Raw genomic sequence first — 60,948 nt, forward strand, 5'->3', positions numbered from 1 at the left:
TAATCTAGGTAGGCCCAGGCATGGCTGTGCCTCTGTTTCAGCCCTAGACAATATTAACTATCATGTTTTAGAACATTAGTTGGAGATGAAAGTAATCATCTTCTGCCTCTATATGAAGAGGTTAATATTAATAACCGGGTAATAAAAGATAATAATGGAGTGATGGTGAAGGAGTGGAGGCTGGGAAAGTCCCTCTCTCACTTCTCCCGAGAGAGTGTGGAGATGGCTTTGATACACACACTGTAATCTGCTCGCTCTGTTCCACACCGGCACGCAGCCACTTCTCCGGTGATACAGCAACGGCCCGCGGCTTCCAGACCCCAACACAGGAAACACGAGAGAGCTGAGTGCGAGGGCTTTCTCTTTTTCTTCTCTCTTTTCTTTTTTTTTCTAACTTCTCCCCGCTGCCATGAGTACACGTTTTGTGTTTTAGAGTGAACTCAATACCTCACGCTCTCTTTAAAGCTCCGAGACAAGCTCTCACAGATAAGCCAGCTAGCCACTTTAGCAGAAGTCTCGTTTCCCAGACTCACAACTGTACACAGCACAGACGTTGTGTGACCCAGAGAGAGAGAGAGAGAGAGAGAGAGAGAGAGAGAGAGAGAGAGAGAGAGAGAGAGAGAGACAAGGAGGAAGGAAGCAGAGAGAAAGACAGAAAAAGAGCAGTAGAAACATTTCAGTGTAATGGAACTTACTATTACGTTACTCATTATAATTATCAAGTACTTTAGCAATTGTACCTCACAGTTACCTTTTAATGCCTAGAACCTAAGGCACTGTAAAAGAAAGCATTATGCATTACCATATTAATAATACTACTATTTTACTACTTAATGTAACTCAAACATCGGCAATAGAAATGTATCATTACGTGTCATAATAACACAATAGTAACACGTCACAATAAATCACACTGACTCCCTGATAAATGAAGAGACAGAGAGAAAGAGAGAGAGAGAGAGAGAGAGAAGAAAAAGGAAAAAAGGACAGGATTGTGAGAAAGAGAGAATATTCCCATCACTGTACAATAAAAAGCTGCTCTGATGTAATGTGGTCAGTCCTTCAATGATGGACCTTTTTGTTTAAGTGGAAACCAAATCAGTCATATAGGTCTTTAGTGACCTGTACTTTCGTAATGGCTTTTGTACTTCTTCAGTGTACTGTACTGCATTATAGAATTGAGGATAAGAGAGGCCAGTGCATGGCCAGTGTGTTAGGGCAGGGGAAACTCTCAGCATGCCTGGGTCACGCTTAATGAGATTATTTATTACACAAAAAACCGCTCTGTCCAAACATTTAGATAAGAGAAACTCCATGCTGCTTGCCATTTACCACTTCTGAATCATATCCTGAGAGAACAGACACGCGAACACATACACATACACACTCTCATATAAATGTACATGTTTTTTACACATTAATAGTCTTTTAATTTAGTCTGCTTTTTCTTGAAATGACAAGATTCTACCTTTGGATGTCACCTTTGCCACAAGTCATAATTAATGTGTCTATTAAAAAGTAAATGTCTGCCCTGTTAGGTCTGCCCTAGTCAACTGTAAGTGCTATTATTGCGGAAATGGAAGTGTCTAGGAGCAACAACAGCTCAGCAGATGAAACTGGGGCATATACAATAAATGTTATCCTAAAATGCATATCATCATACATTTACCTACCCTGCAGCTCAGGAACAATGCTCCTGCTTTATTTCCATGTCATTTACATAGATTAGTCTTGGATAAGGCCTGTGATCTGTGGCTTTTTGTACTTTTAGCGCTCCTAGGCTACTGAGAGATCAAAATGCACACTGGGGAGCTTTTTGTTTAGTGCTTTAGTCCAATTTTGCATGTTTTGCTGCCAACATTTCACAAGGAAAATTGCCTAACATTGAAACTGAAAACATGCCATGCTTGAAACCTTGTCCGACATAGCAACAGTAACCAGGGGGCTGGGGCTATTTTTTAATATTCATTTTTGCAATTCAAGTTTTCCAAAATATTACAAATGATTGTCCATGAAACATTTTTTCTGTCATCAAAGTTAGCACTAACAGCTCTACAACAAGTGAGTTGCCAGCCAGACAACATCGGAATACTAACAGGACCCTCTGATTACCATGGGGTCATTTCTTGACCTCTAACTTGGGACAGTATTTTGTGGAAAGTAAGTATATTTAAATATATTTTAGAATATATAACAACATGTTCTAAAATGTTATATTTTCATATAGATAAAAAACAAATACAAAGTTGTATATATATATATATATATATATATATCCATTATTTGACACAATTTAGAAAACAAATACAATGAGTGTATTTATATTCGAACTCGTAGTCACAAATTTTTATACCTACATTTACATCTTAACGTATACTGTCACAAAATTAATCTCTAAATTTACATCTAAACTTACACTGTCATGAAATTTACACCTACACTTACAGCTAAACTTACACTGTCATGAAATTTACACCTACACTTATAGCTAAATTACACTGTTGCTGGATGTACACATAACAGTAAATCAGAACATGCAAATTTACATTTAAACATACACTGTCACTAAATTTACTTAAACTGACATGTTGACATCCTAACCATGCTAAATTTTTGGTCAACAAGTTATTAGTGTCAATCAGCGAGACTGATCATATGTCTCCTGTCACTAAACTACTCCAGCACCCCACAGACATCTTCACACTGACATATTAATAATGGCAAAGTGAAGCCATAGGAATGTCAGGGCCTGCGGATATCCTCCAGGAGTGTACTGTATCACGCTCTCACACACCCAGGCCTTCAATAAATAAAATAACTCCAATTATCTATCAGGAATCCCGCTCAACTCTTACACGCTTCTGTGGAAATGTGCAACTCATTTTGTGAGAACATTTCTGAGAAAACCCTCAGGCACTATTGGGTGAGGGCATAGATAATGTAACAAATTGCATGCTGGTAGACTGCTTTTGATCTTCATTAGCCACAACAAAAAGCCTTCTGGGCCAGACGGAGTAAGAAAAACACACATACAACGTCAAAGTTGATCTCACCATAGTCCCATAAACCAGATGATACACGTTGTTTAAAAAAACAGTAAAACAAATACAAAAAAGTCTGCTGTAGTTAAACAACTGAATTTTGACCTTTCTACAAATAAAATATTATATACATTCAGTTCAATTTTAATTGAACAAATTTCAATAAATTAGTATCTTGTTGTGATCATCTTTCTCAAAACAGGGGTACGAGTTGAATGGGGCAGAATGGTAGCATGCAGTGCCAGGTGTACACACAGGTCACACAGACAATTGAACCAACACAAAGGTAATTATTATATAGTGGGGTTGAAAACTGAAGCTGAATTGAATCAAATAAACTCTCCCAGTTACCAAAAGTTGACTACTTCGTTTTGTTTAGCCTGGCTGTAAATATTCCATGGTATGGTTTAAAAACTAGATATCCAGGCCTTGAAAGCTGCGGGGTGATCCAAAGCTGTAAGATGGCTGTAAAACCGACCAATGGCATCTTGCGCAGAGTCAAGAAAAACTGAAGGTCTGAATCTTCATTTAACAGACGTAATGGAGGCGATAATGGAATGATGACATTAAATAATCTGAATAAAATGTCTACTTTAGTGGTCCATATATCTGACACTTTAGGATATTTGTTTTCTCAAGATATGCTTCATTTGAGACCTTCTATAAAGAGTTGCTAAATTAATATTTTGAAAAGATTGTTCCATTCTTAAATGCTGATTGGCTGAGCCTTATCTGAAGCCATAAAATACTTGATATACAAACACTTATGATTGCCTCACAACAACTGAATTCTGTATTAATGCGCCATTCTGTTGCTCACATAGACCACTGAGCATATTGATAGATGGGACCAGGCATCAGCATACATATGAAGTAAATATTAAGTAAACAACCCGAAACAGCGCTAAACATACCCAGCTGTGTTTAAACTTATTTTCTTAGCCACTAAAAATATGCTGTTCGAATTGGCAGAAAGCTAACATGCTAGAAGACTATACTACTAATATTCAGTGCTTTGAAATGAAGTATTTACTGTAGAACTGCATCATATAAAGCAAATAATTTATTCCCTGAATGTCTTACAAGCTTCAAATGTCAGTGTTTTTCTGGTAGACCTGTCATAAGTAATTTTAAACCCACTCTGCTTTGCATTGTGACAAAATCACTGTAAAGCATGGCCTGAGTTCCAATTCAAATTAGTCACTTTGAATTAGCTATAATGAATAGAACTGACCCAAGCCTGGTATTTTGAGAGCCTTTTGTGTCAAAAGATGACTGTTTTGCAAGGTAACCTTTCTTTTATCACAAATCAGTGGTACTACATGAGTGTGTGGGTGAAAAAACAGTGGTATACTCTGGGGAATCCCTCTTTCAGAAGCAGGTTTATCTGCTGAGTCATCTGTAAACCGAGGGCGTTAAAACTATTTACTCTTTATCTGAGTGTTTTCTGAGTGTTGAGGGTTTTTTAGTAAAGGCAATGGTTCTGTTTAGAAGCATGAGTTCTATATAGCACTATTTCATGCTTAAGTGGTTCTTTGCATAGTAAAAACGGTTCTTCAGATTGTTAGAGAATGTGTTGTATATGTGTTCTATATACAACTTTTTGAAAAATGGTTCTATATAGTACCAACAAGCATGACACTGTAACAAAAGAACCCTTTTAGGGGCTATATAGAACCACTTTCAGAAAGGTTCTTGACATTGAAACAAGCATAAAAAAGTCAGTGCTCCCGAATGGTGCAACCGTCTAAACACTGACTCGATGATCAGGAGGTCATGAGTTCAAGAGAAAGTTCGGGCCATGAAAGTCTGGAACACAAGTTCGGAGGAATCCAAGTGAACTGAGCAAAAAAAAAAAAAAAGTCACTTTACATTGGGGCTCCCATGTGGCGCAGCCAACTAAACAGCAAGAGATTGCGAGTTCAAGAAAAAATTTGGATTGCAAGCGTTCATATGACAAGCTCAGGGAAAGTGAACTGATCCAAGAGAACTGTGCAATAATCCAAAAAAAGGTCCATGACAGATCAGAGCACAAAATTTTGGATCATTACAAATTTGGAGAAACAAAAAAATCCAATAGGAAAAAAAAAAAGAATGTTGGAAGTGATGACAAGGAGAGAAGTGGGCAAAAATAAAAGTTATATAGAAAAGCAAGTGGAATGCAGTTGCATAGTACAGCAAAAGGCAACTAGGGGTTAAAACAACCTAAAAAAGTTTTAGCACTGGCACAAGTTTAAACATGTTACTTTTTGAGAGTGGATTACTGGATTTCCATCCCTTTTTATGTACATATCCATTTTCCAATAGGGGTCCTTTGATCCAAATTGCATCATCAGGTTAGGGTTACGTAAGTTGGGCCTATGTGATAACCTCAGCTCCAGAAGAAAGACCAGATCTAGCTTAGCACACTTTTTTAGGCGGGCGTGGCTGGAGTGCTGGCATGCAGTCTGGTGAGAGATTAGAGCCAAAGATTCCGGGATGGAGGATAACTGATTATACTTTTGTCATTTCCAGCGAAGCGCAAGACAAGTCTATCCTGCCTCTACGCCTTGATGGGAAATTGACAATAGCAGCAGCAGGTAGGGCTCTGAAACCCACGCAGTGAGCATGTGTATATATGTCTGTACGTGTGTTGTCCCCACTAAACTTGCTCACATAACCTTTTCTTTTAATATTTCTAAACGATGAGCAATATCCTAGCCCCCCTTTTTGTGTGAGCATAACGTGTGTACACAACACTGAGAGCTGATCCAAGTTTTAAATGTCAAGATTCTGATTCACTGAATCACGCCGGTTATAGACGGGCGGAAAAGGGGGTGAAGAGTCGTCAAGTTTTCCGTTCGTTTATTTCAAAGCATCTCCCATAGCATACATACCTCCAGCCCTCTCGCCGAGAACGCTGCGTGTGGTCAAGCAGCGAGGCCCTGGATGGACATCGGCCCACGATGTAGCATAAACATCACTGTCCATAAGCTCATGCAAGAGCAACCACTGAAATGCTTCTCACTGCAACAACAAAAAGTGGATGACTCAAAGACACATGAAATGCACTTTCACACCAAATTTACAGAACAGATTCAGTGTTTTAAAGGAATACTCTATTCTAAGAGTGTAACTATTCTTGCTATTTTCTGCTGTAACTATAAGACAAAAATAAAATAAAAAGTTTATATTTTGGCTATTTTGAAGGAAAAGGTAACAACAAAAATGAACAACATTTCCAAAATGATAAAGAAGAATCAGAAAAAATGATCTATATCCTGAAAATTGCTTGCTGCTTACAAAGCAAATCTTTACATAATGTAAAAAACATAGTTGGATAATTAGAAATGAGATGCATTTGGTAACATTACAAATTATACAGCAGAATCCAGACAATTTCCATTCGGACAGTCTTCTAAATTTACCATTGGGTAAGTCACACTAGCATTTATTCATAAATAGAAGTGGGAAACTTGGACAAGCTTCTTGTTACCTGAGTTTATGCAGTATTATTAAAGTAATGGAACACAATATACGGCCATAGATCATCACAGCCTTGATGCTATTTTTGATAACACAAGACCTGAAAGGTTCTATTGCTTTTTGTACAACAGTGCTGCAAAATAAATGAAAAAGTCAAGCAAAGAAGCCCTGAATATTACATCAAATGTGCTTTGATATTGGCAATTCCTTCTACCAAAAAAAAAACTAGCATCCTTTTGCATTATAAATTGTATGACAGTTGGTTTTATATTGGACATTCACTTTATATCTGACTATCATTAGAATTATACTTTTACCAGATCAGCATAAACCAGCTTAGACCAGCTGCTGTTTTTATCAGCGGGGTTGTTCACAAGATAAAGTGACCAGTTGTAGATGAATACCCGAAGTACAATTAAGTACTAAGGTAAGGTAAGTACAATTTGTGACAATTTTCCAACTATACAAGTTGACTAGACTGTTCTAATGTGACATATATTTAGGGACTCGGAACATGAGTGGTGTTTCTGTGTAAGCTTTTTAGAGTGAACAATAAGCTCGCTCTGTAAGCTCCAAAAATTAAGGTTATTTTTAAGAAATGGTAGTCATGTTTTTTTGACTTCTGATATTTTGCTATTTTGGAGATGAAAACGTTTGGCAATCCTTGTTTTACCAATTTAAATGCAGTGTTTCCACATGCTGTTTTAAAACATATGGGAGTCTGTGTCTACAAGACTGATCACCTCTTCAGTCAAGGCCTGAACGGATGTCAATGCCTTGTCACTTACACAACACTCTTGTCTACATGCATTATTTCAGCAGTAATGTATCTGCTAATGTGTGAGCATGTTTCACTAGTGTAAGCACATGTTACCTCAGGCTGTTTTTGGAAGTGAAAGGTTTCTCCTCCTCCTCCCTCACTCTCTCTCTCAGAACAGTACATGGTCTCTGGAGCCTTCCGGTTTTTCAGGTTTGGTTAACTTCATTCAGCCATCCAACATCCAACATACACCTTACACAAGAACCAACCTGTGAAAAGAACTATACAAACAAGCATAATCTACTGTCCTGTTAATTACTATGTGCTCATAGTAAAAAGGGAACATTGAGTATTCAAGTGTTCTACACATTAGATTAAATCATACCTTAAGTCAATACATACAGGAAACTAATCCTCATGCTCAAAGCTGGATCATGCAGTATAACAGGAATACATGGCAGGCCATTCATTTAAGAGATACATTTAAGAAGGTCATAGACTAAGTAATTGATGTTGGCCTTGAGCTTTTATAATCACTTGTGTATCACATCTCTAACTGCCTTTTACATTGTGTGGATAATTTAAGAACAATGCCTCAAAAGAGATCCAAAATTATTTAGTATGAAATCTTTTAAAATAACTTACATTCAAAGGTAAAAATGTTTTGACTTGTAAAGTTAACATTTCGAAGATATAAGGTCAATATAACAGTCTTATGCAAAAGTTTTGGCAACCCGATCAAATTATTTTAACACATCCTCTACCAGGAACAAACTTCTGCAAATTTTAATGCACACCTACTATTGATTTGCTGAATTTTGCATACTGGAAAATATAAAGTAATAATTATGTTCAAAAGTTCGGGCACATGCCAGAATTATTATCTTACATTTACGTATGCATTTTATGTTTTTTTCTTTCTGACATGTTAAAATTAGCAAACAAAGAGAAATGTATTAAAGCGAAGTAGCAGATGAACATGTTTAAGCTTGTTCGCTGTAGAGGATGTCAACAAATTGTGTATTTTGACCAGGGGTGCCAAAACATTTGTATATGATTGTATACTGTGTCTACAAACTTTCAGATACATTTGCGTTGATTTCTTTCTAAATCCAAGGGTATTAATAGGGAGTTAATCCCTCCTTTGCTGCAGTAACAGCATCTACTCTTGGGAAGAGAGAAGGCTTTAGACTACATATTGGAACATTGCTGTGAGGATTTGATTGCATTCAGCCAAAGAGCAATAGTGAGGTCAGGTACTGATGTTATGTGATTAGTTTAATGCCACTTCAAATTTCAAAGGAATTCAATGGTGCTTCATCACTCCAGACAGCTTTATACCCGACTACCCAATGCTTGGAGAACTTGCAGCTGCTCCAGAGCATCCCATTCTATTGGCGATGCTTTTTCATGGAGATGGAGGCTGAGCTTGCACACTATAACACACAGAGATCAAGAAGAACTTACATGCACACACATGCATTTTTTATTGTTTTGTGTGCAATGCAGCAAACATCTGAGGCCTAACTTATACTACGCTTACCCCACCAGTATGATTACAGCACTATATAACCCTACAAATGAGTCATAAGAAGCAGTGAAAATGGCCAACATTACAATGACCTGACGGCAAGCAGCCTACAAAAGCTGTGAATACCTGCTGAGCAATCAGTTTGAATACCTGTTTTACACACTACTCACGCCCCCACACACAGGGCGAAACTCATGAGAAATGGAGTGCTCAGAGAATTGCAGACAACTGCCCACAAGCTTCGCAGAGTCAGGACAGAAGCATAAAATTTGGGTGTGGAACAGAATGAGTGGCACTTTCTGTGTTTTGGGTGAGGCGCTGACATTGCAAGGAGATAAGGAAAGGAAAGGAATTTACATCTGCTGACAAACACTGACACACCGTGTGACCTTGCCATGCACTTACTTTCTAAATAATGCTTTTTTTTAATGTTTTTGCATAGCTAGTATATTGAAATTTATTGCTAAAGCAATATATACTTTGTTTAGATGCCACAGTCAGCACAAGGAGTTCTTACGTCTGTGTGTGATTTTTTGTCAAATATTGTTGCCAAGGCTAATAAGGTTGCAAATGCATGGCTTTTCTTCAAAATATTTAGTGATGACCTTTGATCTACTACTTTATAGTACATTTGCTTTAAAACCATATCAGCCCTTAAACTGGCCAAATTTCCAACCAAACTGTAACTAATTGAGCAACTATTATAACACAAATATGCTTCATATACATGTATCATATATAGACTCACTGGGCACCTTTTTAGGTACACCTACCTTCTATCTACACTCATCATCCATTTTATCAGGTCCACTTGCCATATAGGGCCACTTTGTAGTTCTACAACTACAGACTGTAGTCCATCTATCTCTCTGCATTGCTGAGAATGATCATCTATCTCTCTGCAGTGCTGAGAATGATCCACCACCCAAATAATACCTACTTTGTGGTGGTCCTGTTGGGGTCCTGACAATGAAAGAACAGAATGAAAGGGGGCTGACAAAGTATGCGGAGATACAGGTAGACTACAGTCTGTAATTGTAGAACTACAAAGTGCTCCTATATGGTAAGTGGAGCCAATAAAATGGACAGTGAGTGTAGATAAAACATAGATGTTCCTAATAAAGTGCTTAGTGAGTGTATGTTTAACATATTAATGTATAGACATTTATGAATAAATATAAAAGAAGCAAAGGCCCCAATCATATATGTACTTCACATGCATACATGTTGTATTGTTTGGTATGGACAGCATGAAATACCTGAAATAACCATCCTGCGCTTACACCACTGGCATTATTACAGTAATACATCACAGTACATGAGTCATGTAGTCATGAGTCAAGTAATAGCAAAATTGCAAAACCAACCTGGTGGCTTATATATGCAACATATTGTCTAAAGAAGAATGGTGCCAAGACTTTTTTCTACAAAGATTCTGGCAAATTATGAGATATAAACAAGAAGAGACTCTTTCTTCATTATGAAATCTGTTGTATGACCTCAGTAACCCATTAGCAATGAAAACAAAATAACTGAATCAAAACGGTCAAGTCCTAAATTTAAAACTATGATGCTTCCAATTGATCTCTGAAAGCCTTATCATCTATGTGTGACCATCTATGGCACTCATCTCATGAGTTCAGTGACCAGCATATTAAAATATTTGCCCCTGGTGATAATTTCACCCACTGCGTCTCACTAAGTGTGTATTAAAAATGGCATTTCCACTCCTAGAAACTGCCCTTTTTCTGATTCTGAACAACTGAAATGGTGACTCATATACACACAAAAAGAACGGGAAAAGGGTGAAGACTCATCAGCAAATGCAACTTCCACCACAATAACCCGTCCCCCCACGCACACAAACATTCACACACACCTCACTTAGCAGAGATACTTACGTGTAAAACATCATCCAAGTTTCTCATGTGTACCTTTTGTTTACATCAGTGCTTATACACATACAACACTGTTCAAAAGCTTAATATCACTTGTTATATTATAACCCATTTCCAAAAAGTTGGGACACTGTACAGAATGTAAATAAAGGCAAATCATGTAAACCATATTTTTAAAGGAAAGTACAACAAAGAGCACATATCAAATGTTGAAACTGAGAAACTTTATTGTTGTTTGAAAAAATATGTGCCCATTTTGAATTTGATGCCAACAACATGTTCCAAAAAAGTTGAGACAGGGGCATGTTTACCACTGTGTTTCATCACCTCTTCTTTTAACAAACTCTGTAAGTGTTTGGGAATTGAGTAGACCAACTGCTGTAGTTTTGAAAGTGAAATATTTTCCCATTCTTATTTGATATATGATTTCAGCTGCTTAACAGTTCAGGGTCTCCTTTGTCATATTTTTCATTTCATAATGCGCCAAATATTATCAGTGGGTGACAGATCTGGACTCTTTTAATACAGAGCCATGCTGTTGTAATACATGCAGAATGTGGTTTGACATTGTCTTGCTGAAATAAGGAAGGCCTTCCCTGAAAAGACATTGTCTGGATGGCAGCATATGTTGCCAAAATATGTATATTGTTCAGCATTAATGGTGCCTTCACAGATGTGCACGTCACCCATGCCATGTCCATGCACCCCTATACCATCATGAATACTGGCTTTTGAACTGTGTACTGATAACAAGCTGTGTGGTGTTAAGCCCGGAGGACACAGTGTCCATGATTTCCAAAAAGAATTTCAAATGTTGATTTGTCGGACCACAGGACACTTTTCCACTTCACCTCAGTCCATTTTAAATGACCTAGGGCCCAGAGAAGGTGGCAGCGTTTCTGAATCCTGTTTATGTACAGTTTCTTCTTTGCATTTTAGAGCTTTAACTTGCATTTGGGGATGCAGCAATGAACTGTTGTCACATACAGTGGTTTTCAGAAGTGTTCCTGAGACCATGCAGTAATTTCCTCTACAGAATCATGTCTGTTTTCAATGCAGTGCTGCCTGAGGGCCCAAAAATCACGGCCAGCAAATACTGGTTTTCAGCCTTGTCCCTTGCATACATAGATTTCTCCAGATTCTCTTCATCTTTTAATGTTATTATGTACTGTAGATGATGGAAAGCAAAAGTTCTTTGCTATTTTATGTTGAGAAACGTTATTCTTGAATTGTTGCACTATTTGCTCATGCAATCTTTCACAGAGAGGTGAACCCCTCCCCATCTTTACTTCTGAAAGACTCCGCCTCTCTGGGATGCTCTTTTCTAAACCCAGTCAGGTTACTGACCTGTTGCCAATCAACAACCAGGTGTTTCTTTAGCATTACACAACTTTACCAGCCTTTTGTTGCCCCGTCCCAACTTTTTTGGAATGTGTTGTTGGCATCAAATTCAAAATAGGCAAATATATTTCAATGTTTCAACAGTCTTTGTACTATTTTCAAATAAATATAGGCTTTAAATAATTTGCACATCATTGCATTTTGTTTTTATTTACATTCTGCACAGCGTCCCAACTTTTTTAGAAATGGGGTAGTATTTTATGCAATGATAACTTACACTGTTTGGATACTTTACTACTGTTTACTACTTTTAAAGAATATACTGTAATTATCTATTTATAGTCATTTCAGTCTGTCTTCAAGTGTGAGGGCATGAGATACTAACTTTATTATTACTTGATTAATTCTCAAAGTTATATGACTTTCTTGGTCATTTTAGTTTTGTTCATCATTCAAGATACATCTAAAAATTCTGGTTTTTTTTCCAAATAATTTGAAACGTATGATGTTGAAGAGTACACTGAAAAAAATGGTTCTTGATTCACGTGTCAATTGGTTGTACACAAATAAAATGTACTTGTTTTGGCAATGTTTGTGTTTGTTTTTTTTTGTTTGTTTTTTTTATTTTATTCATGCACAACCAGTCAAGTAAATGAACATCATATTAGAATCATTTTATATGTATCTGCAACTAGAGGTGGGCAATATGACAGTATTTTACTGTTACTGTTATTCATTTCCTGACAATGTTGTAGATATAGTCAGTATTTAAACTGTATTTAAGATGCTGACCAACTGCATGTTTCATTATAAAGAGAGCATACTTAAGTTCTGTTTAATTGAATTGTGTGAGTTCAGCATGTATGGTGAATAAAAAGCATTGTATTCTGAGTTTTTGATGGTTATATCGTGATAGATTTTTGCCATATCGCCCACCCCCCTCTGCAGCCAAACTGATTTCTGAAAACAGTGATTCCAAACTTCAGAGCTGTAGTGTACAACCCAGTCACCTTCACCTCAAAAGAACATAACATTTTACGTAAGCACAGAGTTCAACACACGTCCCAACATGCACCTAATTCAGCCCTAGATAGTGTCAGGGAGTGTGATATGTATACTGCTGTGCGTGAATAAGGCAGTCTGAAATACACAATTACACTTCCAGTAAGTAGACACTACTTCAGGCTAGATAAATATGCCGTAACTTCTTTTGTGTTCACTCACCGTGTTTCATCACTTCTGACTTGGACTTGAGGTTGTAACATCTCGTGCATTGAAGGGATCATGTGGGCATTATTGGCTCACCTCATTTTGGTGTTTTCTCAGCCCACGCGGTGAGTCAGCATGGTAAAAGCCATTCAGATATCCATCACTCAGTCACATCCATCACACAGAAGACTGCCACTGCCGGGAAACATGAGTTTGTCTGGACAGAAAACTAAATATATTTCTATAGTACTCTTTTTTCCTCACCTTAAGTCTTATAATCTTTGTGTACATGTATGTACTTAAAAAAGAAAAAATAATTCTTCAAGCGTTCTTTAGTAAAAGCAATGGTTCTATTTAGAGCCACAAGTTCTATATAGAACCATATAATGCTTTTTGCAAGGTGAAATGGTTCTTTAGATTGATGGAGAATGGTATATATGGTTTTATACAGGATGTTTTTGTCAAGTGTTCTACATAGTACCAAAAGAGTTCTTCTGTTGTTACAAGCTTGGCATCATTTTTAATGCTACATAGAACAACTTTAAAGAACCGTATACATGAGATTCTCCATCAATTTGAAGAACCACTTCACCATGCAAAGAACTATTTAAGCATGAAATGGTTCTATACAGAACTCATGGCTCTAAATAGAACTATTGCCTTTACTAAAGAACCCTTGAAGAACTATCCTTTTTAAGTGTGTACCAAAAGTGTGTCTTGAAACTGGATTAATTATATAGAATTAAACAGGCTGTTGTTGTTACTGTGCCTGTAAACTGATATATGTAATATATATATATATATAACTTCTGTTCTGATTGGCTGCCTGGTGTTGTGTTTCAAAACTAGTTTTTATTACTATTTCGAAAACTAGTACGGAATAAACTGTGAAGTTCAGACTCAAATTCTCAGGGACATCAGAGGAAAAAAATTATTTTAGCCAATTTCTTTTGAACATCTGGATCCTTTGGAAGGCTGCAAATATACATCTGCTTTGCCAACAGCCTGAACAGAACACCGTTTATTCATCTTCCCCATATCTCCTACTTCAATGTTAACAGGCAGGCCAAATTGCTATAGGCTGTCATATGTTTATAGTAGAGACATCACAAGCATGATGAATTTAAAACAGTTTGGTTCGACGAGAGGCCCCTTAAAGGAACACTCCAGGCAAAACGAAAAATTTAACCATCGCTACATCTGTTATAAACATGCCAACTCACCTCTTACAGCATTGCCACAGTAATCTCTAGAGCATGATTTCCTGGTTTAAAGACTTGGAAACCCCCTTCTAATGATGTTTTTGAAGGTAAATTTTTTAAAGACTCTACATTCAGGTGTGTGGGGGTGGGCTGTTTGATTTTTTTTGCTTCGCTAGGTGGCTAATTCTACAATTGAATTATTCCTTTCACAAAAATCAGACAACCAATTGAGGTTAGTGCAACATCACTACTGCTGCCTAGAGCCACAGATCAGTGGCTAGCCGTTCTGATTTGCTGAGTGTGGCAGGGATTCCCAATGATTGCGTGATGTAGTTGCGTAATGCATGCTGGGTATTGTAGTAAGAGAACGGTGATGGATGAAAACTCAAACATGATACAAAACTAGGAACTCTGTCAAATAGATGAGGCTTAGAGGTGCAGTGCAGTGCTTTTAAGCTTTTGATTCTCACATACCAGCACTTTATGGTGTCATTATATTTGCTACATTCACTACAGGCACTCCTGACTGCACAAAAATGGAAAGTAGTTAGATGTGAGATGATTGGTAGGCTTTTGACCACAGCTACAGTGGGAGGGTGTGTACATGCGACATTTCAGTGAAAATACACATCCTCATCTCACGCAATAAATGGCTCAAAACGGACCCATTATCCTCATCTCATGCCATAAATGGCTTATAACAGAACTACATAACCCTGAGCAGTTTCATTTCATAAGAAAACTTACAATAAGGGTGCATTATCCAAACGCCCTAGCAATATAGATTCAGACAGCATAATCGTATCATTTCCACAGGAATTAGATTGGGCTCTGTGGCTATCAGGCCCTGTGTACTGCTGTTACAATTATAGGTCTGATTTTACGTGCAGTCAGAACATTATGACATAGTCAAAGGTCCCACTTCACTGGGACAAACACTGAAGAGTGAAAGGGGGCAAGATGTGTGTTATATTTAGGTTTATGCTTTCCTTAAAGGGCTTCTTTATGTTTAACGCCACTACTTAAGACAACTAGTACTACATACTACACTTGTATTCAGAGTGGTAGTACATACTGTTATTCTACACTCAAGTGAATGTTGGACAGACTACAATAGCATAGCCAATCACCTCACGAACTTTTAATGAACATCTTGCAAGCAACTTTAATGTTTTGATTGGTTACAACATAAAACGAAAAATCATATATTTTCAAGCTGACCTACCAACGGTCAAAGAAGCCACACTAATCAGCAAGGTTGAATTTATGGGACAACAAAAAAATCTATAGCAGCACTATAAAATATAGTACAGTATAATACTTCTATAATGATTTGCAATAGTTTTGCCTGTATAACATTACTGCAATGCTAACTATTAGTATTTTATATCATGTAATAAACTACAGTAACTGTCAAGATTTGCTATGAAATTATTATATGAATTGTGTAGAACATAGTAAAAACAAAAAATAATAATCCATGTGGAGTTTTGCTACTGTTTGGTGAATGCTACAGTTTCAGACACACTAATCTTCCTGGTGTAATCATGCTGGAATTATGGGAATTTGAGAACGTCCAGTGTATGCGCACTTCGGATTTTGACCGGAAGCAATAATCATGTAATTACACTAATCGTATGATCACACGATCACTGTTATTAACTATAACAGTTGACTGACCACCTCAGATGTGACTCAGTGTCACTGCTTACGTTTCACTGCACACCTCACATTCACTGAATTGAAGTGTGGTGGCACAGCCTTGACCCAGCTGACCCACTCTCACTTGGCAGATCGTCAGCAGGGGCCGATGGAGGTCACGGAGAGGGGAATCCCAGGGATGGTGACCCAACTGCAACTCTGAGCACACACACACAACCTTTCCGCCAGCTCTGACGGCGCGAGACTAGTTTCTCCACTTTCCCCTAAGCCACACAGACCGCAGGACTCAACATATGGACATTAATAAACATTTTATAGCCTGTTTTTTAAACATTGTATCAGTCTTTACCATAAGGAACTACGACGTACGTTCGACGGTGAAACTTTCTCAAGGACTTCGGTGGGACTTTTGGGACGAAGCTTAAGTTAGCTTCTTATTCGCCAGCTTCTTGTTCCAACTTTCCCGTTCCACCTTAAATGGTGCAACAGTTAACTACATTCCAGCGCTTGAGGCTCTTGAATGTAACTACTGCATCACTTAAGGCAGAACGGGAAAATTCGGACAAGAATCTGTCAAATAGGAAGCCATTCTGAGGCGCCAAATTACTGTTTACTTTTTTTGCAACGTTTTGAAGCGATGTTCGCCAAAGCCTGTAGACCTTCACGTATTACACACTAGATACTATAACTGTTATATCATTTACACGTCTTTTTGTGATGATATTCGGGGTGTTAAAAGGCTTATAAACTGAGCTAAATGCGAGTACGCTAACGTTACTGCTGAAGATGCTCCTTTAGCCTCTTCGCGGTCGTACGCAAACCATTCTTCTTCGCGCTCATTTCACTTAAATCGTGGAAAACAGCGTTTTTCTGACCACCGTCAGATTATCCGTTCGTTTCGTCTGTTCCTGAAGCCGAACAGTAAAACGGGCTACTCTGACCACCGACCACAGAGCTTCCGACATGAAAGCGTGAGGTAAACTAAAACCTTAAAAGCGTCTGTTATCCAACTTCAACTTCAGCCGTGCTGCTAAGCTAAGGCATATCAGCGAGTCAGCCTACATAACAGTCTCCCATTACAGTACGGGGCTATCATGAGGTTGTTCCCTGGCAAGAAGAAACGGGGACACGCTTCCGCTAAAAATACCTGTCTACGACTATATTTGGGTTGGCTGGAACACAATCAAATGTCTAAAATAAACGGACCCGCCCCGGCACACTGAATGAAGGATCCGCTATCTCACACCGCCGGGCCGCCCGCTGCTAAATTTAGCAACAGCGCTTGCGTCAATCACGCGCCTCAGTGCGTCAAGCCCTCGCCCCGCCCCCGGCCGCTCATCATTGGCCAGAATTGGACGCGGCCAAGACGTTACGCGTACTCTGATTGGCCACCGCTGATTTACGGCGGGTCGCAGACGACGCCGTACTCGTTTAATTGGTTACTTAGCGCGCTCGCCGTCACGATTATTTGCCTGTGCTGTCGAGCTTTTTATAGATCAACAGCCTTAAAATAAAATCTGGACAAAATTAACAGGCTTATATTTGCGTGTCTGATATATTAAGACAATCATTAAAGCAATCATCGGTACCTAGTTCTGGTTTTGGGCTAGGCTATCCAGCTCATCACCTGTTGCAATAAAGTCCTTAATCTGACAATAGTAGACTTGACAGCAGCGAGAAGTTCTTAACTAACCTATTTTTAAAAATATCTCAATGATACAATGATGTGTTAACTATAGCTGTGATTAGCTTTGGACTGAATGTGTAGTCTCCACTGAGCATCTATTGCACCTCTGGATCAAACTAAGGTACAGTCAGGGTATGCTATGCTATTGGGCCACATGGCAACTCTGTTCATCATCTGTTTATCATTTAGCCTACTGTAGCACCAACCACAACTACTATAACACATTCCTAAAGAAACAACAGACACATATAGGGAAATTATCATGTAGTTTATTATACTTATCAAAAAGTTAACTCAGCACTAGATTTTGATATATGTGTTGTACTGGCTTTTTACAGTTATTGTATAGAGTAAGAGGTAGAGTAGCCTAAAACCTCAGTTACAGGCTTTGTTACTTAAAGAAATAGTAGCTACCAAAAACTAAATTGTTAAATGAATTAGGTCCAATAACTCTATGTGTACTTAGTTGCCACAGAACTTCTAAGTACATCCAGCATCTAACTTATCAGCATAGAAAGTGAAGTTTGATTTGTGCTGTTCTCATCATTTTGGGAAGATTATAGTCTAAAATAAAACAAGAGTGCTGAGAAACAGAACCCAAAAGGCCTAAAATTCAACTGAGGATAATTTTTTTTTTGCCATTAGACCAGACCTTGAGAATAAGTCCATCCAGCATCTAACTTATCAGCATAGAAAGTAAAGTTTGGTTTGTGCTGTTCTCATCATTTTGGGATCCGTACAAAAGAAGAGTGCTGAGAAACAGAGCCCAAAAGGCCTAAAATTGAACTGAGGATAATTTTGCCAATAGACCAGCCCTTGAGAATAAGCAAAGTGCTATCATTTGGAAATAGTGAAAAACTCATCAAAATCATCTTAGATATATAAATGGAAATCAAATATACACAGAGAATTTTCATTTATGGATAAGGCATGCTGTTATGTAGTGATGAATGCCTAAGTCACCCATTATCTTTGTTGAGGGGGAGCGGGGACAGACTTTTATTACAATAGCCTCCTAGCTCCAGTGCAAAAATAAAAAATAAAGTGTGTGCAAACTTTAGATGTCTTGTCTGATTGATTACATTTGAGGTAAGCTTGAAAAGTTGAACAATTGCCTTAAATACATGCGACTGGGTAAATGAAACTAGCCCCCACCTAACTGCCAATATTAAACTATGAAACTATGGTAGGATGATGGTGTGAGGTAGAGTTAGCAAACAGGGTGTTAGCTAGCAGCGCAGGTACCTCCTGATTACAATCACGTGCTCTACCGCGCCGATTTCACAGAACAACAGTCGTGGAGTCAGAAGATCAACACGCACTCGCGCTCTCTCTCTTTCTCTGGCAGTGTGTGTGTGTGTGTGTGTGTGTGTGTGTGTGTGTGTGTGTGTGTGTATACTGTACCGGCGAGCTGACCGGGGGTGCGTTGCGGCGCGCGCGCGCGCTCTACGTCACCTCTCCCATGGCGTCACATTGACGTAGCGCATACCAGGCTCGCTATGTTAGAAGACAGGCGGCGCATAAATGTGCTATTAGACTTGGAGCGGCTCTCAGCGCGGCACATAAACACACACAGCCCGGGCGCAGAGTGCGAGCTGAGCGCGGCACGGCTCCTCTCCGCTCCCACACGGACTTACTTCACTCTTACTGAGAGCAAAAAAGAAAAGAAAAGAGAAGGAGAACAGAGAGAGAGAGAGTTACATTTCTGATGAAAACTCATCGACTTTGGCGTCTTTAAGACCAACTTCCATTCAAGTTGCCGTTTGCCTGTTTTTTCTCTCTCTTTGCAAACTTCTGCTGGATATGCACAGGGAATTATTAGGGCTCTAACAACATATGTAAAGACGGAACCGCTACAGCAAACAAGTAAGTGGACAATTTTTTTTTTGTCTTGTGTTTTTATTCATTTTTTTATTTTTTGTTTTATTCATTTTTAATTTTGTACACAGACGCTGCGCGTGTTAACTCAATGTCTGCTTCATGTACGCGCTGATGTGCCGCTTTTTCCTGCCCGTTATTTCGCTTTGCCGTAGCGCTGTCAGCAACTTTTGTCCGCGTGTTCTTACCGGCGACCTGTTGAGCGCTCGAGCCTTACCGGCGCTGCGTGTGTATGTGTGTGTCCGTGTGTGTCCATGTGTGTGTGTGTGTATGTGTCGTAGCGGTCCGCCACGCGGCTGCTCTTGATCGAACCCGAGCGCGGCTCTCCGGCTCCTTCTGGTTGTCATGGAAATAGACGGCGCTCTGTTGAAGGCAGCGGGGGGAAAGGGACGCACGCGCCTCTCTCTCGTTGTTATTTTGTATCATTTCCATTCTTATCATTCTAAAACGCTGTCCGCGTGCGCGCCGCGTCTTTTGCTTGTTTGTTTTACTCGCCTCGCGTGACGTAACTCGCCTTTTCTTTTCTCTTCTTTTATTTGCTTTTTCTTTTTTCCTTTTTTCTTCTCCTTTTTATCTTCATCTTTTCTCCCTTTACTTTTTCTTTTCTTTCCTTTTCTTTTCTTTCTTTATTATTGCTTTCATCTTTTATGTAGCCACGTTTGAGCTTAAAAGTGGATTTCCACACTTTCACCCTCTTCATCAGAGGAAGCATCTAGCTCACTCCTCCACCTCTTTCTCTGGCCCCCGCGCCACCTCACTTTGCCCTCACTTTGACCACACTGTGCCGTCCTCACGATGTAGGCAGTGCCAGGCTGCCAGTGCTGTAGCTAGTTCTCCAGTGCGCTGCTTTATCAGTGACTGTAATCGGTGTGTACGATAAGCAGTGATATAAAACTTGGGTCATTTGCCATTGACAGGCGCTGCTACATGAAGTGATCACTGCATGCACTGACATACATTCACACGCTCAGCAGGCCGAGATGGAATGACCAACGTCTGCTGACCGAGTGTATGTCACTCTATAAAGATGCACGATGTTTTACAGCAGGGTTGGAATATAAAAGTTGGGTTCAGGTCAGGAGCTGCTGGCTGAGGAGGCCAAACAGAATTTGACGTTTCTCTCTTTTCCCCCCTTTAGCTGTCCAGACCCAGTTAATTTACTGTACTTGTGTTATTGTGTGTGTATGTGTGTGTGTGTGTGTGTGTGTGTGTATGTGTGTGTGTTCATTCCTTTCTCAGCGCTCTGTTTGCTGGGAAGCCTCTCTTGCCTTATTGAACGAGGAGACGAGCGCGTGCTTACGGGCACTGTCGCGGTTCTCTAGGTTACGGGGGCTCCACACACACACACACACACACACACACACACACAACATACACACACACACACACACACACACACACCACTGAAACGTGTAACTTCAACACAGACGTCCTTACGTGTGTGTATGTGGTGTTTGTGTGTGTGTGTCTGTGTGAACCTCTAGCTCTTATGACTTCTCTTCTCCATTCTAACCTCAATTCAATTTTGATTTAGCAGTAGATGCAGTAGATGCCCTCAAAGCTGCTCTACACACGTCACACATTGGCCCATAATCTAGGCCTACGCCAACTAAACCTAATACACTCCATAAACAACATAAAACCTCAGGATAAACATTATCAGTCCAATCCTAGTTAATACACACACGTCACAGAAGACTTTCTGAAAAGTCAGTGCTGAAAAGTTAGAGAAGATCGAGCCCGGCCACCCAATCTCCATTGAAACGCCGAGCTCGTCGTTTATTTCATCGTCCGCCAGAGGGCGCTCCTCGCTTTGCTCCGCTCGGCTCTACAGTGGAGACTCAGCAGCGCTCAGGTGCATAACGGCTCAGCTCAACACCACATTCACACGTTTAGGAGCGAAGACGGCACCGAAACAACAAAACCGCTGTAGGTCCCAACCAAACACAGAGTCCTGAGTGGAGCTGCGCTCCGCTAAGAACGAGAAACATTTACAGCTCTCCTCGTCCTGCCCGTGCCGGTCCGTCATCCTGTTATTTGATGCCTATTAATAGGAGTTTCTTTTTCTGACCGATGAGCTTTTTCTTTTATAAAACTCGTGCTGAACTTTGGTGCATTTTTTTTCTTTTCCTCCACTTTGGTTTCGTATCATAGTCGTAAGTGCAGTCGTAGGGCTTTTTTGTTTACTTTATTTGCAACTTCTCCCTTTTAAACATTTTTATTTCTTTATTTCTTGGGTTTGCTTCAAAGCAGGACGTTTTATTTAAGCGTACATTTAAATCTACATAAAGGGCCTATATTTCAGCATTATTTGCATACGTTTCAGCATCTCCAGAAGGTGAATGTGCACCAAATATGTGTTCTGATCTGATTGCTTTCGTTTTCTTTCCGATTGCTCAGTAATTTAAATTACTGTAATATCTGTATAATCTGATTTTAAAAATGGCTTAGTGTGTGCAGTTATGTGTAAAGGTAAACCTGTGCCTGTGGCTGCATTATTTCAATCTTATTTTCAGATCCATAATCTTTTCTAATTGCTTTATTTGATTAGATTTTTCAGCTTTGTCCATTTTTTATATTTTACGCATTTTACGCACAGCCTTTGGAGCAAAATAGAGCTCAAAAGTCTTTTCTTTGTGGTGTGTTGTTTATGATCTGGTATACTCATCCCTCTCTCTCTCTCTCCCTCTCTCTCTCTCTGTCTCTCTCTCTCTCTCTCTCTAGCCCCCGGTTCGGAAGAGCGCGTGCAGCCGAGCTGTGAGTCCCAGGACACTTGCAGCGCCGCGCGACCTCAAAGAGCATCAGCATTAGAGCCCCGTCGCGTGCCCGTCCCGCGCGCCACACCGAGCACGATTCAGCGAGCAAAGGGTCCGCCAGGTACCGCCGTGTGACACCTCTCTCTCTCTCACTCTCTCTGTCCATAAATTATCTTTAATAGTTTTGTTCTATGATAAACAGCCTCGCTCTCCTTACCCTACAAAGTACCTTTAAACGATCGCTCGTGCATGGAAAATACAATTTGTTTACTTTTGGCTGTGTATTATAGATTCACACAACAGCACTGAATGCTTTCCGTCTTGTTCCATATACATGAACAAGTGATCATTCGTGCTTGGAAAATATAATATTTCTGGTTGTGCATTATTGGCTTTGAAATAAAAGTGTCTGTATTACTGTTTTACTGTATAAAATCTACGTATAAAACATGTTTCCTTTGTCGTTGTAGCACCAATAGTCCATGAATAAAAGCTTGCTTTAGGGGTTTGAAGTTGCTGGAAACGTTTGACTGTTGTGCGTAATTACGCACGAAACGCGCCCGATTTCTTCAGCTATTAATTTCCTTCTAATCGATTTCCAATCTCATTTTTCTGTCTTATTTGTTGCTCTACAAATGATAAAAATCCTTTGCTTCTTGGAAAGCGAAGGTAGAAAGCAGGTAGATATGTGTGGTCAGCTATGCAGTGCTGCAGTGGACAGCCTTTTATTTCTAATGTTGTGCCAGACTGATTCCCTGCGCTGCGTAAAAATGCACAGTGCCATTTATAGTTATCTACATAATCTACAACGTGCTGTCTGCTGGTTGGAAAGGGTTGCGGGTTTGTGCCATGTGCCGTTCGTGGAAGACCTTTTTTTATGAATATCTGATCTTAAGTTCTCCTATGTGTGTATGTGTGTTGTGTGTGTTGTGCTGTGTGTGTGTGTGTGTGTGTGTACTGGCTGATTTCTTGTCTGTTAGATCTATGGCATTGTGACAATGAGCAGGCGAGCACAGTTATTGGAGCAGCTGCGTTTTGTCCATCTAAAATGCACTCCTCGAGGTCAGACCCTCTTCTGCCTTCTAAAGTCCCTCTAAATCAGCTTGTGTGTGTCCCTGTATGGGGGGCTTTTCTGCTGCATACACGCTCTCACACACTCACACACACACTCATACACTGTCCTGTTTGGGTGCGCGCTCCCGTTTTGACTCAGTGCTGGTGTGGAGCTGAATGTGGAGTGATTGTGATTTCTTGAGTGTGAGTTGTTTTAGTTGAATGGGTTCATGCAGTGGCGTTTGCATCCGTGTGTGGGTTTCTGTATGTGTGTGTGAGAGAAAAGGAGAGATAGAGAAAGAGAAAGAGAGAGTGCCCTTTTTAAAAGCCCAGCAGGTACGTTGTAAAAGCTCAGCTTATGCCCTCATAAGCTTTCTACTTCAGTGATACTGTAACCACATACATTAAGCTAAGAGTAATGTGGATAACTTACTATTAGTAATTCAACAACCTCAGCATTTCAAAAGAACAATGTTACTGACATTTGAGCCTAAATAAAACCATTTTGCAGTGCAATCAGATCTAAAACAAAACAAAAGAAAAAAAAACTTTATTGTCCTGTTTAAGCTACAACAAATAACAAATCAGTCATTTTTAGAGTACATGTTAAACACTCAAACCTCATAAAGCAACAAATCAGTCTTGTTTACAGTGATATTAGCCAATAAAACCCCCAAAACAACAATTTTACTGACTTGTTTCTTTTTTTAGTTTTTATAACTTTTTTAAGCTAATACAATAATGTTGCTAACTCACTTTTGGAGACTTAACCTAACATTTTAAAACAATAATGTTACTGACCTTTTAAGCCAAATAAATTCAGTCACAGTGATGAAAAAATCCAAAACAACAGTGATGAAAAAAAAACAAAACAACTTTACTGACCTTTTCCTTCTTTTTTAATTTTTAAAGTTTTAAGTGATAATACGATAATAATATTGCTAACTCACTATTGGAGATTTAACTTAGCATTTTACCACAGCAACATTCTGACTTTTTAATGTTCACAGTCATGTTAACCAATAACTCCCCAAAACAACAACTTTATTCACTTTTTTGGGTTCTTTAGGCTTTTTGTTTAAGCTAATACAGTAATAATGTTGCTAACTGACCACTGGAGATTTTATCTTACATTTTAAAACAACAATGTTAATGAACTTTACAATGTTTGTCTTGTTTACTGTATTGTTAGCCAATCAGATCTCATTTTTTTCAGTGTTAAACCCTCAAATCTAAAAAACTTAAGACAACAAATCCATAATTTTTACAGTGCGTGGCAAATCTCAAAAAGCAACACTTATTATTAAGTTAAACAACAAATCAATCATTTTCCCTTGTATGTTAGCCATATTAGCCTCACTCTAACTGGCTTTAGCTCAGTTAGTTTACAGTATTAAATAGAATACAAACGTTCTCCACTGTAATGCATCAGTTTTCTGAACAACATCCAGCAACCTATTCAAACACATTACATATCAAGCAAATTCACGTTGTGTTTTTATGCCACGAATTATAGTCATTCAGAAACAATAATAATTAAATGTCCACTTCATTTATTGTTTCTTATTAGCCTGTATAAAACCTAGTTATGCAGAAAGCATAAAAAAACATGACAAGCAATATAATTAAAGTGTTCTGCACAAATGCACGCTTTATTTAAATGTTTGGCTTTTTATGACTGAAATCCCACCAGCTCTTCACATACTCACGTGCGGTTAAATGCGTGTGTCTGTTTGCATGAATGAGGAGGAGGATGAATGATTTTGGCGCGGCTGAAGCAGTAAAACGACGAGCATAAGCTCAGAGGGAGGTGTGTGTGATGTGGGTGGGCGACTAAAGGCGGGGGGCGGGGGGGGGGCGGTTGCAGTAAGAAACTTTGAGTCATTCTCCAAAAGCTCCACGTAACGCGGGACACTTTGACGTCACTACGTTCCCTCTCCGGGCAGGGATGCGCGCGCGCTCACCTACTGTGCTCTGCACGAGCTGCAGACTATTATTATTATTATTATTATTATTATTATTATTATTCTTTTTTTCTTACATCTTAAATGTATTTTATTTGCAATAATTACAAATTAAAAAACACGATAAAGAACATAAATGGCTTATATTTCAATTTATTTGTACATAATTAATAACTATAATAAAAAATGCCATGAGCTTAGAGAGACAGCACACACACACTCATTTTACTAAACACTCATTGTCATACACACGCGCAGGAGCGCGCGCACACGCACTTGCACGTGCAGTGGTAGGCTTTCGATTAATAAAGCTGTGATAGTAAATAGTGAACAGTTTCATATTGCAATCACAACGTGTAATATGCACGTTTGCAGATGTAAAATGAAAGCTCTGCGCGGTGTGTGCATGTGCGTGTGTGTGTGTGTGTGTGTGTGTCGAATTTTCCGTTCCACCTTAAATAGAATGTAACTGATGCACCATTTAAGGTGGAATGGAAAAAAATTAAACATAAGCTGGAGAATAAGAAGCCAACAACTTTAGCTGCAGCACTAATTAATATTAATATACAAGTTCATATTCACAGTAAAACCATAAATCCTTTAAATGAAACAAAAAATACATGACTTTGCTTTCAGAATAGGGATGTGGGCCAGAGCTGGTGTGTATGTGTACTTGTGTGGGTGAGGTTCTACGTTTGTGGATGGGTCTGTGTGTGTGCATGGTGCTTTCACACAGGGATATGGTGCATAAGTAACTGGACAGTGACACGGTTTCTGGCATTTCAGCCCAGCACTATGACTCACTGGATTTGAACTATGAGGTTAAAGTGCAGAATGTCATATTTAATTTGAGGGTAGCTATTTACTTCTCGGGTGAGCCATAAAAGGATCACAGCCCTCTACACAGCCCCAGTCTTTTCAGGAGAATAAGACAAATGAAAATAATCATAAATAAAATTGTTATGTTTACTACTTGGTTACAAACCCTTTGCATTTGTCAACCACCTCGATGCTGCCACACACCGAGTACCGTCGCTGACTATGCTCCACCAGCCTTCTTTTTTCAGTTCCTGAAAATGTAGGATGTTTTTGCCTTCAGTCTTGTCTTCGTTCATGCATTCATGTTAAACTTTAAAAATACTCTTTAGTCCTACACATCAAATCTACACTAATGATTCTTTCACAACCAGTCAAAGTAATTCAGACTGGTTTGATGTGAAATGCATCATTCTGGAGCAACTTACTAATTTAGAATCATTCACAGTGGTGGTGATAGGAACCAGATATCCAAAGAGTTAATGCTTGTAAAAGCTACATCACAGAAAGCTGTTGCATTTAATGCCTATTAATACACAGCTTAATACCTGAGACAATAGTTCTGAGATCAGATTTTGGCCTAAAATGTATTTATTAAGTCCACTTTTTCAGTTCCTGCTTGTCGAAGGATGTTTTTACCTTCAGTCTTGTCTTTGTTCATGCATTCTCTGACTCAGAGAATGAAGAACATTCCACTTTTAGTCCCTGGAAAGCTTCATAGCTGCTTTAGCAGTGCATTTGGGTTCACTGTTCTGCTGCAAGGTGAAGCACTATCCACTCTATTCTGAATTTCAAGGCATTTTGATGGATCTGAGCAATTAAGATGCTTCTGTACACTTCAGGATAAGACAAATCATCCAGTTCCCCTGGAGCAAAACACACCGCCATGTTTCACAGATATGGGGGCATGCTTTGGATCAAGAGCAGTTCCTTCTTTCTTCAACCTGGTACAGGTCACTTTTAATCTCATCTATCCTGAAGACTTTGTTTTTATGCCCTTTTTGGCAAATTCTAAACTGCCCTTTCTGTTCTTGAGGCTTACCAGCGGCCTCTATCTTGTGGTAAATCTTCTAAGGTCATGCTGGTGGATTCCTGTCTTTGACACGCCTGCCCTGGAGACGGAGCTTGATCAGTTCTACTCAGCGTTTCTTTATTGACATGTATAAAGGGCTGTATAGTTTCCATGACATTTTTATTTATGTTTATGTCTAAGTTCATTTGTCCAATTATTATTATTTAGGAAAAAAGTGGATTATAGATAAATTCTATAATTCTTATATGTTTTATCCAGTATAGATCGAATTAAAGCTGATGTTCTGCACTTTAACCTCATTGTTTCACATCAAGTCCTGTGCCAGTACATTTTTTTTTCACAGTCCATTTATTTATGTCTTGCACCATACCTGTCATGCTGACTTACGTTTCCAAAGGAATGTATTTCTATACTAACTCTGCACTAACAGAATGAAGCATAAGGTATGATTTTATAAATGAGTCTCATTTTCTGCTCACTAATTTAACCCCTTCAACTGTCATTATTATCGAGTTATTAATGTTAACATATATTATTGAGTTACACTCCTAAAAATAAAATTAAAGGTCTCTTTGCACAGGGTCTTTAAACTTTAAAAATACTCTTTAGTCCTACACGTCAAATCTACACTAATGATTCTTTCAAAACCAGTCAAAGTAATTCAGACTGGCTTGATGTGAAATGCATCATTCTGGAGCAACTTACTAATTTAGAATCATTCACAGTGGTGGTGATAGGAACCAGATATCCAAAGAGTTAATGCTTGTAAAAGCTACATCACAGAAAGCTATTGCATTTAATGCCTATTAATACACAGCTTAATACCTGAGACAATAGTTCTGAGATCAGATTTTGGCCTAAAATGTATTTATTAAGTCCACTGAGTGGTGGAAAGATACATACAAGATGTTAAAAGGCAAAATAGTACCCATTTTTTCCAGATTTACCTCTATTTTACTACTATTTATCAATATAACATATAAAACTCAGAAGATATGTGAGGGTTCACTGGTCATTTTGGAAATTAAAATCTTTATTTGGGCTGTAGACATTGCAACATCTGGTTCCTATCAGCACCTCTATAAACAAAGAAAAAAGATGAAACAAATAATCATTTCATATTAAAGGACAAAAATCTAAATTTCCATAGGTTTCCATGGAAAAGTTATTTGGGGAACTAGAAGTTGCAACACTCCATGAACCTTTTATGGCACCTTTATTTTTAGAGTGTACCTGCTGTTTTAGAAACTAAAGTTATATTAAAATTAATATTAATATACAAATATTTCTTATATATTCATTAGATTGTTCCTGCCTTAAAACAAACAGATCAGATCAGCATCCATACTCAGTCCACATACTTGTTTTTGCAGTTTAAGGGGTTCACGATTTAACCACTCTGCTGCTATAAAACCGTGAGAAAACTGTCTCTTCACCATGCCTCTCTCTCTGTCTTTCTCTCCCTCTCTTTCTCGTTCTCCACAGACATGCCCTGCGTCCAGGCCCAGTACGGCCCTGCGCCCCCCGGGTCCAGCTACTCCGCCCAGTCGTTCGGTTACCACAGCGACTACAGCGCTGACCTCATGGCGACGGACTACGCCAAGTGCGAGCTGGGCGGGGGTGAGATTTCGGCAGCCGCCGCCACTACCTCGCTGCCAAGCTTCAACGTGTTTGTGGAGGGCGGCTTCGAGCCCAAGCCTTCCTGCCTGTACCAGCTGCCCCCTCAGCGGCCCACCATCAAGAAGGAGGAGGAGAGCTACCCTCCAATGGCTGTTTCGGACGAAGCTATGAGTGGCTCCATGTACTTTAAGCAGTCTCCGCCTTCCACACCCCCAACCCCACTGCACCCCGGACCACCAGGGGCGTCCTCCTTTCTTTGGGACGAGCCCCATGCCCTGCCGCCCGTCCCCCAGCCCTGCATCATGGAGGGTGCTCTGAAGGGCCCGCGTTTTCCACACTTCTACGAGCCCCCAGCCCCCTCCTCCAGCGGCTACGAGGGACCAATGGGCCTGCCGCTCCGTCCTGAGCGCTCTCCTTCATCGTCCTCCTCCTCTTCCTCACACCCACCACCCAGCCTGGACACTCATGCGCACAGTCATACGCATCCGCACATGTACCCGCTGAACATGGGCAAACCCAGCAGCCTGGCCTTCCGCTCGCTGGGCATGGGCCCGTGCCCTCCCTCGTTGCTGGGCGAGAGCCTGCCGTCCCCGCCCAGCCGAGCCAGCTCCGGGGAGGGCACGTGTGCCGTGTGCGGAGACAATGCTGCCTGTCAGCACTATGGGGTCCGGACATGCGAGGGCTGCAAGGGCTTCTTTAAGGTAAGAAACCAAGATTCACATGCAGCTGGATGATTCTTCTGATCTTCCAGCAACACGTTTGACTTCACTTTAGGCACTGTTAAAAACTTTGCATTATGCTCGAATATTATAGTTAGAATTAGGGTGATTAAATAATGAAGTATCATTGATATTACTATATACTATATTGTACGAAAAAGTTTGAAGTTTGACTACAAATTAAATGTAAATGTATTGTAAGTAAATATTGTTTAAAATTCCAAAACATGCCATTTATTCCCAAGTCCCTAAACTCTGTACAAAAACAAAAAAGTTTGGAATTCTTCATGGCTGTGATGTCACAACCATAAATGTATTTACATTTGACCATCCATTCAGCCTACACAAATTTTGTCCACCCATTCACTTTGAATAATAAGGAGTGTTGTTACAGCAGATAGTTTGCAGCAGAGCAATTGGTGTGGAGGATGTGAGGAAAATGATGAAACATTGTGTTGTTCTCGGCTGTCAACACTCCTAAAATATAAAAAAAAATCAGTCTGAAATTAACAGTTTGTTCTTAACATTTTAGCCCAGACTGCTTTTTTGAACAAGGCATTAAACAGGCTAGCCACTCAGAATAGAGGTCATTTATATATGTGAGTCTTAAACACCCAATAATAAAAACAGCTTAGGGGTATAGAATAAAGTAAGATTGGAAAATGGTCATGTAAAAATGAATGAATACACAATAAGCACACTTCAGGAAGAAAAAAAAATATTTTTAAAACTGGTCCCTTTATGCCATCAAGGGGGTTTTACCATTGTGTCAACATTATTATGTAGCATCATTAGTGACCCAGCAATTATTTCTAACAAAGATTTCAACAGATATATAATGTCATTCTTAAATGCTGCTGTGTGTCAATTAAAACAAGCACAAATGTCACCATAATCATCAAAAGAATTGGGTAGAAAAACTCACCAACTCACATTTAACTAAATATACATTAAAGGGACCAATTTTCTTGTGGTTTACTTTTCCCCCTTAGGTCCACCTGGGACATTTTTTGTTTTTTTGTACCAAAAACATCAAAATCATGTATTTCTACATGACCATTTCCAAAATCTTTTTACTCATTAATATTCATCAGGCTGTTTTTGTTACTGTGCCTTTAAAGCTAATATGATTAAATGATCTCTCTTCTGATTGGCTGCGCTGTATTGTGCCTCATTCAAAAAGCAGTCCAAGCTGAAACACTCCTTATAACTTCTTGGTGAATGGGCACAGCTGAACTGCTATAGCCTGAAACAAGTGGACATTTGTAAATATGACATCACAAAAACAATGAATTCAATATGGGCTATTTTTCCAGTTTTATTTCCATGTATGGACTGCATGGAGTGGGAAGTGAATGTTTTTTTTAAACTTTAACATTGTTTACATGATTTCTAAAAAGTAAGGAGAATTCCATTTTCCATGATATAGACGCTTTAATTGCAAGTGATCTTTAAGTTCAGTGGAAAAGTTTGTATTCAGTGTAATCCTAAGCTTAAACCCAATGTTCACCTTAACACAAAATCTAAGCCTAATGCTAAACCTGACCCTAACCATAACACTGTCATCAGATCAGTTTAACAATTTTAGCATTTGTAGATGATCTACAGTTGGGCACCCCTCTACATCCTCTACAGTGAACTAATTTTAATGCAACTGCAATTACTGTTTATTTGTTGAATTGAACATATTGGGGGAAAATAAAATACAAAATGTAGCTTGTTCAAAAGTTATGGCACATTTTATATGTTATACTTAATTTTCCCCAATATGTTGAATTCAGTAAACAAATACAAATTTTGCAGAAAAATGCCATATTTAAATATGTTCCCTGTAGAAAACATGTAATTTGACCAAAATTGTGTCCGTATCAATTATTCTGTTTTTGTATATGTAGTGTCTGCATCGTATGAAATGCATGTGTGAGAAAGAGCTTGCTGTGGTGTCAAATAGTGTAATTGGGGCAGTGCAGTGTCTTTTGTTTTTGCTGCGGTGTGGCCACCATGGTGGGTGTTGTTAATTGTGTATTCATTAGTGCTCATTACTGTTGTTCTTAGTGTGAATGGAGCTTTTGGCTGAAGAGCAGCACGCTGCTCCAACATGCTCTCCGAGCGTGGGGTTCAGGGTGAACTCTCTATTGTGGCGCACTCTTCAGGCTTTTTAACCAAGGTCGCAGCCTACTATGTTAAGAGAAAGACTTGTCGTTGAGAGGGCTGTGCATGTGCATATACTCGAGATAACATGCAAAACAATCTCTCCAGATTTTCAAGTACGGCCCTTTTCAGGAGTTCACATGCTAGCTCAGAAGCGAGAGGATGTCATTTTGTTATATAATAGCTTCCCTCTGAAATTCTTTCAGTAGTAATTAGTAGTAATAGCAATGATATTGTAACAGTATGTAAACAGTAATAGTGTGTAAGCAGTAATAGTAGCCAATGCTGTTGTATCTGATATGGTGCTGGGCCGTAGCATTGCTCATGGTTTTCTTGAACATAGTGGTTTGAAAAGTGTTTGTGGGGTGTGTGTGTGTATGTGTGCTTGAGTGCCCTCACAAATCGTCTGACCGGCGGTTGCCACGGCGCCTGTGAGGGTCATCTCCCCTGGCGACCACTGAGAGGTGTGACAGAGGCGCACACTTAAAATACAGCAGCCTGGAGCGTACACACACACACACACACACACACACACACACACAGATACAAACACAGAAAAAAGACCATCAGTGTTTGGCAAAAGCAAAACGTTAAGGAGCTTTAATGTAAAGTAATCATGAATAAAATGAAAGCTACATTTCCCATGCGCTCGAAAGAGAAAATCTGCAAATTGAATTATGTCATAGAGTCAAGTTTAGAGTACATTCAGCTGGTATTAACTTACTGAACATATAATACAACTATAATTAACATAAAAAACTCAAGTGCAATTGTTATACATTTATAATCATTAAGTTAATCCACTTTTTAAAGTGTAAAGGAAAATCACATTATAGCATGAGGGCAGATTATCATGACAAATGCAGTGTTCAGATAGGTTTTTTTTTTTTTTTGCCCAGGCTACACTGACTGGACAAACATGGACAACCACAAACAAACTCAAACATCTAGTTGTTCTGCCATACATGTGGTTGATTGCTGAAAGTCTCTAGAACAGGGGTGCCAAAACTTTTTGTCTCCTGCAAGGTTTGTGATGGCCTGAGGGCCAAGAAGACAAAACAACACAAATAAAAAATAGATTTTAAAATGTATTTTATAATATGACACTATATGCTGTTAGTAAAATACTTTGATATTGCAATTTTAAAAGGAAAGTAAGAAATGAATAAGTCATATCCAGTATAATAATATGCTTATTCTCTTATTGGGTGAGGAGGTGGGGTTAAGGTAACGTTCCAGGGGGCCAAATCAAACGTCTTTATGGGCTGCGGGCCTACTTTGGACAACCCTGCTCTAGAACATTCTCTACCTACTCACTCTAGTTCACTTGGCTTGATGGTTCTTTTTCTGGGTGTTCGCATGACAACTGTAAACACTCAAACATTAAAAAAATGACATCAGACAGATGTTTAGATTTGATCAATGTGTCAAACCAATATTTGTCAGTGTGTCAAACAAAAAAGTATATTTTTTCTATTTGATAGACCTTTTGAACACAGCAGCTGTTCTTACAATGCATGAACATTTCATAATGAATGGACCAATAGAAATAAGGTAAAAGAATACATTAACTTCCATTAACAGTGAATATTCCTGTAAAGTTACTGTTTTGGAGTTACATGTTTTTAGGACAGTGATAATATGATGATGCATTGCACTTCAGAGATGCAAAATATTTAGGCAGCTCCAAAATCTGCATTACTGCATTTGTAACTCCACAGAAATAGAGACATGTGCAAAAGTTTAGGCTCTCCTGGTCAGAGTAGATGCTTTGTTGATTTTGTAAGTAAAAATAAATGAGCACATTCTCTACAGAGAACACATTTCGGCACATTTTGATGCACAATTACTGTTTGACAAGAAAAAGTGAGGCTTGTGCAAAAGTTATGGCACATTTATGTTTAATGTTTTTTTTAATAACTCAGCAAATAAATAAAAACTGTGCACTGAAATTAGCAGAACATGTCATATTTAACTATGTTCCCTTTAGAGGATGTATTTGCTTAGCATAACGTTTGCATATGACTGTAAATGTTACACTTCTCCATAATGTTGTAGTCCCCATTTCATCCCAACTTCCACAATTTATAAATGTTTATGTATCAGCATCAACAGAAATGTAAGCGTAAAATATCAGATTTCGGCACCGTCCTACCTTCCCATACTGGCGTATCTCGATTTTTTCCCCTGCTTTCCAAAAGCTAAGAGTTAATGCAGAGAGCGTGAGAGAGAATAAGGCACAAAGAGGGCAGGGGAAAAGAAAAGAGGAGGATGATATGGAGAGAAGCAGACAAACAGAGGACGAGAAAGGGAGGGGGAAGGAGTGGCGGGCCGGAGATAATTGAATATGGCCTGTGGTCTGGCGCTGAAATAATTTATCCCTGTTCAATTAGTTTCACAATTTATTTTTATTTAGTAATTAATAAAAGCAAGGGTTGGTGGGCCTGAGGCCTTAGTGGCCATCACAGCAACACACAAACACACACACACACAAATACACACATACACATAAATAAATGACAAACACATGTGCACACACAGTTGCGAGTCTTAGACTTAAATACACGCACACGCCTACACACAGACAATTAGCATACACATGGACAAACTATTTAATTATTCCCTCACACATTAACACATAATACAAATATTATTAGTGGGTGAATATTAATGCAGCTGCCCATTTCCTCTCACAGATGACTAACATTCTCTTAAAGCACCTAATGATGTCTTTTCAGCCAAGAAAGCTTATATATACAACAGTTTTGAATATTCCTGCTTATTTTAAATACATTAGAGCCACAAAATATGCTGCTTAATGGACTGACCATACATACCGGCTCTCAAATTATTCCGCTGTTAATTGCTGATTCATTGTGGGGTTTTTGTCTTTTGCCCATTAATATGCACCAGCAGCAATTTTTGCACTAAATGCTCCGCTTTCCAGATAAATATGTGTTCATTTTACTGCTGCATTCAGCAGCGTAATGGCAGTAAATATCAGTGCTTTCTGAATCTACTTTTTTTTCTTTTCTCTGTTTCACTCACTCCACTGTTTCACTCTTTATTCTTGGGTTTTTGTAGTTGCTTGGGTGAGTCATAGTGTGCCATGCGTGAGAATATTTATTCAGAATATTTACCTAATGGAGAGGCAGGAGATACTGGCTCATTCACAAACCCACACACGCACACGCAAGCTCACTAAAAGCCGCAGCTTTGGAAGACTTCTTTCTCAGGACTCCAGTGCTTTTCCCCTTTTAGCAGCTCGATTACCAAGCCTGTTTTGATTTGTGATGTCATTTATACATAAAAACACCAGATGAGTAGTTTAGCCCTGTCCACTCATGTTGAAGTTATAAGGAGTGTTTCAGCCTGAACCACTTCTTGAATGAAGCACAATACAGGGCAGCTAAACAAAGCAGAGGCATTTACATATCTATGTGCTACGCAAAATTTAGAGACACTTTTTATTTTTTACATTTCAAGCTCAACCGGACATTTTCAGTGTCAGGAAACATCAGAAAACATATTTAACAGAAAAGTATGCAGAACCTCAACAACTAAATATTTAACTAGGTATTTAATGTGTCCATCATTCACCTAATACAGCTTCCCTTCATTTCAGGAGACTTGCTTTCGATTTTTTAAGGAGGATATTCAAGTTCAGTCTTAGAAGCTGGTTGCTCATTCTTACAATGCAAGCAAATAAGTGCCTAAAACCTTACTACACATCTCAGATATCCAGTTTCAAATATTCTTTTTATTGTCTGTTTTATCACAGTAAAGCCTTCTTGACAGCTACACAACCTTTCAGACCCATAGCATTAAGTTCTTCTCTCAGTGGAAGGATGGTCAGAAACACCTGTAGATTTTTCAAACCTCAAGACTTGAGTTTCTGTCCTATTTTTCAAAGGTGAATGAAGTACTGTCCATGTGATATTGGCAGTTATGGTGGTCTACCACGTCATTTCTTTCACACTTCCAGAAAAACGGTACTGTACATGCACATTCTTGTTTTTCAAGGTACAATGTAAATATACCCCCAAAGGTACAACACTAGTCTTAATGTCCAACCATGTATCTTAAGTAAGTAAGTAAGAAAAGCTACATATTTGTACCTTTTCATAATGTTTTAAAACAGAAAAATGCATTAAAACACATAGAGTGCAGACAGGGGAGTGGTGTGGGGAGTCAATGCAACTTAAAAAATACAGTTGCAATGAAATATGGCACAGTTGGTTCCATAACTAAAGGAACTGAACACATACCCTTGAGGGTACCATCCCAGAGACGTGAATGGTAGTTCTGTTTTTTCTGAGAGTGTACTTTCCTTTTCCTTTCCTTATTCATCTTACAGTTTATTATCTTATATCTTATCTCCTCAGAAGTATCTCCTGAAAAACGGAATAATGGGAGTTCTGATTGGAAATCAAGTCACTGCACAGTGGTCTCTGACTTGTGCGCAGTACTTCAAATAGTCTTAAATGCAGTATTTACATCAGTCTTAAATGACAGCAACAACATTCAGAATTTGAAGTCAAATTTACTTGTGCTTTCTACTGATGGACAGCACTTTTTATGGATGTGGTCACAAAACACCTTCACAGAAATCTACAAAAATAGCCTGTTTAATTCTTAGGAATAAAAGGAGATTGGAAAATGGTCCTGTAAGAATGAATTACGTCTGTTTTTAGCACATAGGCCCACACACATTATAACAGACTTCAGGGAGAAAGAAAATGCAAGAAAAACGTAGGACATGGGCCCTTTAAATCACAGTACCTTAAAACTAATCCAGTTCCAATAGGGCTAAAGATGGGTAGTGATAGGAAGCTTTAATGAAACACACGTGTAGAGGTTTCATTCCAGAGCTGCAATGTGTTAACAAATTCGAGATATACAGAGATGGCAAGCGGAAAAAGAAACACATATTACAGCGCTAGTATATGAGACGCATGTGTGTTCACACACATACACACACACACACACATACATACACACACACACACACACACACTTAACCAATTAATGATGACCCAGTTCCACCTCTCCTCTTGAACAAACACACACTTCTAATTACACACCCACAGGGGGGGAGAGAGAGAGAGAGAGAGAGAGAGAGAGAGAGAGAGAGACTGATAGTGTCTGATTAGGCGAGAGGACGGATGGAGGGTCCCTGAAGGCCTTTGGATGTGCGACTGGCCCATTAGCACATGTTACATGTCATGAATCTACAGCCACGTGTCTGTACCAGCCCCGCAGACCCTCCTGTGCACTGGACCGCAGCAGTGCGTGAGTGTGTGTGTGTGTGTGTGTGTGTGTGTGCGCGAAGATGATTCCAGACGACAACTGCTGATATGCATATTTGTAGTTTGGTTATTTAACAAGTTTTTCCAGCTTTTATACAGGCTTCTGTGAGTGATTATTGTTATAGCACTAAGACCACATAAACTTAATTGAGAAATTAAAAATGAATTTCACTGATTTTTCATGTTAAATAATGATTAAATTGTTAAGTAAACAACATTATTGAGAGTGGTCTGGTGTGGAATGCACCATTCTGGAGAAACTCACCTTGAGAAAGGGCATTGTAAAGCAAAATAGTGTCCAAAGAAAACTTGTTTTTACCGCTATTTTACCATAATCAACATTACATACAGTGAATAAAATGGATATAGTTGGATTGTAAGTTTTTATATGTAATGTTAATAATGGTAAAATGTTGGTCAATCTGAAAAAAATAGATGTTTTCTTTGGGGACTATGCCCTGCATTTACCCCTCCACCATGAATGGATTTAGAAAGAATTGTTTTAGACCATTATCTCAAAACTATTGTAAAACAACATATCAGGCATCAGACAGCATAGTCGTAATGATTTCTTGCAATAACTTTATGAGAGTGAGCTTTTAGAGGTATTAAACTTGTTAGACCTCTGTTTCCTATCACCATCACAGTAAAGAAATCAGAGTCAGTAAGTTTCCCTAGAATGCAGCATTTCACATCAAAGCACTCTGAATGACTTGGTTTGCATCTCAACAGTTTAATTATTCAGAAATTTTGGACAGTCAATAGAATTCCCCTTTAACTGAAGGACATATGGAGAATGTAAAACTTGTTTGTTTTGTGCATTTTCAGGACAAAAATGACCTGTGTAGGAAAACCAGATAAAACAAGGTTAACCTACAACAAGAGTTTTTAAAAGTTTTTCAAAGAAATCTGCATGTTTTTTCACACCTCCAAGGTTCAGTCTTAAAAGTTGGTTGCGTTTTCTGTCCACATCCTGACATCATGTAATAACAAGTAATAAGTATACAATTTCTCCAGCTTTTGTAGAGGCACTGATGGGAGATCGTATAGTAAAGTGTGTGTGGAGTGTACTACAGTTTGGAAATTTGGAGGTCTACTTATAAGAACCATAATGTACATTCAGTGGTGATGCAGACTAGAGTACAATGCAATGCATAAAAATTCAGTTTATGCAATTATGTGTTACCACCAGTTGCCTGTGTTATGCACAGGAATTCTGATGAAATATACAAATTTCATAAATGTCATGAGATTTCAATCCTGTAGACTCTTGTGGCTCCTACAGAAATAAAACATCTATTTATGGCTACAAGTCACCGGGGCACAGTCTATCACAGTTATCCCATACACACACACAACGCAGAGCAAAAGAGCACAGCACTGCTGGAATGACAGTGTGTGTGTGCATGTGCGTATCAGTGTGTCTTGACATCTATTTAAGTGGTATGTGTATGTCCACTAAAAAAAGGGTGCATTGAATGTACTGGATTCAATAATTGTGTTTCTGTGATATATTTTATTCACTTGGACATGATGCACACTTTTGAAGCATGTAAATTCAATGCAGCAAGCTTGGGCACCCCTGCTCAAATAACACAGTTGGGGGTGTTCAAACGTTTGCATATGACTGTATGTGTGTGTGTGCACTGCTGGATGTATATGCGTTAGGGATGAAACAGTACACATATTTTTGGGTTTGACACAATTTTAGATTCTGACGTCATTATTGTTAAAATAATATTAAATATGTCTCAATTGTACAAAGTTCAGTCTTGGAAGTCGGTTGCATTTTCTTCATTCTGAGCCCACATCCTGACATTGTACAATTAAAACATATACAATTTTCCAAGCTTTTATAGAGGCATCTACAGGTGATTGTTGTATATGAAAATGTGTGTGTAGGTGTATTACTGTTTAGAAATTAGGAGGCCTACTTAGAAGAACCATGAAGTACACTCCTTGGTGTTGCACACTAGAATACAATGCAATACATACAAATGTGAGCGGGCTTGTTAAAACTTTTGCATGCAACTGTATGTTTGTATATTGTGTTTGCACTCATTTAGGGTCGATTCTGGCATCAATGTTGTCAAAATAATGTTAAAAATGTCTTGATTATGCAAAGTTCAGTCTTAGAAGTGGGTTGCATTTTCTGCCCACATCCTGACATCATGTACCGTAGCTAGACTGGTTCAGCTCACAAAAATACCTAAAAACAAAAGAATTCATGTCCTTATGTAAAACATAAGGACAAATCTTATAAAAGAGTGGAAATAAGCTATAAACAATATAAAAACCTGAACTGGCATGACATTTCCGATATGCCAAAATTGTAAAATCAACATTAAACTAAAATGTGACTGTCTGACACTAACATAACTATATATTGTTGCAGTGTTTTGAAAGGTTCACCTCTTTTTTCTACACTATTGTATTGTGTTATTATGTTGTTTATGTGAAGCACCACTCTTCCATAGCACACCTGGTGCTTGTTTAGCATGAATTTCCACAGATTCGCTAGTAAAGCATGGAATAATCCAGCAAGTTAAATGGGAATTTGTATAATTCAGTCATTGAGATTTAAAATGTTTTATCTGGTGTGAAACAGTTAGGATTTTCTATACAGTGGTGGTGATAGGAACCAGGGGTCACAATGTCACCAACACAAATACAACCATTTTATTTACTATCAGAAATGACCAGTGAAGCTGAATGTGTTTTATATAATTTTATATGTTATAATAAAAACAGTGGTCAGTCTTTGGTCTGAGGTTTTCTTTGGGGGACTATTTTGCCTTACCACACCCTGCATGTACCTCTCCGCCAGGAAGAGACATTAAAAAATATGTTTTAGGCCAAAACTAATATCACAAATCTATTGTAAAGCAATATCTCAGGCATCATGCAGCGTATCTGTAATAGTTTTCTGTGTAATAGTTTTCTGTGGGGTAGCTTTTAGAAGCATTAAACACTCCGATGTCTGGTTCCTATCACCACTACTGTGAACAATTCTGACATTACATATAAAAACTCAGATAATAGGTGTAGGTTCACTGGTTAGGACTGTAAATGAAGTGGCTATATTTGCACTGTAGACGTTGCGATCCCTGTTTCCTATTACCACTGTAAAGAAGTAAGAATCAAAACATTTCTCTAGAATGGGGCATTTTACATCAAAACACTCACTGAGTGACTGTTTAAATCTTAACAATTTAAATGTGCAGATTTTTTTAAATATCAGTGGAATTCCCATTTAATTGGTGTTTTATACATAATATAGTATAGTATAATTATGAACAAATGCCAGCCACGTATTTCAGTAACTGTTATAGAATTGAAAAAATAGAATAACCATGTGCTTTCCTACCATGTAATCCCATTCATTTGTGAGGCACCCTCAGTGATTTGGTTCTGGGCCTAGTCTGAGGGCATATCACTGATGTAGTTTTATATTTCAATATTGTTTTGTTCACTTTTATATTTTTGATACATTATTGAATCCTTATACCCTAAATGTATGTGTGTACTTGTATGCAGGTGTTTTATCCAGTTATAAATTGCTGGACAAGCTTTAATGAAAAGCCTGTGCAGACTTTAAATCTCTTGATTTTTTCACTTCAGCTCCAGCTTGCTTGTTTCTGAATAGGCTTGGCTTCCTTTGCCTCTTAATTAAATGAGACCGAATTAACATCATTTGGAAATGAACTGAGGGACATATGCAAAACAAAAATCTGTAAATTGGATTAACTGGTAGCCGCTCATGAGATATCTCCATCAAACACCACGTGCTTATTTGTATATGCTAGTGTGTTTGTGTGTGTGTGTGCTCGGGGCAGCCCTTCATATTAGATTAGACTGGTGCATAACCAGCTTGTGCGCTGTGTCCTATTAATTTAAGAGAAACGGGAGAGATGTCACGTGACTGCCTGCTGTGTGAGGCGTGCGAGCGGGGGCTATCTGCATGCTAGGATGTTCACCTGTTGATTAAAGGGGAAATCCATTGGTTTACTAGCATTTCTGCATAATTAAGCTATTAAGATGTAAACAAAATCATTCAGAGTGGTTTGATGTGAAATAGTTAACTGTAGAGAAACTTACAGACACAGATTTTTTTACAGTGGTGGTGATAGAAACCAGGGGTCACAATGTCTACAGCATAAATACAGCCATTTAACTACTATCTAAAACCTCCAGTAAACCCAAATGTGTCTCCTGTGTTTTTAAATTGAATGTTGATAATGGTCAAACATTGGTAAATCTGGAGAAAAAAAAACACATTTTGCTTATCCAAAGCTTATTTAAATACTATTTTAAAACAATGTCTCAGACATCAGGCGATCTATTGGTAACCATTTCATTTACCAGCTCGTAGGAGGGAGCTTTTAGAGGCTCAATGCTCAATGCTTAGGACGTCTGGTTCCTATCACAACCACTGTGAACAATTCTGATTCTAGAATGCCCTAGTTCACCTCAGACCACTCTAACTTAATTACTTGCCATTTCAATGACTGAACTATGCACAAAAAAAAAAAATACCCTGTAGCTTCGCCGTTTGTGTTGACATCTTTGCTGGAGGAGGTACAGTCTGTAAAAAGTTAAGAATGGTTGGAATTCGTGAAATAATGAAGCAGCGAACAGGGCGACGGGGCTGAGGCCTGGCGGTGTCAGTGCTAGGCTAACCTCTGGCGCTCGGTAATGAAACCCGTGTTTCCGTCGTTAGTACCGCGCGCTTAAACGGGCCGCAGATGTCGCTCGTTAAATTTTCTGTTCGTGTTTTGTACATTAATTAATCCTAATCAGGCCGGAATTCACCGCTCGCACGTAGCACAATCAGCGCCTCCGTTTAAACCACGAGCAACTCGAATGAACACTACGTATGTCTGTCTCTCTCTTTCTCTCTCTCGGTGTCTCTCTCTCTCCGTCTCGGTTCTCTTCCATCTTCGTCTCTCTCTCTCTCTCTCTTTCTCTCTCTCTCTCTCTCTCACTTTCTTCTCTTCCATCTTCATCTGTCTCTCTCTCTCGCTTGTTTCTCTCGTGCTTGTCTCTTTCACCCGTTCTCTCTCCCTCCTTTTCTCTCTCTTTCACTCTCTCTCTCACATTCTTCTTTTCCATTGTCATCTCTATCTCTCTCTCATTTGTTTCTCTCGTGTCGTGCTCGTCTCTTCCACCTTCTCTTTCTCCCTCTTCTCTTTCTTTTCACCTCTCCGTCTACTCTTTCTCATCTTTTTCTTTTCTACCACTATCTCCTTTTCTCTTTTTCTCTCCTTCTGTCACTTTCTGCCATCTTGCTTTCGCTTTCTTTTCGATCTTCCTCACATTTCCCTTTCTCTCTCTCTCCCTCTCTCCCTCTCTCTCAGTGTTTTTATGGCGCGGTCAGTTTTGATTTCTCTTTAATAAGGTCAGTAATAATCGCACTCGGGCGCAGCGGAGGAGAAAACAGGTCCCGGAGCTTTTTTCTCTCTCTCTCTCTCTCTCTCTCTCTCCGTGTTTATCAGGCGGCGCGCGCTCTGTCCCGCGGGAGCCGCTCATCCGCGCTAATAAAGCGCTCTCGCTGCGGGCCAGGCGTGGCGGGAAATTAATTTTTATCTAATTATACTGATGGGGCCTGAGCGTTTTATTTTTCACATTGTAATTAAAATCTGACCCGGAAGCTTCCTTTTAATTCTTAAGGGAAGAGAGACAAATAGGGGGGTTAAGCGAATAAAAAATAAACACAGTGTTTTCTGTTTGCTTTGCTTATGTTTTTTTTCTTTTCTCTCCTGTCATTTGTGGCTGCAGAGGACAGTGCAGAAGAACGCCAAGTACGTGTGTCTGGCCAGTAAAAACTGCCCTGTGGACAAAAGGAGACGGAACCGCTGTCAGTACTGCCGCTTCCAGAAGTGTCTGAGTGTGGGCATGGTGAAGGAAGGTAGGATATCTCAGACACATACACGCTTGTATTCCTGCCTTTGTTAGGTGTTTACACTGACTTCTGGACTACTGTAGTGAAGTACTACATAAATAAGTACTAGCTACACTTAACCCTGCATCTGGGTTCTTCAAGGGTTCTTTATAAAGGCAACGGTTATGTGGATCTCTTTTTGGTGCTAAATAGAAGCATTTTAAAAAGTTCTTTAAAAAGCCATGTTCACCAGTTTCTCCATCATAGAAAAGAACCTAGCAAATAACCATTTAAAAATTATTTGAGTTGTCATGGTTCTATATAACCATTGCCTTTACTAAAGAACCAATTTTAAAGGGCGCACTTTTAAAAATTAAAGATGAAGAGTTTTTGTGCAATACCACATAGAATAACCACTTACGTTTCCTAGAGAGTCTTTCAGTAGGTGGTTCTTGGAAGAACCATTGTTGTAAATGAGGTGTGTGAGTGTCAAATTTTAAAGCTGAAAGAAATTCTAAACAAGGAAACTTAAACTGGTAAAGAACAATTATGTCAAAGTTTTTTAAGCCTTGGAAAAGTTCTTAAAAAATCTCTTTTTAAACATGGTTCTTTAGGGAACCATGGCAGCACTCAGAGAACCTTTTGGGGCACCGTTTTTAGAGTGTGTATAGAACAATGAGAACTCAAAGAACCTTATGAATGTTTAAATGATTCTTTGTATGTTGTGTATGGTTCTTTCAAGAACCTTATAAAATGCTTTACAGCACCAAAAAGGGTGCAACTATTCATAAGGTCAGATAACCTTTTTTGGTGCTGTATAGAATATTTTTTTTAAGTGTGTACAACTAGCTTTAAGATCAAAAACCCACGAAAAACATTTGGTTCGTTTAATTTTTTAAATAAAAAAATTTTTTGTTATGTTTATTAGGACTAGCCAAATGTCCCCACAACGGCAGAATGTCCAGTGTTTTCCTGTTAGTATCCTCAGTGCACTGAGTCCCCACAAAGTACAGTATATGAACACATGGCCACACACAAGTTTGTATTTCTATCTATATAGGATATTTCCATTGACTTCTATTATTGTAGTTAAATGTGTGCTGACTGATAAGTGTTGATGTGCTACATCTAAGTAAACCTTACCCTTAACCTCAAGAGCCAAAAGAAAATCTTTAAATTGCTCTACTGCAGCTTTTCTTTGTGGCGAACAGTCAAATGTTCCCACAATGTCAGAATATTTGTTTTCTTGCTAGCATCCAGAATACACTATTTCCCGCAATGCACTATACATGAATGCATAGCCACACACACAAGTGCATTTTTGTGAAATAAATACATAAATAAACAAACATTTTTCATCATGGGGACCAGTCAAGTGTCTCCACAATGCACAATGTCCATCCTTTCCTGTCAGCGTTGTAGGTACACTAGGTCCCCACAATAAGATAAACATGAATGCGTAGCTGCACATACAAGTGCATTTTTGTTCAGTAATACAAGTGAGTATATTTCCTTATGCAGAGCTGTCAAATGTCCCCCTAATGTCAGAATACTTATGTTTTCCTGTCAGCATCCTGGGTACAACAGGTCCCCACAATGAGCTAAACAAGAACTGATCTGCACACACACATGCATTTTTGTTAAATAAATAAATAAATGAATAAATAAATGAACAAATAAAAAAAAATCCCCATGGGGACCAGCCAAATGTCTCTGTAATGTCTGACTGTCTGTATTTTCCTGTCAGCATCCTGGGTACACTAGGTCCCCATAATGAGCTAAACAAGAACACATCTGCACACACACATGCACTTTTGTTAAATATACAAACAAGCAAACAAACAAACATTTCTCTTTATGGGAACCAACCAAATGTCCCCACAAGGCCAGAATGTCTGAGTATTCCTGTCAGCATCCTGGGTACGTCCCCGCAGCAAGCTAAATACACACACAGCTTCACCTACAAGTGCATTTTTGTTAAACAAATAAATACACTTCCTCATGGGAATCAGCCCAATGTCCCCACAATGTCGCACATTTTCCATCATATTGGGACGCGCAGAGAGCCAAACACTGTCCACAAACACAACCATGGCTAGACATTGATAAGGGCTTCCTAGTAAACTGCAATCCCCCCAGCACTCCTGCCTTGTTTGACTATTTATCATGGCAATTATCAGGGCCATATGACCCCACCTGGACCTGCGGTTACAGACGGACGAGGCAGAGGAGGAGATGGACGGCCGCCACCTTAATCACTTAAAACACACAGGCAGGCCTGGAGGATATGTGCACTAATAGAGCTTCAGCCCTCAGCTGGTCCGCTCACCTGGTTTGAATGCGTGAATGAATTAAGCAGTAATGGGGATGTTTATCGGTTACAGGATTACCGCCACACACTCCATCTCGACAATCAGGTCTGATCCGCTGCTGTAATCACACAGTATAGGGTGCAAGCATGTATAGGTTGCGGGGACATTTTTTATAATCATGCTTATGAGAACATCTGATGTCTGCTTGTGTTGTTTGAGCATTAGGCATGGTATTAATTTGAAGAAGCCACACATATGTGCATGTCCGGTGATTGGTGTAAATGGGGTACAAAGAAAAAAGTAATATGCCAAATTTACTTAATTTTTATTCATTTCCACATGAATGAAATATGCTATTTTGTCTTTCATTTGATTTACTTCAGTTGACCTAATGGATTGCATTTCTTGTGGAAACGATGTATATATTTAAATGAAGTACATTTATTGCATTACTTTTTTCACTGTGCTGATATAACTGACATTGTCTTGAGCACACACTGTCCTGTTTTTGTCCTGAATGGCCTGTGAGGCTCGGACAATGGCACGACTATCAAGTGCCCTCTACTGGTCAGTTAGAGTCACTGTTAGATGGACAGTGGGAGAAGAAGAGAGACATTGTAATCTTCAAGAGCAGTGCATTAAGGATTGAATTATGATGCCGATCCAACATTGTTTTCATAGCTTCATAGAATTTCATTGCAGTTCTTTCATGTAAAACACATGCTAAATAACAAGCCGCAGTTTGTCAATGTGTGCTATTTCCTTCCATCATCAAACTATCACTTAAATTTGTAGAAAATCTGGGTAGTCCTGCTGAGTGGTCCTTTCTTTATTCTTTTTTATGTAGATTGAGTCCCACCCTTTATCATTATTGGCGATTTCACATTTTTGGCATTTTGTTTTGTTGTCAGAGTGTTTTTTAAAATAAATTGCATAACAATGTGGCTGTTTTTTTGGCTGTAATTGATAATATCTCCTTATGTACATAGTGCACAGTGTTTAGTGCAGGGTTACAGTTGTAACTGCAGTTATGAACAGTTGTGCAAGTATTCAAAATCAGAAAAAGGCCTAATGTAGGTCTGAAAGTGTTAATGTTAACAGCTACTGTGTTGTGACGCAGCATATTGTTATAAACCAACGACTCTACTTTCTTTTGGCAAAGATTTTCATATCGCTTTGTCGACGTAGGCACACAGAGTGCTGAGAGTAACGTGTGTATGTATTTGTGTTTGTGCAGTGGTGCGCACAGATAACCTGAAGGGGAGGAGAGGTCGTCTGCCGTCCAAACCAAAGAGTCCGCTCCAGCCCGAGCCATCACCTCCCTCACCCCCCCTCAGCCTGCTCAACGCTCTGGTCAGAGCCTACTCCCAGTCCATACCCCGAGAACTGGACTACAGCCAGGTACCTGTGTGCGCATGTGCATGTGTGAGTGTGTGAAGCTCCGTGCTGCCATTACAACAAGTGTTTGGTAAGAAAAAAGTCAAATGTACACAATTATTTTTACCTCAGATCAGTGATGGCTGAAATATTGTCTATAATTCTACAGTATGATATTGCATTTAGTTTAAGAATTTTTTTTAGTGACACATTTGATAGATAATGAGCATTATAGCCATGATATGATGCATAATACAACATGATTTGTTCACTTTATGCATAGTATCCATCCTGTCAAGTTATGTATGTCATTGACAGGGTGCTTTGAATTGTTTTGAAAGAACAGTTTATACATGCAAATTTTTGCTCACAGGTTCACTTATGACATTTGTGTCAGCTTATGTACCGAAAACACTCATAATTCATTTTTATATTTTCCAACCTCTCCTTATGCCTTAGAATGAAACAGGCTGTTGTTGCTACTTTAAGACTGACATATGCAATGATATCTGATTGTCTTCCCTGTGTTGCTTTGTGCTTTATTCTAAAAGCAGTCAGCACTTTAGCTCCACCCATTCATGCTGAAGTTATAAGGAGTGTTTCAGTCCAGACTGCTTTTTGAATGAGCACAACACAGTGCAGCCAATCATTACATTTATTTATCTGTTATCGTTATTAGTCTTAAAGGCACAAGAACACATAAAAATTAATCTTATTTTTTTGGTACATAATAACTCACAAATGTTAAAAGTGGACCACTAGAGAAAAAAATAAATGAAAAAAAATGTAGGATATTGACAAGAAAATGATAAATTAATTATTGCTACTCTTTGAGGAATCCATTCCTTTTTCCTCTGTCTTCTTCCCACTGCCTAAAAATGTTTGAAATAGCGCATCAGATTTGTTGCGAAGGCTCTACTAAATTAACCCCTTATCAAGCCTCCTATAACCTAAGAAAAGCTCCATTAGTTTACATTGAAGTCCGTGAAGTTAACGAATAATAAGCTATAGTATGCAATAAGCCTGGCATTTTAAAGGGTTAATAAAACATTGAAACATTGTACTCGGTGTGAAAAAACATATTTTAGTGTTGTTAAATGCTTGAAATTGGATATACCTTTTTAAACCATATGTATCTTTTCTTTGAAAGAGAGATGTTTTTTCTTCCTGTTTTCCTCTCTGGCCTTCTCTTTTTATATCCCTGAATCAGTGCTATATTAGTGACTAACTGACACAGTGAATATGTGTTAAATCTCTCTCCGTCTCTGTCTGTCTAGTTCAGCGAAGTAGAGACGGGTGGTCTTGCCGAGGCTCAGCAGATTCAGCTGTTCTACAGGGTGCTGACCGGCTCCATGGAGGTCACACGCTGCTGGGCAGAGCGACTGCCCGGATTTTCAGAGCTTCACCACGACGACCAGAACCTGCTCATAGACTCCGCCTTCTTGGAGCTGTTTGTGCTCCGCCTGGCCAACAGGTAGGTCTTTATCCACCCAGACCCCAAAATGAAACAGCCTCAGGCAGAAAGCGGATATCTGTGACGGTGAATGGTAGTCGTTTTAGAATATTTTTTTCATAACAGCAGCATATTAGTCACAGGCCCAGAGAAATTCTGACCATGTGGTGGGATGAGTTTCTCACGTTGTGTCAAAGCTTCCTTCTGGCTTTACTTAACTGCTTCAAGCTTGACCAAATTCATGGTTCAGATTATACCACATTGCAAAAGTCGGACCGTTCCGAATCAGAATCGTTGAATCAAAAGTTTACATTTTCGACAGACTCCAAATGCTGACCTCATCCCTCTCGTTTCACTGTGAGCTGTAAGGTTGCTATGGTCACTGTGCAGACCACCTCGGCATTCACTTGTTTAAATTTATGGGATATCAGCCCTCCCTAACCCTTTATTCTGTGTGCATGACACACATACAGCTCACACAAACGCACGTCATGTCTCCATTGCAGTTAGACTGTTTTTATAACTGCATGTACGTTCTGCTTTTGTTAACTAATGTAAGGCTTTTTACAGCTTAACTCATGTTGATTTTCGCGTTGCAAGCGCGATTTGTTTGTGTGCAAGTGACTCAGCAGTGTTCTGATGTTGCTTTAACAGGAAGTGATTTTTTTTGTTCAGTTCAGCTGCTCCCTATTTAAGTAGCAATGCAGCCTCCCTCTCTCTCTCGCTCTCTCCCGCTCTCTCTCCCTTTCCCTGTGAGGGAGCAGGTGCAGGGAGGGAGGCCAGTGGGTGGTGGCGTCACAGCCTCAGTAGGGGGCTCCAGGCTGGGGTTCTGACTCACTCTAGCAGGGGGATTCATCCGGGCCTACGTCACACACTCGCTCACCAAACTCACACATGTCCAGACTTTACACAGAGACAAATGTACACCTTCAAACACAAGTCATGAGGTAACCCTTAAACCGTCTTATTACTCAGTTGGTAATTTGAAGATTATTCAGTAAGAACTATAAATTATTCAGTAACTTCTATGAATTATTCAGTAACTACTATTAAGTATTCTTTAAATACTATGAATTATTTAGCAACTACAATGAATTATTTATTAACGGCTCTGAATTATTTAGTAACTATTATGAATTATTTAGTAACTACAACAACATATACAGGGAGATTCACTCAAAAGAGGCCCCAAATATTCTGTTGTAACTCCTGTTAGGATGAAGTAATCTGAAACAAAAAAAATACGCTACATACCTTGACGTATGTGTAATCGATTGCGTTATATGCGATGATGGAAGTGATCTCTGTTTTCTGCCAGACACATGAAGGGGTACGGGGGTGTGCATCCAGAAGTTGCAAACGGAGGTTAAATGTCGTGACGGCTGTCCGGCACCTACCTCATCGCTCCAACGCAGGGGCATCCCGGCTTATACGAAGCTCTATATACTGAGAAGCACATTGCATGTTGTTTCGTTCAGATTGCTTCATCCTAGCGAGAGAATATTCAGGGCCTCTTTCCAGTGAATCTCCCTGTATTATTCATATAATATCTATCCAGTAATTACTATAACTTATTCAGTAACTATGAATAATGAGTAAGTTAAACCAGTTGCATAAAGTAATGAGTAAGCTATGTAGGTATGACAGTGAGGAATTAAAATGTATGCAAATTAAAGGGTGAAGTACTAAGACTTAATGCATTCACAACACCTTCACCACCCATTCACAGTGTCTCACACACACACACACATGCACACACACATGCTCACACACACACACACACACACACACACACACACACGTGTAACCGGTGCACATGGCAAAACCACAGATAGTAAATTAATGAACCGGCTGATGAGTGAGTCGCTCTGACGCAAACATAAATATGTGGTCTTGAAGAACCTTTCCATAGATTCCATAGAGATTCTCTGTCTGCCGCTCATCCCTTTGTCTTTACTGCTTACCAGTAATGTATCTAAACCTTGTGTTTACGTACATTTCCATTAAAAAAGCACATGTTCCTATTATCTGCACCCCAGGGCTTCAGAATTAGAGAGATGAGATTTTAATATTTCTCCTGTTTTCTTTCTCTTTTGCTCTCTTCAGTTTCCTCCTGCTCTCACTTCCTCTCCTGCTGTGTGTAAGAGTGTGTGTGTGTGTTTGGTAATTGTGAGCTAATGAAGAACAGCTCATGAGCAGAAGCCAAGCACTCCACAGGAAAGAAAAATGAGGAGGGTTTTTTTATACCTAAAACTGTAGGGTTGTGAGTGAAGAGGTAGTCAAGAGGAGTGGTGAGAGGAGGAGATGGAGATGAGAGGAGAGGAAAAGAGCAGAGTAGAGGATAACAGAGAAGAGGAGAGTAGAGTAGAAGAGAGGAGAAGAGAAAAGAGGAGAGAAGAGAGGAAGAAGTAGAGTAGAGGAACAGAGGAGATTAAAGTAAGAGAGAGGAGAGCAAAAGAGAAGAAAGGAGAACAGGAGAGAGGAGAAGAGATCAGAGGAGAAGAATAGAGGAAAAGAGAAGAAAGGAGAGGAGAAGAAAAAAGAAGAGCAAAAAAGGAAAAGGGGGAAGAGGAACAAAGAAGAGATGAAGAGAAGAGAGAAAAGAAGAGTAGAGTATTGGAAAAAATAGGAGAGAAAAGAGTAGGAGAGAAAAGAGATGAGAGCAGAAAAATAGAGAAGAGGAGAACAGAGAAGAGGAGAAGTAAAAAGAGTACAGTGGAAGGAAAGAAAAGAGGAGAGAAGAGAGGAAAGGTAGAGAGAAGGGGAGAAGTAAAGAAAGGAGAGGAGAAGATAAGAAAGGAGAAGAGGAGGAAAGAGAAGAGGGGAGAGGAAGAGAAAAGGAGAAGAAAGAAAAGAAGAGTAGAGCGCTGGAGAAGAGAGGAGAGGAAGAGAGAGTAGGGAAGAAAAGAGGAAATGAGGGGAGAAAATACAGAAGAGGAGAAGAGAGGAGGGGAGACAAAAGAAGAACAGAGAAGAGATATAAAAAGAGTACAGTAGAAGAGATGAAAGAGTGGACAAGAAGAGAGATGAGAAGAGAGGAGAGGAAGAGAGAAGAGGAGGGAAAAGAAGGGATGAAATGTGAAAAGAAGATAGAAGAGGAGAACCAAAGACAGTACAGTGGAGAAGAGAGTAGAAATGAGGAGAAGAGAAGGGATGAGAGAATAGTATAGTAGTGGAGAAGAGACGAGAGAAATAGTGAACAGAAGAGAAAAGAAGACACAGGAACAGGTGACAGGAGAAAAGAAGAGAACTAAGAAGAGTACAGTAGACAATAAAAAATGAGAGGAGAAGAAAGGAGAGAAAGGAAGAAAGGAAGGAGATCAACAGAGAAAGAAAAGAGAAAAGAAAAAAAGAAGATCAGAAGAAAAGAGGCAAGGGTCAAGATCGTTTATGTGCTTTCATCTGAATTGGTGCTCCTGTCTGTAATTCAAATGAAACCAAGCCGAGTAGAAACTTCACAACCTCATACGTTCTGTCCCACATCCAGATTGAGAGAGCGAGAGATGGGGGGATGGCGAAGGAGAGAGAGAAATCTCAGGAATGTTTTAAGAGCTTTAATTGGGGGAGCTCAAACGTAATTAAGTCCATTCCGATCTTTTGATGTGCTCTTCCCTACGCTGGCTTTCATTTGTCGCCATGGTAATTTTTTTCGTGTATAACGACTCACATGCAGACTTTTAGCATCCAATCAGGGCTGGGATTTATAGCCGTGGAGATGAGAGAGGGTTAACGCTTGGCATGCGTGTGCCTGTGTATGCGTATATGTGTGTGTGTGTGTGTGTGTGTACGTGCTAATATGGACAGACACGCAGATGCAGAAATGGAAAGCGATATCTTCTCCTTTGGTGGAGGGAAAGACGGAAGTGTGGCGATTAATTAAAAGATGAAAGCCGTTGACTGAACTTCAGCCATCAAATGGCACCTTGAAGCTGAATAAATAATAACAATCCTTGATCAACCTAACCCCTACCTCTCTCTCTCTGTCTTCTCTCTCTCTCAGGTCGTTGTTGGCAGAGGAGAAGTTTATTTTCTGCACAGGGCTGGTACTCCATAGGCTGCAGTGTCTGCGAGGCTTCGGAGAATGGCTCGACTCCATCAGGGACTTCAGCTCCCACCTTCAGAGTCTGAACCTGGACTTACCGGCCTTCTCCTGCCTGTCCGCCCTAGTGCTGCTCACAGGTAACACACGTGCACAAACTGAGTTCATGCTGCTGCAGAGGTGGACAGTCTTGAAAGAGTGTTGGCAAGGCCTGTCACAAACATTAAATTTTAGCTGACAATAAATTGTCATATAAATGATTACGATTAACAGTTTAGTTCTCCTGTTTTGGCCCAAAGTTTTAATACACACTTCTTTGACCCAAGAATAGCTCCACCAGTTTGCACTGAAGTCCAAGCAGTTTCTGAATAATAAGTCTTACTGTCTAATAAGCTGTTGATTTTAAGGGCTTAACCGTATTGCTTTCTAGCTGTCCATACTTAGTAGCTCCAAATGGACAACAGAAATAGCTAAAATAAATAAACATATTACTCAACCTCTGCAGTCTAAGGCTGGCTTTCCACAGTGACACTTTCACACAACTTTAGTTGCTTGAAACCTGCTGTACATTGCGCTTGAGTTACCTAATGTTACGCATCCTGCACATCATTTGAAACTCTGCTGCAACAGTTGCAAACAACTCAACTTCATGAAACAGCTGATCAAAACTCCAGTAACATGTCATGTGGACATGTCAAACAGGATACTTTAAAACGACTGATTTCACTGGATCAATTGACAGCAAAATAAAACGGAAGATGGTTTATTGGATGGTTGAAAAGGACCCCTAACCACAACTAGACTAAGGATTGGTAATTTTTCCATTTTGTCAGCCTTCTGAGCAAGTAATAATAGTAAATAAATGCAAGGTTCTCAAATAGTTGCATTAACTAGCCAGCTAATGCTAACAGCTGGTCAAACAGCTGCTTGAGCCACCTTTCTTTACCTCGCTGTTAAGAAGATTTACGTAGCTGGATACATTTTCTCCACTCTTGATGTCCCCTAATTTTATACAGAGCTCAGATTACTCTGGGATTTAAATGATGAAAGTTATTACAGAAGGTGAGGCCAAGTCGTGGCGCATTATGAACTTGTTGAGCTCTTAGGCCAGGATGAGCGAGACATTTTATTTACTATCCACAATGACCGGCAAACCTATACAGATCTTCAGAGTTTTAACAATGTTAGTGGTAAAATTGTGTTAAAAACAGTTTCTTTGGGGATTATTTGGCCCTGCATATAGTTCTCCACCATAAATAGCTTTTAAAAATATATGTTTTATGCTTAAACACCAACCATCCCAGACATCAGGTCTTAGAACTCTTGATTACACAACAAAACTAAACCCCTCCCCTAATTTCGCACATGAATATCATTTGGGATTATTAACACACTACAACGTTTCATTAGGTTGAATGGGATTTTTGCCAGTGCTCTGCAAAGCTTGTCCAACCTCTCGACAGCAGCTACAAGAGAATGCATTTGTGCGGGCAACATGGGTACGTCAGTTGTGTTGTATGAAGATAATCCTCTCTCCATCCTGGTGTCACGCTCTGACACGTTCTCACCTCTTTTTTTTTACTTTGCTCTCATCTTCCTTTGCTTTCCCATTCTCCCATTCCCTCGTTCACACCTCTTTGTGCGGCTTTGGACGGTTGTCACGGCGATCACAGGTGCGTGGCAGGTGATGCCAGAGATTGGGTTTACTTACACAGAAGAAATAATCCCCTTTTAATCATGGGAAGAGAGAGAGAAAAAAGAGAGAAAGGGAGAGAGAGATGAGCAATGGGTTTTGTGTGCTTTCTATGAGCACAGGTGGGGTTTGTTGGTTATTGGGTGATAAAGTAGGGCAATGTGAAGTTTGTGTGTGTGTGTGTGTGTGTGTTTGTTGTGAGGGTCAGCAGGTGCTTCAGGTTATATGCACATGCATTATTAAGAGCAAGGCTAAACAGTAGGTTGACCTATATTCATAAACACACCACACTCACAAACGGTCATGTTTTGTTATTTTTAAAGATTGACAAAAATGGACATTTCAAACACTTATAGACGGGACTTATTTACAGAAGCAATTACTTCTGTAGAAGAATTTCAAACCTCTTGCCATGTTTGTTGTATGGCAGCACAATGTATTGTTCATTAAAGAAGAAATCTACCAATTGTTCAGTGGCTGAGATCAAACGAAGTCATTCAGAGTGGTTTGATGTGAAAGGGTGCATTGTAGAGAATCTGGAACTGCAACCATGATGTCTACAATGCACATATAGCCATTTTATTCACTATCCAAAATGACCAGTGAACCAATATGTGTCTTCTGGATTTTTTGTGTAATGTTGACAAAACCATGTTTTGGGGACTATTTTGCTTTACAACACCCTGTATGTGTCCCTCTGCCATGAACAGTTTAAAAAAAGTTTCAAGCCAAAGTCTTACCTGTAAAACTCTCTGTCTCAGGTATGTTTTATAATAGTTCTGAGAAAAGATTTTTGGCTTAAAACATATTTTAAAAAACTTGTTGTTTTTGATTCATGGTGGAGAGGTATATGCAGGGCACTGGAAGGCAAAATAGTCTCTAATAAAGGCTTATTTTTTTTCAGATTTACCACTATTTTTCCATTTTTAACATTACATATAAAAGCTCAGATGACACTGGTCATTTTGCACAGTAAATAAAAAGAATATATTTGTGTAGCAGACCACGCAGCCCCTGGTTCTTACAACCACCATTCTAAAGACATCTGAGTTGGTAAACGTACCTAGACTGACACATTTCATAACTAACCACTCTGAAGGACTGTTTATGTCTCGACCACTGAATTATGCTGAAATTTTGTAAAATTGCTGGAATTCCTCTGTGTGTTTCTATTGCTTGGCCATTTTTGTTTAATTTGTAAAAATCATAAAAGCTTGAGGAAAGAGATGTAAGAGATCTGTCTATCCATCCATCCATTTGCCCATTCACCCATCCACAGTTTATTTCCCACCAGAACCTACAGCCTTCAGTCTTCAGCAGAACGTGTGTGTGTGTGTGTGTGTGTGTGTGTGTGTTGGCCTCCATGGAGCAGCACTTAGCTCTGTAGAGGGAGGAATCGACCGCTACTCAGCGGAGCCCAGCTCTCCTCCGCCTTCCCCCATTTCCCTCTCTTTCTCCCTCTCTCTTGTTCTCCGTTCCCCCTCTCCACTCCTCCACTCAATCTATCGACCCTCTAAAAGTGTCCGCAGTGAAAGAGTGCCATCGATCATCCCCTAGAGAGAGAAAGAGAGCAAGAGAGAGAGAGTGAGAGAGAGAGGTAGACAGAGAGACATTGTAGCTACTCAACACCCACAGCGTGAGGATAAATAAAAGCAACACAGAATACACATACACTTGTAAGTGCACTCATGCGCATGCACATACATTAATTTCCAAAACAAACCTTACCCCTTAAACTGCAGGCCTATTCAGTTATTACCCTTAAATAAATACAGACATTTTTCAACCTAACTTCTGTTTGCCACATCTGGACTGTATGTACAAAATACAGTTATAATAGAAGTCAATGGAAAAGTGCTGAAGCCCAACAGCTAAATATAAGATCATTTTTTCAGTATTTTTGTCAGTATTATCAGTTTTTTTATCACCACTTTGAATTATTTTGTTTATATCTTTAGATTTTGTTTACATTTTGAAATCATTTTTAGAAACATAAAATATACAGTACTCTCAAAAGTACATTGCCAAGTCCTTCAGCATGTAATGTGTCCATCCTTTGTTGTTTCAGGAGACTTGGTTTCAGTTTTTTCAAAGATATATGCGGGATATTTTTTTTCACACCTCCAAAGTTCAGTCATAGAAGTTGGTTGTATTTTTTGCTTCTCACAAATCAAGTAATCCCAATTACATTTTTGAGTAATAGTCGTCTTCTCACAGTGGAAGGATAGAGAGAAATATCTCCTGAAAAATGCTTAGAATATTTCTACTTAATTGCTGTTTGGACTGGAAATTAAATAAATGAGGGGTGGTCTGGTTTTGGCACGGTACTGTAGATCTTTGCTGTGCTGCAACCCCCTCAGCACCCCCATTTTCACATTCCTGCCTTGCAATTTACATGGGGTTAAACACTCAACTCTTGGGCGATTTGACAGAAATTTACATAAACACACTCTCATACACAAGCACATACACTCTGAGAAGTGAGAAGTGTGTGGAGTGGGCAGGCTTGAAGGTTGTTATTGACACAGTACCTCCAAAGTGATAGATCTGAAGCTTCACACTAACTCAATGACACAAACAGCTAGGAGGGAGTATGACACAGTTCAAGGCATTTGTCCCTATTGTAACTGTTACATACACGCCACATGTGATTTTACATAACTATCTATAAGTCCATAAGAATTCTTCTTTTTGTGTGTCTATATGTATGTGTTTGGCCAGGAGGCTTGTGTCAGTCTCACATTAGAAGGCTGCTGGTGGTGTTGGGGCTGCGGTGTTGCTATTGGTAACTACATTAGCGTTAATAGCGTTAAGTCCTAATCAAGTTTGCCTGTTCACAGCACCACATAATCCTGCTAATTGTGCTACACATGTTGATGGTAATTGTTTTAGAGAATCGGTTGTAAGAGTGCGTGTCAAGAACCTGCATATTATCGCTGTCGGATCAAAATCTCGTATCTCCAAAATGGTAATTTTTCAGGATGACCCTTGTCAACTAATAACCCTAGCCCATATCTTGTTTGTAGTGGTGAGAAATGGCATTGTGTATTATATGCTACAGATACTCATTCATTCCTTCTTGTCCCTCTGTCTCTGCAGAGCAATGTCCTGGCCTCAAAGAGCCCAAGAAGGTGGAGGAGCTGCAGTCCAAACTCGTCTGCTGCTTGCGGGAACACCTCAGCTCCAGCGGGGCCGGGGGCGTGGCTGCTGCAGGCAAGGCCCCTCCTCCCGTGGCTGCCGTGCTGGGCCTGAGGGCAGAACTCCGGTCTCAGCGCACTCAAGGCCTCCAGAGGATCTTCTACCTGAAGCTGGAGGATTTAGTCCCGCCCCCTCCGCTCATCGACAGGTTCCTGGACACACTGCCCTACTGATGGCTCAAAGACACGCCCATAAAGCTTACAGACACACCCACAAAAGCTCACTGAGACACGCCCATGGCGGCTATGCGGATGCATCACTGAGGGGCGCAGCCTGTTGTCCAGAGAGACTCACGAACTACATTTCCCATGAGTCTCTAGTGTGACTTTGGTGGCACAGGAGCTCTGCCAGAGAAGAGCTTTTTTCACTTTGGCTCTGCATTGGAAAATGTAGATGAATGATTGTGTGGGAGTGTGTGTGTGTATGTTGGGGTGGGGAGCAGAGTTGTTCTTTTGGACTATGGTTCAATGTGTCATGGGAAATGAGCGCGTATGTGTATGTGTGTGTGTTTGAGGGAGAGAGTGTGGAAGGAAGTTTCTTTTTTAGTAAGAAAGCCGACAGAATACTTCACTGTCATTCATCTAGACTATGAGGGCAACAGCTGTTTAATCACACATGCACACACATACCTGCTCTTTTGCGGGAGTGTGGTAAGGGAATACTCCAATATTTTTTTAACCTGATCTGTACTATACGGTGGATTACTACGGACAATAATTCCAATGCGTTTCCTTGTTCTTAGGAAAGAACACACTTTGCTCAAAGACTCAAGACCAGTGACATAGCCAGAATTTCATTTTAGGAGATAGGCTTGAGCTGATTGACGATGGTATTTGTAACTGCTAATAGATTGTATCTATCGCGATGGCTACATGATTCTTGTAATCTGTGTTTCCTTTTAACTTATAGTTCATGTCCTATGTCAGTTCTGATACACTGTCTGGATTCTATAGCAGTACGAGGCAGCACTTTTTGTTACTATGGTCGTGCTAACAAAAAAGATAAAGCTGTGCTGCAGCCTTCCACACCTGGAATATTTTTTTTTTTTTTTGTGAAACATGAACTGAATGACATTATGATTCTGTCAAAGTTGTTAAAAACTAAAAAAATAGAGCCTAATAATAGTAACAGGCTACAATAACATAAGGCTGTTGGCAAACTAGCACAACAAGCTTTAGCCATGTCATTAATTTAATGATTTATAGGCTGTTAGCAAGTGAAAAAGTTACTCTCTTTTTTTAATTTTATCAAATTATCTCCCCAGTTTAGTCAACCCATTAGCTAAGTCTCCCTTTATCATATCATGCTACCAAGCTAGGAGGGCAAAGACTAGCACATGCTTTCTCCAAGACATGCAAAGCACCACTGCATTTTTGCGAACTGTTACGAGCACCCATCATGAGACGGCTCAGTGTGCCTGGAGGGCCTGGTAGGGCCATCCTACTCATCCACAGAGAGCGAGGCCAGTTATGCTCCCTTTGACTCCTGGCCATGGATGGCTGTGGCATGGTCAGGGATCAAACTCACGATCTCCTGATGATAGGGTCAATGTGCCACATGCCACTCACAATACTGTCATCAATCGGTGATGGCTAGGGGCAGTAATCGGACGATGGTATAGTCTCACAAGCCTATTAGGGGGGCAGCTAGGAAGCATTACATCCCAGAGAAATTGCTATAGTGTGGATGATAAGCACCTAGCCAGCTAGCCTACTTAATTCTAGCTACCATAACCAGAGAGAAAAAAACACAATGAATGGTTGCTGACCTAAGTAGTTACTATAGCAGCTGATGGAATGCCATGGCAGGTAAAGGCTATTTAATCAAAAGCCTACCTTTTACAGCACTAGGGGTAGATGTCCGGGATAAATGATTAAAGATTGCGATTTTCTCAATGTTCTTTGTCACATCAAGAAAATCAAAAAAAGATTGCAGCATTGGATGTTGTTTTCTTTATCAGGCTAAACTACTTAGCTAGTTTACTTGCAGGTCAGCTAAGTTCCCACATCTGCAAAAGCAGTAGATCAGGCAACGATGTGTTTACTTGTTGCCGTTGAAAGAAAAGCATTGTTCCTTGCCTTTTTGCAAAGTTTAACTGCAATGTATATGACCAATGGTGGCATGCAGACATGTAAACATTGCCACAGTCTTAGCGATCAGCCAAAATCGTTGATTATCAATGGGCAAAAGAACTCAGCTCTTTATGTTCATCCAGTATTATAAGAGCACATGACAAATTTCATAGGCATCATAGAACTTTTTTCTGTTTAGAAGGCAGAAATCTGAGGCTTGTCCTCTACATGAGAGGGCCTAGGCAGACAACTCCACGGTAGCAACTGCTCTGTTCAGAACACAATTTTCAGATTTACATTTATGGCATTTGGTAGACGTTCTTACCCAGAGCGATTTTAATCATGTTAGGTAGGTGAATGCGGTGTTAGGAGTTGTCAGTACAGCATGCTATGCTTTGCTGGGGGGAAATGAACTGTTACCTGCTGCCCTCCATGTTATAATACTTATAATAGGAGCCAATGGGCAGTTGCTTCAGCATGTGCTTTTCAAGGTTTACTAAATACAGAGAAACACTTATTCTGTACAGAGAAATTATTGTGTATGTTAATCCACCGTATTCTACAGATGCAGCACATAGAAACTAGGTTGAAAAATGCTGGAGTATTCTTTTAAGCATCTCTTAGGTAAGCTTTAGACAAATGAATCAACCATCATCTGGGCAGGCAGATAAAAGTGCATTAAAATTTCTAAACACAGAATCACACTCTGTTTCACCCAAAAACTGCATACAAGTGCAATTTACTAAGTGCTATTTAACAGAAAAACAAAAAACAGATTAGCGAGCAGAGCAGGGAGGAAAGCAATGGAAATAAGGGAGCACGTGGGTTCCATTTCTATTTCAACTCTAAATTATTTTAATACTAAAGACTCGCCCTGTGAGGTGAAGGTTTTAAAACCGAGCAGAAAAGAGATTTTCTCAGACCAGTTCTGCGCACTAACTCATTAATGACCGCGAGTTCCACAAACTTGAAAGGACTGTAGATTTTTTTAATTTTATTTTCTGGTTTCTAAAAAATCAGAGAATTGTAGGGTAGGACTGTAGAACTAAAAAAAAAAATAAGAGCAAGTAAAGGAGAATTCGGGCTACAAGCACTTAAAAGGAGAAAGAGAGAGGGGGGTGGGGCGTGGAGAGAGGGGGGTGGGGTGAGGAGAGAGGGAGGGTATAAAAAAGAGAGATAGGCCAGAAGGAACGAAACATTCCGCGTTCATGTTCATTTTTTTGTAAGTTTATATTGTTAACGCCATTTATTAATATGGAGAACTTGTTGCAAAAAAATGTCTTTTATTTGTACAAAAAGGAAAAAAAAACATTATATGCATGGTTTTCTCTTTCTCGCCTTTCTTGCCTGTATTTATTTTGCAAAGACCGCCGGCTCCTAAAGGGCTTGGACACGTTCATCACCAACTTGGGCTTTTCTTTTTGCTAACGTTGCCCAGTAGGCAACATTTTTGAGACGAGATGGAAGAAGTAAAAATTATATAAATAAATATATATATATATATATATATATATATATATATATATATATATATATATGTATATATATACACAAGACAAAAACTAATATTTTGAAGTGTTTTTATCTGATAGCTTTTTTCAAATCTTGTGGTACGAGTTGTGCATTTGTTTGTTTGTTTGTTTGTTTGTTTTTTCTTTTGGAGAAAGAAACAAGATGGCAAAAAAAGAAAAAAAAATCAATGTCTCTTCTGGTTTGTTTAGATTTCTTTTTTCTCTTTGGTTCACTGGAGGCTCTTTTCAGCACTTTGAAATCATAAAGAAAAGAAAACTGATTTGTTTGGTCTGAAAGCGTCTGGACTTTTGTTGGA

The 60,948-nt window shown here is 39.3% G+C and overlaps 1 protein-coding gene across 1 annotated transcript; it reads left to right on the forward strand.

Annotated features, from left to right (window-relative positions):
* The first annotated feature begins 19,330 nt into the window (after window positions 1-19,330).
* Window positions 19,331-60,419, forward strand: nr4a3 (nuclear receptor subfamily 4, group A, member 3). Its single transcript, XM_036558324.1, has 9 exons — window positions 19,331-19,662; window positions 22,399-22,551; window positions 23,411-23,492; window positions 28,782-29,617; window positions 42,874-43,003; window positions 46,526-46,689; window positions 47,943-48,139; window positions 52,119-52,297; window positions 56,950-60,419. Exons 3-9 carry the CDS (start codon window positions 23,429-23,431, stop codon window positions 57,219-57,221), a joined length of 1,842 nt encoding a protein of 613 aa, XP_036414217.1. The 5' UTR covers window positions 19,331-19,662; window positions 22,399-22,551; window positions 23,411-23,428; the 3' UTR covers window positions 57,222-60,419.
* The last annotated feature ends 529 nt before the right edge of the window (window positions 60,420-60,948 follow it).

The sequence above is a fragment of the Colossoma macropomum genome, unplaced genomic scaffold (assembly GCF_904425465.1).
Source record: "Colossoma macropomum unplaced genomic scaffold, Colossoma_macropomum, whole genome shotgun sequence".
Classification (NCBI taxonomy): domain Eukaryota; kingdom Metazoa; phylum Chordata; class Actinopteri; order Characiformes; family Serrasalmidae; genus Colossoma; species Colossoma macropomum.

What these genes read in the sequence shown, in the direction of transcription:
- nr4a3 (XM_036558324.1), top strand. Translation starts at nt 23,429, where the DNA reads ATGAGCAGGCGAGCACAGTTATTGGAGCAGCTGCGTTTTGTCCATCTA. An exon ending in GCTGCAAGGGCTTCTTTAAG is followed by an intron (nt 29,618 to 42,873) that starts GTAAGAAACCAA and finishes TTGTGGCTGCAG; the next exon opens with AGGACAGTGCAGAAGAACGC. An exon ending in GTGCTCCGCCTGGCCAACAG is followed by an intron (nt 48,140 to 52,118) that starts GTAGGTCTTTAT and finishes TCTCTCTCTCAG; the next exon opens with GTCGTTGTTGGCAGAGGAGA.